Source organism: Mastigoproctus giganteus, chromosome 2 (assembly GCF_048544385.1).
Source record: "Mastigoproctus giganteus isolate SK-2022 chromosome 2, ASM4854438v1, whole genome shotgun sequence".
NCBI lineage: Eukaryota > Metazoa > Arthropoda > Arachnida > Uropygi > Thelyphonidae > Mastigoproctus > Mastigoproctus giganteus.
In genome coordinates this window covers 181,080,147-181,152,235 of record NC_143576.1, presented here as the reverse complement: position 1 = coordinate 181,152,235, position 72,089 = coordinate 181,080,147, and the positions used below count along the sequence as shown (strand labels likewise).

The following is a 72,089-nucleotide window of genomic DNA, read 5'->3' as shown; positions in this document are numbered from 1 at the left end:
GGTTTTTCCTCCTCGGACCACTATCGGTAGGTACTAACCGCGGCTCATCGTGAGCATCCCACCAGCCGTTTCGTTTCGGATAAATTGTAATGGCTAGACGACTGACCCAGTCGTCTAGCCATTACAATTTGGTCTTTGTCAAACTCGCTTAAGTCCGCTGCCTTTTCCTTCTAAAGAACAAGAGTAACGCTGATTAACGGACCTCAGTAACACTTGCTTTTTATAGGGTGTCCCAACCCCCGTACGCGCCGTAGTTCACCTGCTGTTGCTTCGATTTGCATAAAGACTCGCTGGTCATAATCTTTTGGCTCAACGGTGTATGTACATCCTTCCTCTTAACGGGACGTGGATCTCTTAACGAAAAACTATTTGTTTTTCGTTAAGAAAGATCGTCCTAGAAAGACCAAAACGACACCCCATATGGTGTCGCTTTGGTCTTTCTAGGACGAATGCGGAGAAAATGAAAATTGGAGCCATTTTATTTGATTGTTCGTTATATAATGACTTTAGAGATGTTCTTCGTTCGTCAGTTTTTGCACTGTCTCATGGGTATGAAACTTATTGATGGGAGACAAGAATTCTTATGTTGCTCTTCAGAAGTTTGCGTCTGATGTTTTCAAAAGAAGAAGAAGAATCAGTTATGCGACTACGAATAATGCTACTCGTTTGGCTGGTGGAGCTGTTTAATAGGGAGCAACATTCCTTAGTTGGAGGTTGTGCACATTGTGTATTAGGGACCAGTAGATATCTTGGGATGCCATTTACATTAATGTTTTGACTTTGACCTTAAACTGAACTGAATATAGTTGGATCGACTTTTATCTGGCTTGTGATATAGAATATTGTACTCGGTAAGCTCAACATATTTATATGGCACAGTATAACTTAAGCCATTTGTTTATTTGTACAAAGCCTGGTTAGATGTAAAGTATTGTCTACCGTAAACGATGTTAACTGTTATAGGATCTACGAATATGAAGTATAATTCATTTATTTATTATTATTTTTATTTATTTATTTATTATTATTTTTACTTATTTATTTATTATTATTATTATATTTATTTATTTATTTATTATTATTTTTTAATTAAATTTATTTTATTTATTTATTATAACTATTTACTATTTTTTAATTATTCATTTATTTATTATATATATATATAAACTATAAACGTTCCCCTCCTTTCTCCTATACCCGCTGCGCTATCTGCCTGCAGGATTCTGAGATAGTTTAGAGATTCCTGGCTCGAGGAATCGTTAACTACTCTACCAATCTTTACCTCATCTGCAAATTTAGAAATGACGCTCTCTATCCCTTCATCGATGACATTTATGAAAATCAAAAACAACAGTGGTCCTAATATTAGCATTAGCATTAGCATTAGTAGAGGCATTTGATGCAAGAAAGCAAGCTTATGCAGCATCAGCCAAAAAAAAAAAAAATAAATAAAAAATAAAAAAAAATAAAAAATAACCACTTCCACTTCACCCCTCTGTTCGTTCAAAATACCTGTCCAGCTGAGCCTTAAACTTATTTAGGCTATCAACGTCCACGACAAGGGATGGAAGTCTATTCCACCAACCAACCACCCGCTGGCTAAAGGCAAATTTCCTCACGTCTATCCTACATCTGTCTTTTCTCAATTTGAATTTATGCCCTCTCAGGTGATTATTCTGAGCAAGAGGAAGAATCCCATCAGCATTGAGCATGCTCAAACCATTCAAGGCTATATACACCTCTGTCAGATCACCTCGCCGGTGCCTAGTCTCCAGACACTGTAATTTGCAAAACTTAAGCCTTTCTTCGTAAGAGCACCCATTTGTTCCATTCACTAATCTTGTTGCCCTTCTCCGTACTCGTTCCAGCATCTCTGCATCCTTCTTGAAATGGGGCCTCCAGATCTGTATACAGTACTCTAGGTGTGGTCTGACCATTGCCTTATACAATGGAATAATCACCTCCTTATCCCTGCTAGAAAAATTCCTATATGTCATCGACAATACACCATGAGCTACTCTTGCAACCCGTCTGCACTGCTCAGAAAACTTCATATCTGCCTGCACAACCACCCCCAGGTCCCTTTCATTCTCTACCACTATCAGTGTAGTACCATAGAATTGATACGTTGCTCTGGGGTTGCTGTTTCCCATATGTAGTACTTTACATTTGTCAATGTTAAACTTCATTTTCCACCTCTCCGCCCATCTGCTCAACCTTTCCAGATCCTGTTGCAGTTGCATAGTGTCAGTAGTGTCCTTGACAACCCTGCCAACCTTCGTATCGTCTGAAAACTTGGACATTAAGCTTGATATACCATCATCAATATCATTTATAAATACAGAAAACAATAATGGACCCAATACTGAACCCTGAGTGACTCCACTAATAACATTAGTCCACGATGAGCAGTGTCTATTAATTACCACTCTCTGTGTTCTCCCCCTATCCATTCTTCTCTGTCTTCTCTGTCTTATCCATAGCAGGAATTTGCCTCCAATGCCACACTGCTCCAATTTGTGCAGCAGTCTTCCATGTGCAACAGTATCAAAAGCCTTTCTAAGATCCAAGTATATAATATCAAAGTTATTTCCTGCATCCAGTTCTTTTGTGACTGCATTATAGAATCCATTCAAATTGGTCAGGCAAGACGTCCCCTTAACAAAACCATGCTCTGTCTGAGCTATGACTGAAGTCTTGTCTAGATGATCCTGCAGTGCTTCTTTAACCACGCCTCCATTAATTTTACAGGAACAGAAGTTAAACTCACAGGTCTATAATTATTTGTGTCAGCCTTTGATCCTCCTTTGTGAATTGGCGTCACATTTGCACATCTCCAGTCTGTGGGTACCTCCCGTGAGTCCAAGGAAGCTCTCATAATTATGGCTAAGGGTTTGCTTACTTCCTTCGCTGCCTCTTTTAATATAACTGGATAGATCCCATCCACCCCGGGTGCCTTTCTTGTGTTTATCTTCAAAAATTTCTCCTCCACTTTACTCTCAGTTATTACAAGATTCTGTAGCTTACTGCCAGAGTTGAATACACCTCTGGCATTCCCCTCGCTGAATAACTCCACATGTGTGAATGTCGATGCAAAATATTCATTCAGTTTGTTAGCTACCTGAGCAGGATCATCAACAGTTGCCCCATCGATATCAAGTGGACCAATCTGATTCATCCCCTTCCTTCTAGAGTTTACATAAGTAAAGGACTGTTTGCTGTTTTTCTTTGCATCCCTTGCCAAGGATTTCTCGTAATCTGCTTTTGCCTGCCTAACCTCCTTTGTAACTTCGTTACAGATCAACATTTATCTATCATAGGCTTCTGTGTCACGTGTTAATTTGTATATATCCCATGCATTTTTCTTCCCTGCCACATGTCTCATTAGTTCATCTGACATCCACTTAGGCCTAAACCTTGACAATATTTCTTAGTTGGTATGTAAAGCCTAGTAGCTTCAAGATAAGTTCTTTGAATGCTTCCCATTTTGAGTTTGCTGTTGGTAACATCATCAGTTGGTCCCACTGTATAGAATTTAAATACTGTCTCAGTCCATCGTAGTCGCCTTTACGGAAGCAATAACCCTTCCCTTTACCCCTAATGGTAGTTACCTCTTTGAGTAAATCCCACTTCAGCACACTGTGATCACTGCCACCTAGTGGTTCATTTACCTGCAGATTCTTAATTCATGAAGAATCACTACTGATAATCAAATCAAGAGTATTACTCCCTCTAGTTGCCTCCCGAACATGCTGATGTAGAAAACAATCATCCAATAAATCCACAAAAGCCTTGCTAGTGTGTGAGTGACTAGCCCCCAAATTCCAGTCAATATCTGGAAAATTAAAATCTCCCATTATAAGACTCTCTGATTTACTGGCCCACTCTAATTCCCCGTACAGTTTCTTATTATACTCGTCAGAGTTATTAGGCCTATAGCACACTCCTACTCTCAATTGTGATCTCCCAATGCTTATGTGACACCAAACTGACTCGACACCGCACTGTCCAGCAATGTCGACTGGCTTCACTTCCTTGGATTTTATGTATTTCTTAACTAATAGCATAACCCCTCCTCCCTTCCTACCCTGTCTATCCTTTCTGTAGAAATTGTACTCCCCAAATTCTACTTCTGCATTCCTTATATCTGTGTGACACCACGTCTCTGAAATCCCCACAATATCTGCCTTTGATTTTTTGAGCAATACCTCAAATTCATTAAATTTATTTACTAAACTCCTAGCATTGGTGTACACGCAAGTATACATGCACCTGTTCTTTTTCTTAGCTACTCTAACACAACCTATGTGTTTATTTGTACCCCAATGATTCCCAGCAGTCTCTGAACTATCCTGCATCTTATTTTCCAGGCTGCGGCTCATTCCAATAGAAGCAGTGGCTACTGTTAATCTTTTCACCTCTGCCAGTGGCTACTGTTAATCTGTTAGTCCTTGCAATCCCCCCCCCCCCCAATCTAGCAGTTTTCCGACTCACCTAACACTGCCTCGATAGTATCAGCAAACATTCTTGCACCCTTTTTATTTAAGTGTATCCCATCCCTGTAGAAGCAGTCTTTCCTGTTAACAAGTACAGACCAGGCTGGAAAAAATTCTACCCCTTGAGCCTTGCACAATCCTTCCAGGGCCGAATTGATCGACAGGGCTCTCATCATATACTCCCTACTATCGTGTCTGCGCAGAATGGCAGACACTTTCAAATTCAACCCTAATTAACGGCTTTTTTTCATCAGTGACCTGTACTAGTTAAGTAATTCCTCCAGTCTTCTACTCGTAATATCATTAGTGCCAACCTGTACAACTATATCACCTTTTGTGCCCTTAAAAGATGATATCTGCTCTACAACGTCATGAACTTTTGCCCCTGGCAGACATACCCTGGTCCTGTTCCACCTATCCTTTTTACAAAGCATGTTTCCCGTTTCCGTGACAATAGAGTCACCAAAACTACTAGTTCCTTTGGGATCAGCGCTTTCTGCCTTGGGGGCTGCCGCTGTGTTGCGCGATGACCAAGTGCAAGCTCTGGCATTGGTGTGGGCAGCTGAGAGCTTGATGGGCCCTCACTTTTAATGCTTCGAGGGCATCCACCCTATCCTTCAAGCTCTCATATAGGCCCATAACAATGCTGAGTTGTCGCCTGATTTCCTTACACTCCTTGCATCGCGCACACACACAAAAACATCCCCCATGGCAGTATTATGTCCCATACCGGACATAATACTGCCATGGGGTGCTCCACAAACATCAAGCAATTAGTGCATTTTAATAGGCTGTGATTCAGAGGGCAACTTCCCCCCTCAGTTCTCCCCTGAGTAACAGGGGAATGTCGACTGGCTTCAGCATTCCCATTAGCTTGAGCTAATGGGAGTGCTGTGGCTCAGGGGAGAACTGAGGGGGACAGGTGCCCTCCTATATTACTCCTTGGGGGTACCCCACTTCTTACATCAACCCAATCTGAGGAATAACCATTTATCACAACCCTCTGCCCCTTGCCCTGAAGCCACCCTGCTATCCATCTAAGGATTTTCCCTGCGATTCCAACCTATTTCAGCCTATAAAGTAACCGCTCATGTGGGATTGAGTCAAATGCTTTGACTCGAAATTATTCCCTAAGTCTAGCTGTTGAGCGACCCTGTCAAAATATCTAACCAGATTAGATTAACCTGATATTCCCTTTAAAAAACTATGCTGAGAATCTCAGAATTCTATTTCTATATAAGTGATCCTGAATTCCACCTTTGATCATAGTGTCCATGATGTGCCCAACTACTGAAGTTACACTAATCGGCCTGTAATTTCCCACTTCACTCTTAAAACCGCCTTTATGTATCGGAGATACAATGGCACTTTTCCAATCAAACGGAATCACTCCCGATTCCAGTGATGCTCTCATAATTAGCGTCAATGATTAAAGCACTCACTTGCTGCCTCACTGCCTCAATGCACTCACTTCATTGACGTGAAGGGTTTTTCTTCTGTAAATGTCGATGCAAAGTAACTTATTTGGAACTACCCTAACAGTTCTTATTCGAAGGATTCATCAACAACAAAAAAACAAATTTTCATTTTATTTTATAATTACAATCTCTCTCTCTCTCTCTCTCTCTCCACTTTTTCTCTCTTTCTCTGTCTTTCCCTCCACGTTTGCTCAAGGCGCTATTATGAAGAAGAATGTATATAAAAGGTTTATGTAAACTTACCTCGGATAGACAGCCGCAGTTACAATTTTTAAATAAACCATTACATCTTTCCATGATAACAGAACTTACGTGCAGACACGTCATTGAGTTCTTTAAGTACTGTTGATGAAAACCAATAATATCAACATGACAACAGAAAAAATATTATGTATATCATTAAGCTCTTGTATATATCATTATCATTAAATTAAAATTAAATCAATCTATATCATTAAATGAAGTATACCGATCTTTCTTATGAAAGGGAATATTAATAATTAATTTCGTGCAAAACGTTTCGTATATCCGAGTGAAAGCATTCCGCCTGAAACAGAAGCGGAAGATTGAAGTTACCGTAGCCCAGTGGTCAGGAGCGAGAGTACATAGCACGCGTTCCTTGAGTGGACCGGGGTTCAAGCCCGTGACTACTAAATACGATAAATATTTGTATTGACGATTTATTGTAAACTCTACTGACTTGGTTGTCGTGCCGGAGTATAAACAGAAAATTTACATTTACATTTTAATAGCGTTCAATTTGCTAATTCTACACGTCTCGCATTCGAATTTGCACGATACCACAATTCTCCATATATCTCCCCAGAAATGGTTGTTTCTTCTCGTTGCAGGGGCACTTCAGAGTAAAAAAAGTAATACATCAGAAACTAGCAAGGAAATACCAGTTGATCAAAGAAAGTGTACCGTACTACAAGTACGAGCTCCAGGCAGTACTAGAAACCCCAACACACAAGCTGTACTGGGACAACTCCATAATAACGGATATAAACCATGTGGACAAGAAGGAAAAGACTACCTATCTGATTGACATAGCGGTACCCAATACTGGCAACCTGCAGAAAACCATTGGGAAAAAATAAGAATGTACACGAACCTAAGATAAGAGATGTGGCACATGTAACGATCACCTTGTCAACCACTGGTATGGTGCCAAAGAACCTGCATACCAGTCTAGCAGCAATAGGTGTCCCAGCGAACACCTACAAGGAACTCCAGAAAGTCACAATCCTGAACACCTGTAGGACAGTGAGAGAATTCCTCGACCAACGGTAACGCCAGACCAAACAACCATCCTGCACCCTGAGCACATGGTACCAGTACAGGTCACGGAATGAAATCCCTATCGGGGAGAAATAATATACAATAATAAATATTATAAAAAACACACATAGAAGAAATATATTTGTTTGTGCTATGGGTGTTTCTCTTTTAAGAAGGTCGTTAATAATACGAGTACCTAATAACTTGCACCATCAGATCTTGGAGAAGCGCATGATCTCCCAAATTGACAGAGGTGATACATTCTAAAGTTTATATGAATTTTTTTTCCGTCTAAATATCAAAGAAGTAGCAGTTAAACATTATTTTAAATAATCTTTGTATACCGATTTTTACATTTTCGCCATTAACTCCAAAATGGTTTCGTTGATAAGACGTGCGGGGCAGTTAATAATCTGTAAGGTTCACATGTTGAAGAAATTTACGTCTGCGAAGGTCCTGGTATATATTATTAACCTTTCTTTTTTCCACTCCCTAATGTTATTTCTCTAGTGTCCCTACATCTCTCTCAAGTGTCGGAAACTATAGTTTTCGGCACCTGAGACAGATGTATGCTCTTTGATTTGGATTGAATAATTTTTCAAAGTTTTCCTAATTTCTTTTCAATTTCTTCACCTGGAATCCGTATTGAATCCAATTTTGAATCAATGACTGTCGTTCTTCAATATGCAATGAATATTTCCACTTTTAGCACTAGTTTTCAACAATAAACACTAAATTTCATCACAAATCAAACCTTTGCGATTGATTATTGACGATAAATATAAAAAATAAAACAACACTCAATGTTAATGACCCAAGTCGTCTAACGAAAAAATACGTAAAAATTGTGCTAGCTTTTATTTCAATGGTTATCAAAACAGGCTGAATGAGTTAAATAAATTGACGACCCTTAAACCCGGCCGATTTATAAGGTATGGTAATCGATGCTGCAATTTGGAGGAGGATAGAACACTAGTTTATGATGCAGCTCCTTGTGGTGCTCCATGGCGGATAAAATGCTACAATCCTAATTCGATTTGTATGGATTTCAGATCATTGCATTTCATTCACCAATTCCATTTCAAAGTGATTTTAGTGACTTCCATCATCTTGAATGATATAGGAGTAGTAGGCGAGATCACATAAGGGATTACCCTGATTTGTAATCTCTCTCTTGGCAAATCACATATTGCTGCTTCGGCGTCCAAATCGTGTTGTTTTTTTTTTTTTTTCACTCTGGAAGTTAATTTTTCTTCTAAATAACTACTGATTCTGTACAAACCCTAAATCCCTCATCCCATGGAACATTGTTCCCACATCTGGGATGGCTTCCCAAAACCAAATCAAGATCCTTGACTGATAATTCAAGGCCCTGGATGACCGAATAGCATGTGTTAAGCAACTGCAACTTTCTGAATGAAAGATACGTCAGATGCATATAGACTGTAATTTAGCATCATAATGACTATTCAATATGGACATTCATATATCTTTCATTTTTGTATAAAAGCCAGTTATTGATGAAATGAGAAAAAGAAACGGTGTAATCTGAATATTGTCCTTGGCAGCTAGTTCAAAAGAGTGGAGTTACGTTAAAAAACGACATGCATTTCTAGAAATTTTTCAATCTACAAAAATTCAAGTCTAAGCCGTATCAGTTGTCTTCTAAGGCTTTAATCCCACACGTACTAGGTATTTCAAGTTCTGATATCTTTTGTATTTGGGATATTCATAAAAAATACATTTCAAATATGAGGCAAAATTTAAAAAAAATTCACATAATATTACTAACATCGATTGCATCATTAGTAATACTGTAATATGAAGCTCGTATTCATAGTGGAACCTTTTGGGACATCAGGTGAAACAAAAGAGCTGTGTGGCTTAGAAACATGATGGATACATCCGATACTCCAAGGCCCTGGACGATCGAATACCATGTGTTATGCAACTATAACTTCCTGAATGAATGCATACGTCAGATATTGCACCATCTGGTTTTGTTACTGTCAATTGACTGTCACATACACCCTATAATTTAGGTCCATAATTAATATTCATTTTTTGACATTAATATATCCTTCATTTATGTATGAAAGCGAGTTGTTCCATGAAATGAGAAAAGTAAATGTAAAGTTATATTAGGTAATATCTGGTGGACTGACAATACTTTTGCGAGGAAAGGGGACGATTTAGTGAATCGTACTAAAATATTTATTTCATTGCTAGAATAAATCTTCCATTTTACGATCACCGATTTTAAAGTATGTTTTATCCATTCCGTCGAAAGTCTCATAAGAAGAATGCTAAATTTTCTTTAAAATCACTTTCTTCATTCAGTTTACATTTTTCCTTAATCATCACAAGAGTAAAATTCCCTTGTATTTATTTGCTGCGTTATTACTTATTGGCGCATTACGGCCTGATGTATGAAGAGTCCATACTGTTGTTGAATGTGCTAATTTTATTCTCTTTGCTGTATGGCTTTATTTGACATTTCGTCTACTATTATGGACAAGTATAGAGAGGCAGTTCCTATTATGTGTTCAGGTGTAGTCCCCCTGATGAATTACCTGATCATGTATCAATATACTTCAGCTGACATCAGACTTTACATTTTTTCGATCCCTCTTTTCGACTTATAACTAAATTTGTCCACCCATGTCCGATGACAACTCCGCCAAGTGTTATTTATATTTTACTTTATATTGTTTAATGATTTGATATTAATAATTTTACTTTACATTTCATTCACCTCCAAATTGACTTTGCAATTCAGCCCATAATTTTCTTAATTCATCATAACTTTTAGGATATTAACGTCCTTTTGCTTTTTTCAAATCTACAATACTTCTTTTTTATACTTTTTTATATATATATATATAAAATATTGTAGGTAGAAGATGTTAACGCGCTTTATGTAAAAATTAAAACTGATGAATATCCGGTATACCCTGGGAGTGATATATGTTGTGAAATAAAGGGGGGGTGAAATGAACAGGAAATAAAACGATAAGATTTGCACCGATTGAAACAATACCAAATAAATTTTGAAAAATTTTAAGATTTTGAAAAACTCGAAAGATTTTGAAAAAACTTGAAAGATTTTGAACGAACGATCAAGGTGGACAAAAGACTGATTTTGGACTGATTTTGATTTGACTGGACAAAAGACAACTCAGTCTTTTGTCTAGTTTGGCTTGTAATGGTAAGTCCTTGTGTTACGGTATATACTGTTTTTCCTTACTTTTGGCTTTACTTTTTTCATTGTCTTAGTGTTTCAGTTACTTCTGTAAGGTCATCCCTGATCTATATGCAACGCCTCTATTTGCATACGAACGTTAAATCGAATTTCGTGTAATTATATTGAAAATTTAAAATTTATAATTAAATTTGTAAATTACCAAGTGTCTTTTCGCACGTGTACCTATGCATACAGAGCATGTTGGAAACAGAAGTAAGAGCATTGCTGTCTTTTTCATTATTTTGGTGGATGACCTCTGAAGAAGACACAAAAATTATGAAAGACACTGCAATGTTATTTCTTTCCACCTTGATCGTTCGTTCAAAATCTTTCAAGTTTTTCAAAATCTTAAAATTTTTCAAAATTTATTTGTTATTGTTTCAATCGGTGCAAATCTTATCGTTTTATTTTCCTGTTCATTTCACCCCCCTTTATTTCACAACATATATCGCTCCCAGGGTATACCGGATATTCATCAGTTTTAATTTTTACATAAAGCTTGTTAACATGTTCCCTACAATATTTTATATATACATGTACACATTATGGCTGTAGGGAATGTTTTTCTATAGCAGGGTCGCTGATCCATAAGTTATGTTATTGTAATTCAGACTTATCTAATTTTAAACTTAATTTTCCTCCCACATCATACAGCTTCTCTATATCATTATTCTTGACTATATATATGTATGTATATATACTGTGTATGAGTAGGAAATGCAAAAAAAAGAAAACCAGGAATTACACCTGAATGAGTAAGGCTGCAAAAACAGGATACAAAAATATAATGATAAAATTAAAAGTAATTAATTGAAAATACAGAAAGGTGGAGAAGTAATTAACACAAGGTGCTCAGCCTAATAGAGGCAATCTAAGAAAAAGAAGAGAATGAGCAATTAAAAGAAAAAGAATATAAAGAACCTAAAAGAAAAATTAAAAAAATTATATAGAATTAAAGGGTGAATTAACAAGGCAATAATATGTACATGAGCTGAAAGGGAAAGCAGAAATTAATAAATGTTAAATAATAGTGAGCATCAAAATGAGGGTGGCAGGATCGTAAATAGGTGAAAAAAAAATTTGATGGAAACTGCAAAAAATTTATACATTGATCAGGGGATTACACCTGATCATGTAACAAAACGCTGCGTTTCTAACAAACTTTTGTTGATGGAGGAAAGATTAAAATATAAAAAAAAAGAGGGGGAGATAAAACCTCCAAAAACCTAAGTAAGGTATCCCCAATACAGTGCATGTAATTCAAATTAAGACATATTAAAATAAAAGCGCCTTATTTTCATGTACTTGGTTTAAAAGTAAAACATGCAATGTAAATTCTGAATTGTCTAAAGAACGAAAAGTTTTTGAAAAATGTTTTGAAAAGCCGAAAAGGGGATTTTATGTATATTAATCCAACAAATGCAACAGTCAGCGGTATAGAAATGGGAAATAATGTAGGGTAAGGGAAGATAATAAAAATAAAGGAGGCGAAAATAGCCAGAATGAGAAAAGTAAGAATGTCCGATTCGCCCTCGTATTGCACTAACAGTTCAAGTGATGGAAGTTTGTTTGTTGTTTGGAGCATTAGCAAATAAGGCCATATTGCTCCCTGAATATGCGTTGGTCATTTCTGACCTTTCCGTAGCCTCCGTATTTGGGGATGGCGGGTTCGAACCCTGGTCTAATCAAGAAGCGTGTACTACGCACTGCTGCTCCTTCCAACCTGGCTACGGAAGCACCTGAGTGATGGGAGAAAGAATAGAAAGTAGAAAGATGAAAAGAAAAGGAAAGGAGTTTAAAGGATACAAGGCAAGCCAGGTGTGTAAATACTTAACTTCTTAGAGAGGGCCTTGGCTGGGAGAGTGTTCGTAGAAGTAGAAACTAATACCACTAGCCTGTGTTATATTTTAGAATGCCGAAAGTTCTTTTCCCAAGAAAGTTCTTTTCTAGACAAGTAAATATTTCCCCAGTTTAGGAAATCAAAACGGAAGGAATGAAAATGCTGATATGTTGTTCATCATATTGAGAATACAAAATGCAATGTTTGTATTTTCAGCCAAAAAACCCTTCTATTTGTCGTTTATTTTAACTTCTTAAGAAAGACTCACTTGGACTCCTAAATGCGAACACACGAAAACTTGTCACAGATGAAGAGATAAATCTAAAGCCAACCGGGCTAGCCGGGTGGGTAAAGTGCCTGCCTGGAAACCTAAAGGTCGCCAATTCGATTCCCACCTCGGGTTTGGATCAAAATACTGCAAAAACCTTGGGAGGTGATTATGGCCCCAGAAGCTTATGCGCCAACAACTACAAAAAAAAAAAAAAGAAAAAAAAAAGATAAATCTAAACTTTCTTTTGAGACTTGATAACTGCAAATCAAAATGAAACTGTGTTTAAGAGTAGTCTTCAAATGAAGACCTATTCGGGAGTTGTAAAGAAATAAGTGGAAGAAAGTTATACCTTCACAAAAGTCCATTTAACAGTAAAATGCTTTAGAGAGGCCCGCATACCACTTGAAATTTTTTATTCTCTCAGAGCATTAGAAATAGAGGATAGAAGGGTTTACTGTAGTCAAACTATCCAAGTTGACAGAGTGCTGGTACACTGTAATGAAAAAAAAAACACAGTTAGTTTATGGTGTTCAATGAACTCAAAGATTTTACATGATGCCATTAATACAGCAATGGATCCATTATAAAAGAGTTTCCGAAATTGTGATTCGATGACCACTTATGGTTATGAAAGTGGTCCGCGATAATCGAAAATGAAATATGATATTTTTGCGGTAGGCAACAGTCTCATTCACAGCGATGGGAGTACAGGTATGGCTATAACAACCTAACGTGTACAACATTTGCTAAATGTGAGTACATACCATTGTATATAAAAATTAGTTATTTATATATTTACACGTATAGTTTTCATGATTATGTTTTGGTCTATGGCCTCTACATCCGATATAAAAGTGGTGGGTGTCTGAAAAAGGTTAAAAAATGTTGCCTAACGTCATAAGGAGACGAGAGGCCAGTTTAAATAGAAAAGTATTACACCTCAAAGCTGCCACATTGACTTAGCCATATTCAAAACTTTTTTTTTTTTTTAGCGCAAACGCTTCTGTGGCCATAATACACCTCTTCGAAAGTTTTTGCATTTTACTCTGATCCAAGCCCAAAGCGGGATTCGAACCCGCGAACTTTGGGTTTCTATAGGCAGGTATTTTACCCACCTAGCTAGCCCGGTCGGCCTTAAAAGCACTGAATATTTATGAAATGAATGCAGATTTCATGCAATCAGAACTGGTCCAAGGTTTAAAAACATTCATTATGTAATATCGTATCGGTAAACGACGAATTATAATTTCCAAACGCGTATATGACGTGCATAGAGATGCTTTCGTATTCAGAATGTGTGCTGTTTCTTTGACACATCGGAAGCAATCTGATCTGATGAGTCTGTTCTGAATATTCAGTATAAATTTCACAAAAGGGTGTGTCATTTTGATATGAAAGATTTACATAAAGTTATGCTTGATTTGAGTTGTGTTACATAAAATGATGCTTTATATATTGTGTCGGTTCCTGCATGTTCCTAGAATGAACCGCAGTATAGGAAAGTAAGTTCTGTAGTTTGTCTATAGCTCAGAAGTCTCGATTTTCGGAAAGCCTATTAGCTTAGAGAGAAAGGCTAACACGTATGTTGCAGTTCCCTTCTTTTAAAAAAAAAAAATGTTTTTTCCTTTTCAAATAGATTTTTATCCTTAAAATTATTATTATGTTTAATAATTAAACTGATGCTTTCGCCTATTTGAAAAATTACTGGGTTGCTTAATACTAAATTTTCACTAAAGTTAAGTCGAAATTGAGTTTTTTAGACAGATTTATCGTTGCGAGTTGCTCTGGTATTGTATTGTTAGTGTATATTGCTCTGATATATTGTTTGTGTTAGTATAGTGTATTCTTGTCTAAGGGCACCAGGGGTTTACCCCATCTCGGCGTTGCTTTCATTGTATTCACTGGGAAGGGCAGAGATTTAAAAGTGTATGGATTTTGTGGGTTTAATGTTGTGTATCGTTGTTTATCTGGCCATTTAGCCGCTAGACCCCTGGGGTGTCCATATTATGCCTCCTGGAGACAGATCTGGTACCAAGTAATTTTATGTTTTCACTCTGGCAGGTTCTGCCACCTAATTTCCTGAGATTTCAGTGGCTAGGGCCTAAAAAAAAATAATAATTTAATGGTATTAGGAAGTAGTCGCTGAAACGTTAGGCCGAGAGGAATTTTTGTATGCATTTGGAATTTTGAAATTTTTTTAAAATTTTGATATTGTGTGGGGCGTTCGCTGGTTTTTAGGCAGAGTAGGCGAGGAGACTGAAGACACGGGGGGGGGGGGGGGAGTCAGAAGTATGGAGTCAATAAGTGAGGCGACCCTAGGTAAAAATTTTAAATTCAAATTTAGACTGTGTGGGTGTTACACTCTGAAATTGAACAGAGTACGGGAGAGAAAATGAAGGCTGGGGAGAGGAAATAGGAAATAAGGGATCGATAGAGGAGGTGACCCCTGTGTTCAGTGGGGCAGGCCCATGTTCCACCAGGAGGAAAAGGAGGGCGAGGAGGGGAAGAGAGAGTGAAACCATCTCCTTCCCTCCCCAGGGAAGTAGAAGGAATGTACCGTGGAACGGTACAGGACCTGCTGTGGCGTTGGCAGCAGAACTGCAATGAGGTCAAGTGTAGTAGAGTCAGTCCATGGTCAAGTCTAGTAGAGGTAGAGTCAAGTCCATGGTAGGTCTTCTATTTAAGTTCTAGTTCTTCTAAAGACACATTAACTTCTAGAGTTGTGGGTCATTCCTGGGACAAGTCCCGTCGTTGCAATTCAGTTTGTTGAAGTTGTGCTTGCAACTGGTCATCAGGTTTTCGGTTATAATCTTTTTCTGTTTGAAGGAGGAGAAGTCCTGGTTGGTGATATGCTTTGTCTTTGGCCATAGTCGGGTGGCATTTTCTCTTTTACTCAGTGCATGGCAATTTGCGCTCTTCTTCTCGCGAAGAGGTCTTGGGGGAATAGTGATAGTGCTTTGTAATATTCTTCCGTTTCAAGGAGGAGAAATTCTTGATCTCTTGGAAGATATCTCATTTTTGTAATCAGAATACATCTTAAGTCTTTGTAGATGGGACACTCAAACAGAAGATGGTTCCAGTCTTCTATCTCTTCACAAGTACAGTGTGGGTTTTCTGTGAGTCTGAACCAGCGAGCTTCAGACTCACAGAAAACCATTGAAGGGGCCATGCCCTGTTATTAATTACGTTGTATGAAGTCCAGGGAAGAACCATGATGGTGATTTCAGGTATACTCTGTTTGTCTGTGGAAAAAAACTTGCTGGTGATCTCTCCTTTGGCGGTATAGGTCCACCAGTTTTGCCACTCCTGCAGCAGGTGGTTCAACAGGCGTACTTTTTCTGCCATCCTATTACCATATTTCCCTCCTGTGTAAACTCTAGTGACCGATTGCATTTTTTTTGTGTCCAAGACAGAGCATTTTTTAATATGGATGACAACATGTGAAGGTTTACGGCCAACATTGGAATCTAAAAAATCTCTGTTTCTCAGAAATAAACTTTGGAAACCGTTCCAAATAGTTTTTTTTTTTTTCTTTGTGCATCAGCTTCTGTGGCCATAATGCATCTCCCAAGGTTTTTTGCAGTACTTTGATCCAAGCCTGAAGCGGGATTCGGACCCGCGACCTTTGGGTTGCTAGGGAGGCACTTTACCCACCCGGCTAGCTTGGTCGGCAGAAGTAGTGTTAAGCAAAATATTATGAATACGTACATAAATATGAATAAATGAATCAGTTAAAAATATTGATACATATTTTTAAATTTCTATTTTTGTTTTATTGGAAAAAAACCAGATGGTGATATGGTGTAGATGGAAGTAGGCGTATTAATACATTATGCCATTTTTTTGCGAGGAGACTTAGCATCTTTCTCAGTCGTGTCAACTTAAGTTAAAACAGAGTATGATATTTAGAAGAAGAAGAAGAACTCTTTATTGTATACATAACGCACATGCCGTACATAATACCCTTCACGGCTACAAGCCAAGCATTTCTGGCTGGGATCCAAGTCTGTCAGTCCACAAGAAGAAATCTTCCTTTTACACAGGTTAAGGGAAGTTTCACATAATAACAGATAGTGGGGGAACTATCGTACTGCCAGGTTCGCCGTGATGAAGGAGGCCTAAGAGACCGTGGGAGGGCCCGGGCTACTATTGTAAGGTTTTTAACTAGTACGGGCAGGGAATGTTCGACAATCTCGTGCGGGAAGGCACAATTTTTCGTTTGGCTACGGATAATAGAGAGCCTTACAAAGAATGTGTTCTGTACCTTCATCACTACTTCGAATTACTGAAGATTTTGGTGGCAAAAGTACTGGCAGTTCTTTACCGTGTGGCACTGGCCTATTTGCTGATGGGATATTAGGTTATTTGAACAGTCCTTGCCGTTTTGGAAATACCTTTTATTTTTGTCATGCATTTCAAATAGCAGTCGTTGAAATGATTCTTGGGTTTGCGCCACACCATAGGGACAGCAAAAAGTGCTCTCAGCTTTCCTTATAACCTCAACATTATGTTCGTTGTACAAGTAATCCAACAGGTATATGGAGCCGATTATTTTCTTGGTCACTGAACTTGCAGCCGAAGTACAATGGATATGCAACTTTTGTGACATTGTATATTTTCTTCCTCTGAGTTTTTATGGTTAAGTATCTACAAACATAGCAGACGTTGTCTGAGTGATTGAAGCAAGTTCTGTGCTTTGTCTTCTCCATTTTAACAATTCATTAATCATTAACCTAAAAACAGTAAAAGCAACTGGGAAATGTGAACAGAAGGGGAATTCTTGTAGCCTAGTTTATCATACACTATAAATGGAACAGTTGAATGGTGTAATAAAATTAATAAAAATACTGACTTGTGTGGAAAAGTTCATCAAAGTGAAAAAAAATACTATATATTGCAATAACAGTAATGTTGTACTTGCTTAACTTTTAGCCCAATAAACAAAACCAACCAAAAATTAATAAGTTTAAAAATTGTATTTCAAACAGCAATGATATATTTGTACAAAATCCAGTTTTCTGTCTATATCTTAACACTGAGACGTGATAGGAAATGTTATGATTTATTTTAAATTCTCTATTTTCTATATAATAACAATATCAATACAGTACAATTTATTTATCAAGAGAATATGTTTACAATAAATTTAGTAAATTAATAAGAGGAGTATACCTCAATATAGTACGTGGAACACTTCCGTATGATACCCTCCAGAAATTAAAACGGAAAAAACGAAAAAATCGACAACTTACCGATACATTAAAGTAAAATATAAATAATTAATTATTTATATTATACTTTAATTATTTATATTTTACTTTAATGTATCGGTAAGTTGTCGATTTTTTCGTTTTTTCCGTTTTAATTTCTGGAGGGTATCATACGGAAGTGTTCCACGTACTATATTGAGGTATACTCCTCTTATTAATTTACTAATATTATTATCAACGTAGAACATATTGAGTATTACAGCTCTGATTCTTACTATCTAGTTTACAATAAATGAACTTGTTAAAAAAAGTGAATTTCTTGACAACAAGTTGAAATTCTTCATTTACAACAGTTTTTTATACAAATTCTTTTACTACCAGAAAAAAATAATGATGTCGCTACTCATAATACATTCTACGCTGTAAACAGAGATAGTAATTTATCTGTATCGCAATTTTAATGCACTGTATCATTGAGTATCAAGAATTTTCTTATTAGAAATTTTAATTTGGAGATGGGATAACTTCTCCTGAATCAACACTAGCCAGCAAGTTATTTATTATATTCATTGTGTGCCTATCTCCAAATCTGTTTAGTACCCTAGGGTGAGGCAAAGTAATTGCTTTTGGGTTACTTAAATTATATAAGAAATTCCTTTGCAGATTCAACTCTTCAAAAATAGTGTTAAGATTTTTCAAGAATAAATTTAACTTCAGTTTTTCAACTGGATACAGTATTTTGTATTTTAACAAAAATTGCCTTCTCTTATTCAGGTCATTCCAAGAGTTTGTCCACATTAAATGTTTCAAACTCCTGTTAATTAAGCTGTTTATTACCCTTATTTCAGTTATATTTGCTCATTTACTAAATAATTGAGTTGGGAGTCCACTAATGCATAATATAAGGTAACTTTTGTTCTAAGATTTAACTTATTCTTAATGTAGTAAACAAAGTACACAAAAAATCTCATTTTTTTTGTACAGATTTGTTATATGCATTGCCCAACTTAGACTGTACTCAATCCATAACCCAAGGTAACAATGATTTGAAACTTCTTCCACAGTTAGACATTTGCAATTCTGGAAATTCTGTTCATGTAGGCATTCATGTTTATGTAATTTAACAGAGGAATGAATGTCCAAGATTTGATGAGGAGATTTAATTACCAAAAGTTTTGTCTTTTCAAAGCTGAGTGCTAATTCTGCTACAAATCTTTTGCCATTTTTGCCAGGTTCTTTCCAAGTGTATATAAGATTATATCATCTGCATAAATCTTTATAAAGGAATTCTTTATTACTTCGAATATATCATTTATAAAGATGTTGAACATGATTAGCCTGCATGAGTGCCCTGAGGTACTCCTTTCTTTACATTATAAGATTTTCCCTTTGCATTTTCTATTTCAACTTTTATTTTTCTTTTGGTTAAATAACTTGCTAAGAGTTGATTGATTCTTCTTCTAATACCATATTTCTCTAATTTCTGTTTCAAGATTGGGATATCAATTAAGTCATATGCTTTGGTCAAATCTATAAATAAGATCATTATGAAGTTGTTGTTGTTTAAATGTAAGTTTAAAGAGTCTATTAAGTCTCTAATAATGTCTGTGTGCTCGTACCCTTCTGATTTGAAAATAGAGAGTTGTTTAACAGCCCATATTGATGTAAGTATTTGCTTATATAGGAAAATATACACTTTTCTATTATCTTATTAATAACTGAATGTATTGTTATTGGTCTGTAATTGCAAAGGTCATCAGGTGGTCTCTTTTTATAGGTAGGAATTATCTTAAATGAAAGTAAATTTATAGGATAGCTTCCCGACCCTAATATTCGTGCTATAAGCTCCAACAAAAGAACGAACAGAGAACTGCTCTTTGTTTCTTTTTACTTCGGTTACTTTAATACTGTCCAGTCCATAATATTTATTGTTCTTTAACTGTTCTATTATCTTAAGAATCTCAGTATATTTTGGAGTTAAGACTACACAAGTATTTACTCCATGAGGAAGATTATCTTGTTTAGTAAAGGAAGCTTGGCAATAATGTAAATTATATCTGTTGAGATCTGATACAGCCTTGGCAAACCTATTTGCAGCCTCATATTGTTTGTTTGTACCATCTATCTGTTCCAATAATGTTTTAATTTGGTTTTCCCTTGTTTTTTTCTTCCTAGTAGTTAGGTTATTTATAACGTTCCATTTTTCCTTTTGTGTTATCTGCTTATCCATAAAAAGTTGATGGTAATAAAAGTGTTTTTTTTGTTTTCGTATCATACCTGTCAATTTATTTCTGAGTATTTTATAATTGTGATTGTGTTCAATCTTTGATGGACAATTTCTATACTGCCTGAAATATTTAATCCTTTGTACTATTAATTCTCCTATTTTTCTTGTCATCCAAGGTTTCTTAAGCTTGATCCTGCTACTCCTAGAATTTCTGTTGCAAGCTGAGAGATTTATTTTTCTCTCCGTATTAATCCTCGAATTGTTTATCATTTGTATTATTTTATTTGAAAAGACATTTACATTAGTTGAGTAAGATACTTGCTCTTGTCTTAACATGTTTTCTGTGTTGTGTTTCAGCTTGCCTGTTGATAAATATTTGTTCTTCCCAACACATGTTAATTTTTTATGTTCAAGTGGGTTTTGTTTTGAGTACATATCTGTTATTAGTATGCATGTTTTATGATCTGAAAGTTGATTTAGTAGTAATTGTAGGAATTTGCATACTTCAACTTTATATTTGTTATAAGATGATCTAAGCAGGGGCTTACTGTTATGTCTCCCTCCATCCTTTGTTGCCTTATTGTTCCAAATAAGGTATGTTCAAATCCATAATTGTCCATACGCATGTTCAAATCGAATAACAATAATAATAATAATAATAATAATAATTTAGGACACGACTCCCGCTACAGGTAACCAGAGGAATTTTACAATTAACTGGACACATTACGTTCAGTATATTAAAACTACGTGAGTACACAGCAAATACATAAAATATATAGACAGTGTAATATACACAGCTAATATTGGATTAAATAGATTTTATGGTTATTATAATAGATTGATTATACAAGCTTATATTGCATTATATAGATTTTTTACAGTTATTATATACTGTACAAGCTGCAACACATTGAGGCTGTCCCGAAACTTTCACTGGGAGTTATTCTGAAGACAATTTATTTCAAGAATACTGAATGCACATGACTATGGATTTGCACTTTTCTCTTATGTAGGCAGAATCTCTGGACCACACATCAAAATCAATGTTTTCGGAGTTCAGCGCGCCGATGATGCTGTTTGGAAAGTGCAATTTGAAGGTCGAGAGCTTCTGCAGGTTAGAACAGAGCACTCGACGGTTTCTGAGAGCTCTACCAGGGATTTTGCAGCCTAGAATTTCCCAGATATTAACGAAGTCGAGAGCAGCGGAGCACAGATTAAGCACCATTGTGAGTTTCCTAGCATATGCCAGGTGCTGGGCTGGGGTGCATCTGAGATTTATGCAGAGCTGTGATTTTGATGTTGTATAGGGTAGGTGAGCCCAATTGTTGGCCCACTTTAGGCCCCTGAATTCCAAACCTCAGAGCGTCTTTAGACTGGACGTAGGAGCAACAGACCAAACTTCAATACCATAACTGATGACAGAGCTAAAATAGTAGAGGAGAAATTTTCTGACCTATTCCTTGTTGTGCGCTCTACAGAGTTCAGGTTGCATACCGCAGAAAACCCGTAATGCTCTTGAACGCAGTTGCTGGATTTGTTCCTTATATGTTAGGTTTCTTCCATTACCACTCCTAAAAATTATACGGAATCAGTGGCGACCCGAACATGCCCAATTCCCCTAAGGATTATTCTCTCAGATTATTTATCATTAAGCTCAACTAGCCATTTTACCATTAGCATCATCGCATTATTTATAACACGTGCTGCCAGAACAGCTAAAGCCACGAAGTACTATAACCATAGTGACCCCAGTACAAAATAAAAATCGGATTTTCACATAAAAATCAATACAACTACCGTCGGCAGAGACCGATTAACTATGGAACCCACAGGTACTCTGGAAACAGGATATATTAAAACTTTATGTGCTTAAGCTACAGTGCTTATTCTGAAGAATAGTCTTTGCTAATGTATGAACTATTTTTAAAAAAATGATTTAATCATATGTTACCGTAATTATCATTTTTTTTCCAGAATTAAGGCAGCCTGTTTATTAGTCCATTAGACTTTCATTTCTCTAAAGAAGCAACCATATTGAGAGAAAGATTCCTGACATCTGAAGCGAAGATGTTGAAGTTACTTTCATTTTCAGTCCTCTTCAGTTTGGTATTTTGTGATGTCTACGAGGCTGATTTATTGTCGGATTGCGCTAGATGTTGTGAGTAATATATAAAATTACATAAATTTAACAAACAGTTTTACTTTCAAATATCATTTTGGAGTAATCTTAATATAAATAATGGAAAAAATTTATATATATCCTACAGAAATCATACGTCAAAGTAAAATGAGATTACCATAAAATCCAAGAATCCAGATATAAGAAATGTGATCAAGTTGTCAGTAATGCAGAGGGTCGTCGCTGTTCGTCAATCAATTGTTCGTCGTTTCATTAATTTTTCATAATTTATCATAGCACGTGTACATCACGATCTCCGATAGCTCACATTTGGCCACTTTAATTTTAAATCAGTTGAGTTTTTGGCATTTATTGAGAATTGCTCAAAATTTCTTATAAATTTCATTGGAACATTAATGTTGCTTTCAATTATTTAAATATTTTCAAAAATAATTTAAAAATCCTGCCCTTTATTCAGTTATATTAATACCCTTCTTACTATTATTAACTTTTCGGATCACGATAAAAATTCGTACAAAGATTCCTGCTTCATGTACATGAAAAAGGAGTCTTTTGGAAGCGTGTGACTTCGTGTAGATTTATCGAAGATGTAATTCCTGTTACAAGAACTTGACAAAGAGAAAGAAAAGCAAATTAAACAACTGAAAATCAGTTATTTCTTTACAAATAAAACCGCAATATCTGAGTCCCTACGTAAACAACTGGTTGCTTTTTTGTTAAATTATAGCTTAAGTTACATGAAGTGTATATTGAGAGAAAACAGTTGCGACTGGAGATCACGAAATCCATTGCCAAGGGAGTAAGTCATAGAATCTGGAGAGGATTGAGTCGACCGGCCATGTCGGGGACTGCATCCTTTCGAAAGCCACAAAGCCAAAAGATTAATCGGTAAATTGGACTAATAAAGCTGGTCAGCAGTGAATCAATAAAAAATGGTCTCCACTGTTAAATATACGTATGACTATAACAGATTGAAACCAATAAGGATAAATCTGTTAACAAAAGAAAAAATTACATATATGAGAAAAAAAAGTCCTAAAAGTACTCCTTCAATTGTACAATAGATAAGCGGTTCAAGCCTTGCAAAAGAATACTCACAAGGCCAACAACCCAATGAGTGACACGGAGAATATAATTCAACGTACAAGGCAATCAGCAAGATAATGATTTAGAATATACACTCTCCTACCATTAATGTCAGGACACCTGCCTTTAGACAAAAAAGAACTTTTATTTTGCCTTTTAATATTTTGTACTGAAACCTTTTGCTTTTATGACGGCCTTTAATCTTCGTAGCATACTCTCAACCAGCTTTTTATAGTGTTAGGTGATATGTTTCTCCACTCGGCCTTTAACGCAGCCACAACCTCGCCTTGTTCTTTGGGCGACCTCTATCCGCACGTACTCGACGATCCAATACATCCCAAAGTTGCTAGATAAGGATCAGACAGAGGCGGACTGGGTAAAAAATTCTTACAAGGGAAAACTTGTAGCGTCCTCATACTAGAGTTTATGGCCAAAATCACACTGGCCTCCATTGGGTCCGGTCCCCGGTGTTTCCCAGAGGCAAGTCAGCCTCTGCGTTCAGAGCAATACTTTGGGCTGGCCAATCCAACCTTTTCACACTCATGTCTCAAACCACTCTGTTAGGACCTGAGCAGTATGGCACGGCCCGTTGTCTTGCCCATACAGGTATGGATCTTCTCCAAAGTATTGCCATAATGTTGGAAATACATAATTGTCCAGGTGCGCTCATTAACCGTTTTGTTGATAACCACAAATGGGCCCAAGCCAAACTATGAAAGCGAAACCAGTAAAGCTTATAGCCAGTCCGCCTCTGGGTTCAGATCAGCACTCTGGGTTGGCCAATCTAACATTTCCATACCCATGTCCTCAAACTCCACTCTGTTACGACCTGAGCAATATGGCATGGGGCGTTGTCTTGCTGATACAGGTATGGACCTTCTCCGAAGTATTGCCATAATTTTGCAAGTGCATAATTATCCAGGCTGTCCTGGTAATGCACAGCATTAATGGTTTTGTCGATAACGACAAATGAGCCCAAGCTAAACCATGAAAGGAGACCCAAACCATGACACTGCAAAGTGAATTGTAGGGAGGATACCATCAGGAAGGAACTGTTGTCCTCCATACACAAGAACGGCCATCAGATTGGTAGAGTGCGAACCTGTACTCATCTGTCCATAGCACTGTTTTCCACTGCTCTACAGTCCAGGATTCGCACTTCTTACGCTCTGTTAATCGGCGTCCAGCATTTGTTGAGGTGATCAATTCTGCTGAACTGTTGGGGTAATTCTGTTGAACGTGTCATCTTGCTTGCACACTTATGCAATTGTCTGTGCGAAGACGAGTGTTACATATTTATAGTAGGTTTTGTGACGTGTTGCATGCACAGGACCTGTTTCCCCATCCGTGGAGGGGTTGGTATCGGACATTAATGGTAGGGCATTGTACATGCCCAACTAGATAACTGCTGTGTAGGGGCAAAGATTTTTAAGGTTTATAATAATATTCTTGTATATAAAAGACTGTTGTAAAAATTGGAGCCTTTTGGAATTAAGGGCAAGTTGCTGTTATGGAAAAGGGATGATTGAATGGTAGAAGACAGAGTGGTTATCAGTGGGCATTGCTCTTCTTGGCCTAACGTTGTTAGTGGAGTTCCCCAGGTTGACTGCTAGCATATTTTTTAGTGATATTGATGAAGGCGTAGCAGCCTTAATATCCAAGTTTGCCGATAATACTAAGGCCAACACAGTAGCTAATCTCAATAATCAGCATTGTAGCAAGATCTAGACAAATTAGGCAGATGAGCTGAGAAGTAGCAATTGAAGTTTAATATTGGCAAATACAGTGTTGTAGTTCATATGGAAAGCAGCAATTCCATATTAATGTATTAACTCTGTAGGACTGCTCTCAGGGTAGTGAAAATGAGAAAGATCCTGAAGGGGAGTGAATTGTGCAGTCAGACATTTAGTTCTTTCTCTGGACGGTGCAGGCAGACAGTTAGGAGGCAGCTCTAGTGTGTTAATGATACAGAGAATTTTACGATTAGGGAAAATGAGGTGATTATATTCATTGAATAAGGCAATGTTTAGGATACATTCTGAGTACTGCATGCGGGTGTAAAAGCATCATTTTAGGAAGATCGTGAATGTATTGGAACAGGTGCACTGAAGAGCAACGAGAATGGTGAGCCGAGAAAAGTGTGCTCTTACCGGGAAAGGCTTCAGACGCTTAATCTCTAGTGGCAGTAATTTTGTAAATTGCTGCGTCTAAGATTAGGGGAGAAGCGGGCTGATTGAGAGGTTTAAGGCCTTTAACGGATTTAGCGAGCTCAGTGCATTGGAATCTTTCCTCTTGCTCAGACTACGCACATGATGGGGGGCATAAATTCAAATTGCGATAGGATGGTTGCAGGTCAGGTCGGATGTGCGGAAATTTGCCTTCAGCAAGGCGGCGGTTGATTGTTTAAGTAAACTTCTATCATGTATTTTAGAGATTGTAGCTTGAATAAATTCAGGGAAGAACTACATTAACTGTTAGAGGGAATGGGCAGGTGAAATAGGAAGTGTTGACATTTTTATGGTGGTGTTGTATAAGTTTGCTTTTAGAGGTTTTCTCTCTAGTTATCATTTATCAGGGTTTCTCTCTAGTTATCATCTTACTCAACTCGTTTACTACCGTAGGTAGTAAAGGAGTTGAAATAATATTTATTTCAGCTCTTATTACTCGTTTAGAATCTTCGTTTCTAGCCTCTAACACATAATACGTATTACATCTGGTACCCTCTTATCTCAATAACATTCCTTATAGGTCACCCATTCTGCTTTAATTAATATCTTAGACACCCTAGTTATCACCTTAGTCATCCTTCTTTACTCATGAGGTTTATCTATTAAAAAGATTTATTTCTCTTTGCAGCACGTATGATATGTTACCATGGTTGGCACTTGGCCTAATTTAATGAAATAGATTAACCTATCCTTACAGTGCTACCCTTATAAATATAATTTCTTTGCTACTTCCTTTATATTATTACTTTCCCTTTACTACTCCTGAACCACCCTTACATTTATTCATATCATTAACAACAGGAATGTTCCTTTCTTTTCCAAGGACTATCACTCAATAGCTTACATAGCTATGTTATGAGTCCTTGAGTTCAGAAATCAATAAAGAAACAAGGAACAGACTTACATTCCGATATCTCCGCTACTTCCAATTTTCTTGAGTTCAGGCTTCCTACGTGGCTGACAGGCTTACTCCATTTCTGGGCTCTAGTTTTCCTTCGAGGCTGATATGCGTTCACTGCTGGTGGCAGTCCGGTTTTCTTTCGAGGCTGACAGGTTTGGGTTGACGGCTGGGGAACTCTTGACCTGTGGACATGTGTATATGTAAGAGCGACACCTAAAATGTTTGTTCAACTCCGCCTCTTATCTCTGTGAAGAACAACAAACGGGCCAGATATGTGTGTGACGTAGGTTTGTGTGTATTATGTGTGTGTTCTGTTGTTCGTTCTGGCCGCTTGGCTACCCAGAAGCATCAGTCACCTGGACAAATGATTCTGTTTACTCGTCCACACCACGGGAAAGTGGGCTAGTCCCAGTAAAACACGTACCGTCTCTAAAGAGACTTTGACCCACCTGGTGTTGTCAGCAGGTGGGCCAGGAATCTCTTGGGGCCCGTTCCAGAGGGACGAGAGGAGAAAAAAAAAAAAAAAAAAGAAAAACTACCGTTGGCGCAGGTTGTAAAATAAAAAAAAATAAATAATAAATAAAAAAATAATAATCATAATAAAAAAGCTAGTGGTGCGTGCAGGTAATATATAATAATAAAGGTAATACATTGTAATATATTATAATAATAAAGTAATATATTTATGTATGAAAAATAAAAATAAAATAAAAATTGATAGTATGGCAAATTTAGCAAAAAAAAAACGATAATAATTATATTAATAATAAAATAAAAATAATAAAAAAAAATAAAAAAAAAATAAATAAAAAATAAAAAATAATAATAAAAAATAAAAATTTGAATTTAGTCTCCCCTTCACAGGTGTCAAATCTAGGCTGTGGAATTGTTTGTCTGGTTCTGGTCGGCATTGGCATACAAAGTGTTTCGCCCGATAAAAATTCCAGATGCAAAGGCCTGCAGAGAGGAAAGATTTTCTGGATTAGTTAATCCACATAGGTTGGGGAGAAGTTCAGAATGTCTCTCCGAAGTTGATCTCTGAGATCCTCGTACAAGTCACAGTGAAAAAGAAGGTGGTACCAGTTTTCCTTGCCTCCACAAAAGCATAGGTCGGTAGCGAGAAGCCCCAGTTGGTACAGCTTTTCATTCAGGGGGCCGTGGCCGGTCACAAAGAAGGACGTTTCAGGGCTCAGAGAACCAGGATCTTGCGGTTTGGGTCATCGCAAACTTAACCTCGGGGAGGACTCTTTTGGTTACTGTGCCTTGTGGTGACATATTCCACCTGGTTTTCCAGATGTTCACCAGTTCACTGTAACATCTTGATTTTTCACACTTATCAACTGCAGTGAGATTAAGCTCAATATCCAGAATACAGGTTGGTATTTTTTTTTTGATTCTGAAGCAGAGCCACGGAAGATTGTAAACAAATCAAGCGGGAGATTTCCAGCAATTACCTGAATAGCTACCGTGGAGACAGTCCTGCAGATACTGTGGGTGGCCAGGACCATTCCTCTTTGAATGAGTTCAGTTTGTTTCTCATTTTTATAATAAATGCATGGTGGAACCACACACCGGCAGCTTAAGTTACAATGGGTAGGAATACTGCTTTGTAGTATTCCTACCCATTGTAACTTGGTAGTGCAATAGGCCTGAAGGACCGTGGTTCAGTTCAAGGCTTATTTGGTTTTTTAATGAGCAGCAGCAATGGAGCCTCTTTCCAACACTTAGGGAACTGGCTGTCTTGTAGACACTTGTTAAACAGCAGCAAACGGTGTGATGGTCTTAATTTGTAGAACCTGAGGATGACGACATATTCAATAAGGTCCATGCCCGGACATTTCCTGGGATTGATTTTTTTCAGTATTGCATCCAGCTCCAGCACGGTAAAGGGGTCAGCTAAGGACTGAGAACAGCAATTAGCATTTTTTGCTCGAAGATCAGCATGTTCGGGAAGGTCTTCCAAGGGGTCATCAATTTGGAAAAGATTGTACAGAATGAGATTGTCCGAGTCGTGCCAATTAATTGATTCATTCGTTCCTACGACCACAGACCCTTAGATGTCTGAGGTGAAAGTCTTCCCCCTTGTAATTTTGTAGAAAAGTCCCCAGGGATTTGCATTGCCAGAGTCCTTAACAAAGTTGGTCCACGTTTCTTTTTTCCTGTTTGCTATTGCTTTTGTGTACTGATTATTTTTAGTGATGTAGTCATTATAGAGTCAGGCAACATCTGGAGGAGGCCATCCACGATGCCGCTGGTTCTGTTTACGGGCGTGATGGACATCTTTACGAAGTTTACTGAGTTCCACTGTCCACCAAGAGCAGATCCTGGGAGTGAATGTCTCCTCGGCTGATATGTATGAGGCTTTAGTTATGGATTGCTGAACGAGATCACATAGTTCTGTGGCCAAAGCAGTGTCAAGGTGGTCTAGCATGGAAAGTGGGAAATCATGCTCAATTGATCCATCGAAGGCTGCCCAGTCAATTGATTTTGTGGAGAAAAGGACAAATTCAGGAATTCTGGAATGACAGGGACGGATGGAACTGAAAGGAGCAACATGAAATAGGATGACCCTATGATCACTCAGTGTCCGCTCAGGGACAGTGGTCCAGTCAGTGATCTGGGACCTCAGGTCACTGGTGGTGATAGTAATATCTATGTTAGATTGTACAGTAGAACTGCAGTATGTGGAGAGTTGTTTGGGTTGATTGTGGACTGCCAGATTGCGGGTGAGAATGAGGTCCTCCAAGAGAAGCCCATGAAGATCTGAGGAAGAGCTGTAGCAGAATTTGGATTTTGCATTGACATCCGAGGTTATAAGTATTGATTTAGAAACCAAAAAGTCCAAAGCAAACTCAAGGTAGTTGAGATATTCTTCTATGTCCTTGGAAGGTGGACAGTAGAGTGAAATTATATAAAACATAGATGAGGCATGGGTAATTTGAACACAGGTTGCATAATTATTGCAAAGGCCGTTGATTACTAGGACATCCAACTGGCTGTTGAGGATCACAATACAGGTCTTTGGGTCATCGAGGGTAGGCTAAATTTCCCGAGTGTGGATGGAGAATCCCGTGACTTTAAATGAGTTACCAAATTTCATCTTGGAGGCATAGGGTACTTGGATTGATATTATATCAATAGAGTGCTCCTCCGCTGCACGTTGGATCTCATCAGCGGCAGTGCGGGATTTGCATGACTTTAAGTTTGACACTATGGCTATTGCTGGTGAGATTGTGGATTTGTGGATTGGAAGGAGGAGGAACTGCCCTGTAGAGCTAGTGGCTGTGGTTGAAGAGTTTGGGGGTTATTCGTTGGCGATCCTTAGTCTTACTTGTTCTAATGCTTGCTGGTATTCAGGACAGGCTACATCCCGCACCGATTGCCCAAATTCACGACGTCTTCTCTTGCAGTTCACGCAGCTAGGATTCTCATCCTTGATTGGACATTCTGCATGGACATGGCCACTACTGACACAGGTGTCCACACGTAGGGCATGAGTGCGTACAGTGAGGGGATGTATGTCCATATCCAAGACACAAAAAGCGTTTAGTCACCACGATGAATGGGCAGAACTTGTGAGAACTACACCCAAGAAAGATCCTGTCAAATGACATGATTATTCTGAAGGTGATAGTGTGATGTGGTGCGCTGCACAACTGGAATTAGCTTTGTTTGTGAATCTGAGGTTGGTATCCTCTTTTATTTCTTCAAGGGTGACGCATGGTCAGCAAGATTTTTGTAGAACAAGTACTCAAGGATCTCATCTTTGTTAACACTTGTGGGAAGATCATACACCAGTATAGATGGTTTGGTGCGCTTGGAGGGGGGGGGATTCACAGTGATTCCAGCAGAGTGAAATGGGCTGGCAGCTGCGATGTTGTCCAGATCCTCCTTGGTTGTTGTTTCAAGAAGAACACCCCGGTTCCTAATTGATCTCAATTGCTTGATCTTAACTGTCTTTAAGTCGTTCTTTAGCTTATTCTGTACTATATCTCTCACCTCTCCACTAGACTTCAGTTCTGACTGTTCAGATGCACGGATCAGGAGAATATGCTGAGGTTTTTGGGTGTATGCTTTGGCTAGCTGTGGGAGGTGGGACAGTCTTTGAGATGGTGTAGCAGATGCCGTCTTGGCTGCGAGGCATAGGATCTGAGTGGTAGTTCTTTATTCTGTGAGGGGCTTCCAGTGCAGGATGAGTTGCGGTTGGAGGGAGCTTGGATAAGATAACATAACAAGCACTCTTTCAAGGATGCTTGTCTGGGACCTGAGCTGTTCATTAACTGCCCGCAATTTTTCATTATCAATCAGGAGTGCTGTGGAGATAGTCTTCGTTTGGCCCACAGCTCCTGCACAGTATTTGCTGCCGACCTAGTAAATCTGTTATTGTCGTGGTTTAGGCATGCCAGTAGATATTTATGCAGGTAGATATTACTTGATGAAGGGAAGAGGAGTCAGCAGAAGCAGCGACAACAGGGGCAGAGGTTCGAGGATGGGAGCCCTGATGCAACAGTACGCTCAAGGTCAGAGAGTGACAGAGTAGTTTTTGAAACTGATGTGCGTGATGGAGCTGAGGGAGCCAGATTCGAAGAAGCAGAGGAAGAGGCTGCAGGATGAGCTGGACTAGGAGAAACATGGGCAGCTAGTTGGACGGATGAAGGTAGAACTGGTTGTCCAGAAGGGGGAGCAGGAGAAGGGTGGGCAAGCGATTCCAAGATGGCAGCAGCAACTGGAGTAGAGATGCTTAAGTCAAGTTTAGCGGCAATTGATCGTTCAGAATCAACAGAGGATGATCTGCCATTATCATCAACTGGGGAAGGATTATTAGTGGAGCAAAGTGGACGGACCCTGGATCTCCTTTTACTCTTCTTTTTCCGAGATCGGCTGTTTGCCTTAAGGGGGAGGACGTTAGTTGGATCCGAGTCCTCACCAGCGGCGGAGCTAGATTCCTCGCGGGAACTCATGTCGGATACGCGTTGTCTGTGGTTCTGGATGTATCAATGTGCTGAGAACGGTCTACTGATATAATAGGCAATCTCCTGAAACGGGTCTACTGAAGAAAATCACAATCGACCAAAAATTGTAATTCCAACTATTGCCACCAGGGAGCAAGACAGGCAGGGGAAGAATTTGCAGAGGATGTTCGACAGTGGCACATGACACATGGTGACGTCATAGTCAATTAACAGGATACGAAAATCACAATATCAACTTCAGCAGAATATATAGCTATAAGGACCACGTGATCAAGAATTAAATTTACATATCAAAAAAATCATTAATAAATACTGTGCCGTCATAAACAATGATTAATAACCAGAGTAATAATAATAAAGAATGTTGATTTAGAAATGCAATTAATCGTTGGGAGCAGCTGTGTCCACCTTACAAAGGAAAAGGCCAATAGGGGAGTGGCAACGTGTACCACGTAACCTGACATAGTAACCGAAGGCATTTCAGCAGGTCGGAGAAGAAGCAGAGATAGCAAAACTATCAGAATTTAACTTCTTTTAAAATAAAATAATGCAGGCTATAAACACTAAATTCAACTATAATTGTAGGGAGACAATTAAGATAACAAATCGAAAACCAATAGACAATAATCAACAATTAGACTTATATGGCGTATCCATTGTGAACGTTCGTTAGTAGAGCAAGACAAAGCATAAATTAAAAACGCTCAGAAATCCGCGACGCCTTAGACGTTTGCCGTAAAAATGACATGGATAGACTCACCATCACAAATAGAAACCTGTAGATCCAAGTGAAATCCAAAATAATCCATTGGTACAATATTAATAAGCACAATTTGAAGAGACCAAATTTAGTCAACCGACACACGCGGTCCCTCTACTGGCAACCGCACTCTTGACATGTGTTTGTGTAAAGGGCGGCACTCTTGACATGAGGCACCTTCTTGTATAGACGATATATTCACAGGTGTACATAACTGGCTCATTCACTCTACAAGGGCCTACATTACCAAATTCGGTTACCTCCACTTCAACCCGCACTCACGACCTCCCCTTTGACCACACCATACAGAAGTCAGACACAGAATGCTCCCTCTCTCAATTTTTTTCTTCCCGTACTTCACTCTTCCCTTCAAGATTGGCACGCTTCCCCCAAGGACTCCAACCAATCTTCTTTTTCCGTATAAATTTCCGTTCATTCCTATTTGCTAACACAATTTCCAAGCTTTCTCCCCAGCGCACAAAGCAACCCTTTTCTAGAATTTTCTTATTTTTTTCTCACAAGCGGCATGAACCTTTCATGTCCCCAGGCAACCTCCAAAAACACTCATTTTCGTTTCACACCTTTCTCTCCAAAAGTATCCCAAAACTCATATATCAGCCAGCCAGACGCCGGTTTATTTTGACGCGAACTCTGGACGTCCCCTCATTTCCTGTTTTGGTTCTAACGGTGTCATAGATCAAAGGGGGCGCTTCGTATAATCCCGTTTCACGTCCTATTGTTCTTTATTAAGCAACCCTTTCATGCCTGTTCTCAAATGGCATCCTTTTACCTAGTCTTGCTGTCCCTGTTTGCTCTCTCGTATTATTTCAATTAGTTGTTTACCCCTTTGCTACTATTCTTAATTCTCACGCTTAAAACTGTCCTTTACTAAATCTAGCGTTCTTCAAACTTTAACCTTACCTTTAGCAAAAATAAACAAATAGTCTTATTTAACTTTGTAAGATTTATATCTTACAGTATCATAAATTCAAATTTTCATCATTCTAGATTCTCTAAAGAAGAAACATAAAACCGAAACGAACCTTTTTTATTTTCATTGCAGTTTTAACAGAAGACCAGCTTATAGAGCATCTGCATTGCCTGAATGAAAGGTTCTACAATGTAAATATGCTTCTTTATTATTTTTCTTCTTTATCTTTATTTACAATTATTTACTTAAAATATAATGTTATAATGCCTATTTTTGTTTGTATTAATCTTGCCTGAAATTTATAATGTCTGGATCGACCAACATACTTATTTCCCTGCAGCACTGTGGTAAAGGCTCTGAGAAGGTTCGAAAATTTTAGTATCGGATGATTTTAGCATCCATTGTAATACTTTGTCTAACTAATATCATTTGAATTCACGCATAAATGAAGGTTACTTCTACCGTCCAGCTCCAATTACTGATAACCGTTGAGATACATGTCTTATAACCCATTCAGATACGTTAACTAATTTATAAATTAAATGATAAAAATCATAAAATTTATGTGATTGTAGCTGCATGAATTCTGAAAACCGAGGAAACAAACGACAACAAAATGGAATGCCTTTTAAAATACAAATAAAAATAAAACGAACTACTCTTAATAAATAATCAATGTGGAGCCGTGACCTGTCCCATTACTTGAAGTTTGAAACACGGGAAATTTGATTGCAACAAACAACGTTGCCTGTTCTTAATAATAAACGAAGATTTATTATTATGAAACCCGCACTTCATGAATGCACCTGTTTATGCCCTGTTCAGAAACATCCTTTGAAAGGTGTGAAATCTGCTCCAGCATTACAGTAACTTTGCACACATCCACACACACATACATATCATATAACTCATCAAATGTTTGGGGAGATCGAGATGTGCGAGATCAGAAAAATAAAATTATCGTTATATTAAAGAGTTATGGTATAGTTTAGGGCTAAAGCCTCAGGTTACGTAAATAGTTTAATTAATGTACAAGTTAGTGCATTTGCATCATTTCTTTCATAGGCAACTGAATAAGTAATTATAAATTGGCATCATTAACTATATCTCGTATTGCGAATACCTTCAAAACGTGTTGCCATGATATTGCACTGCCTCGAATAAGTACAGTTTCACCATAGGGGATGCAATTGTTACTTATTCTCAGCCGATACCATCACCCATACGGCAACATTACGTAGCTTATTGCAACTCGTTATAACGAGTTGCAATAAGTCACAAAGAGTTGCCATGATATTGGCAACTCGTTATGAAGGTATTCACAATAAGAGATATACTTAAAGATGCTAATTTATAACTACTTATGTAGTTGCTATGTACAGAAATGATGCAAATACACTAACTTGTACAATAATTGAAGAATTATCCATTATGTGCTAATTTTTGAAAAAGGCTGTACTTATTTCCTCCTAAACAGTGTTATGATATATACGAGACATTCTATTACATTTATTTATTACATTTATTTTTCGTTTATATTCCTTCAGTATAGTCGATAGCTGCAAAGCATTACCTAATTCGAATATAAAATGAGAATATTCCAATGACCAATTCGAACTACAGCAAGGAATGAAGGAAGGGGAAGGGAAATATTAGATAAACGGGTCCGAAGGCGTTGGCAGATGTTTTACGCCAGTTTACGTCGTTCTACGGGGCGTTTGAAGTACCCTTTAACCGCTTCAAGAGCTCGACAACGCGCTTCAAGAGCTCGTCAAGTATACCCCAAAGAGTGCTGGAGAAGTATGCCCTCCTAAAATAATTTAGAAAAATGCCATTTAATTCAAATTAAGCGGCGCCCCTTGATGACACTTTTCTAAATATTCCCTCATTCCAGCCTTTCCTTTCTGCTTACAAGCTCACCCGAACCTTATTTCATAATCCTTCAGTTTAAATGCTGTACCGTTAGCTTTAACATTAGTATTATATATATATTTTTTTTTATGTGAACCCCAAACACGAGAGGTATTAGAACCTATAGTACGTAATACCGTGCTTGGGTTGGAGGTTGAGAAGACGAAACAAGATAATTGTTGACATTAGACGTGAACTTCTGTAGACTTTAATTTTCAGGAAATCCGTATGAAGGAAGTTTGTTCCAGAAAACGGCAGTTGAATGTATAAATGAGGAAGATGAAAATTTGGTTCTGTGGGTTTGAAGTTGGACAGTAAATGGATGTTGGCTGGTGGGGGCACGTGTTCGAACTGTTTTGAAAGAGAGAGCGGGAATTATAGAAGCCAATTCAGAAGAACAGTGCCCATGGAAGTGTATGTAGAAAAGGCATGCTGCAGAAACAGTATATCGATGAGAAAGCCAGTGGAGAGACTCTGTTAGAGATGGATCATTAATTAACCTAACTGCCCTCTTATGAATGGAATCAAGAAGCTTGAGAGAGGTTTTGGGGGCACCACCCCAGATGTGTGAACAATATTCCATGGCAGGGCGGATTTGCGATTTATACACAGTGGGGAGCTGTTTGGAAGAAAAGTAACGCCGACAGCGAAAGAGCAAACCAAGTTTTTTAGATGCAGAGGAATCAATATTTGTAATGTGCTTGTGCCAAGAGAGTTTAGAAGTAAGGGTAATCCCCAAAAGAGATACATCATTTTGCCTAGAAATCGGAGTGTCACTAAAGATAAGCATAGGAGCAGAAGAAACCTTTTTCGAGATATAAGACAAGACTGAGTTTTAGAAAGATTGAAATCAACTAAGTTGTCTTTGCCCGACTGGAGAATTACCTGAAGATCGGCATTTAAGGAATTGGTAGTAGATTTTCGAGAAGTTGAAGCTGATTGAGCAGGAAAAGGTTTCTCAAAATGGAAAGTGGAATGCAATGTGCTATCATCGGCAAAACTGTGGATAGGATTTCCAGTCAATGGAAGAAGGTCATTGATATACAAGAGGAAAAGACTGGGGGAAAGAACTGAACCTTGGGGGCACCGGCATTAGTGGAGAAGTTAGAAGACAGAGAGCCATCTACCATCACGCTAATTGAGCGATCAGAGAGAAAACTGGATAACCAATTACTAAAAACAGTTGGCAAACCATATGATGGAAGCTTGTTTAGAAGCCCTTTATGCCAAACACGATAAACAGCCTTTCAGATGTCAGGAGCAACTACCTGTGTTTCATCGAACCTTTCCATTGAATTAGTCCATAAATGGGTAACATAAGCCAGAATATCACCAGTGGATCAACACTAACGGAATCCATACTGGCGATAGTTGATCAGACAGAAGGTTTCTAGGTAGTTTAAGAGTTGGCGGTTAATTGATTTCTCCATTAATTTAGAAAGAGTAGAAGTAATTGCAATGGGACCATAATTGGATGGGAGGGATTTGTTACCCTTTTTAGGAACTGGCTGGATATGAGCAAATTTCCAAGCAGAAGGATAAACACCTTTAGAATAAGAAAGGGAAAAAGGCGGCAAAGAACAGGAGTAAGTTCAGGAGCCCAGGTTTTGAGAACAAGTGGAGAAATACCATCAGGACCTGGAGCTTTCTTAGCATCAAGATTCATCAAAATCCTTCTGATATCCTTTTGACGGAAGACCACAGGAGGCATTGATGGAGCGTGTTGGGAAAGGAGGGAGGTATTTTACCAAGATCATTAATACATGATGCGAGCTTTGGTGTAGGCAGAAAATGAAACTGAAGAATTAGAAACAAGCCAGTTACGATATGCAACATTCTTCTCTTGAACAGCCTTAGCACATTTATTGGAAAACCAATGTTTAGATAAAGGACGAGATTTTAAAGTGGAGTGTGGGATAAAGGTTTCCATTCCTGCAAGAATAATTTCACTGACACGATCTGAACAAACGTTGATATCAGAAGTTTTGAAACAGTAATCCGACCAAGGAAAAGAAGAAAAGAAGTCTCGCAGGTGATCCCATTTTGTATTCTTGTAATACCAAACAACACGAGGTTGGGATTAGCCATGAGATAAAGGTTCCATTGGAGAAGAGACAAACACCAAGTTGTGTTCTGAAGTGCCTAAAGGACCTCTCACTTCAACCGTGTACTTAGAAGGGTTGTTTGTGAGAAAAACATCAAGCGTATTGGCTGTATGATTAGGATTGTCCGGAATTCTTATAGGTAAATGAACAATCTGTGCTAAGTCATTAGTGATTGCAAAAGCCTCAGCATCTCGAACTGCTGGGTCGGTGTAACTAGAAAACGGAAGCCAGCTGGAGTTGTGAACGTTAAAATCACCAAGGAAAATTACCTCACTGTTAGGAAAGTTGGACTGGAGAAAGTCAAGTTGCAAAGAGAGGAAGTCAAAGAGCTCCAAGTGATTAGTGGAGCTGGGCGAACGGTAGAGACAACAGTTGAATTTGACACAATGAGGTAGAGAGATTTTAAACCAGAAAAGATCAAAGAGAGGAGATTCCAAATTTCCAAGTCTCTGACAGAGAATATCAGACGACCATATGCACAAGTACCACCTTTGAGACGAAAGGAATCATACAGCGAATAATTTGGGCATTTGAGATGAGCAGTAGTTGAATCAACCGATAGCTGAGATTCTGTGAGAAAAAGTACATGGGGTTTGGCAGACTGCAAGTGGAAATGGACATCATTGAGATTAGAATTGAGACCACGTATATTTGTGAAATGAATTAGGAAGTGCTTGGGAGGTTTAGAACTTTTCGCAGATAAGCTTGCTCTATTATTTTGACAATTTATGGTGTATTCAATAGTAAGAAAAAGTGGGTGGGGCATGCTGTATGAAGTAATGAAATTTTTGCATAGGGCGTACACGTGGTAAGAATATACCCAGATCCTTGGCATAACGTGGCCTCGAAAATGCTCCCCGCATACACACTACTCGGACTTCCTCCAGTCACTATTTGGCAGAGTAGAGGTAGCAAGATTATACACTAGCTGATCCAGAAACCTCCTAGAGAGTTACCAATAGTTTCGGTCCGGTGTACTAACTAGCGGCCGGCCTGCGAACACCGTTTTAGAGCTGCACCCTCGAAATGTAAGGAATATTACATTTATCACAACCTCAAAAGTCATCAATCGTACTGTATGATGGTAGAGATAGGGAAGCGTTGACCGGAACTTAGCTCTAGAGACTAAACATGGGTTCCACCACTTCAAGCCTCCAATAAGCAAAGTGGTGGTATTTCATGAGAGTCATCCACCACCTAGTACTGCCTGGTAATATAGAGGGGCGGCGTTCCTCCATGTGATGTGGACGCCACACCTGGACCCCTGCTTACGTTGATTCACACCTGGGTGGTCACCTACCATGTACTTGTGCATGAAGGTTATACCCAGGATTACTAACAGTCCCACCATCGTGAAGGTGCAAGCAGAGGATTTGGCTGTCACAGACCGTCTGGAATTCGCTGAAATTGGGTCCACTTGACTTGAGTGTCACCCGAATATCAGTTCCATCAGCGTTTTAGACTCCCCTGTAGCAAGTACAGCTTGTCTGACATATCTGAAAGAATGTCTGTGACAACCACAAGTTATTTTTTTTTTAATTTGCCTATGTGTACACGCATGATGTTAAGACGGGAAGGATTATTCTGTCTATTTAACAAAAATAAACGACTTTACTTATTTTGAGTAGATTTTTACAAATCACTTGCATCAACCTTTATTCAAAAGGAACTCACAAATGTAAGGATTTACCGTATCAGAGTGTGAAAGTTGAAAACGAATTGAAAAGTGTTGATAATTCGAGATTTTACGAACGAAAATTGATAGAGTTTTGGATTCATTAAATTGCTTTGAAAAGACAGAAATTCGAAGCTCATGGATCTCTCCGTATCGTAATTTATTAAACAATTGAGCTGTATGCCACAATGTTTTATAATATTATATTATTTAAATAAACTAGATGAAACTAGGAATACTTTTTTAAGAGTTTATAATTCTATATCTATATAATATCGGTGCAGATACACCACAGACAACTCTTAAAGAAAAACTACAATCGTATTGTGGAAAGCATCATTTCATCTGTATCTCGTATTGGGCTCATCCTTCACAGTGAGTTACCAAGCATTGCACTACCTCGAATAAGTAGCGCTTCACTACAATAGTCTTCTCTATTTGTGAAGCGTTACTTATTAGAGGGAGTGCAATGCTTGGTAACTCGTTGTGAAAGATGAGCACAATATGAGATACAGATGAAATTATGCCTTTCCCACTACTACCCTAGTTTTTCTTTATGCGTTTTAAGAGTTTTATTCTGTGGTGTAACTACACCGATATTATATTATATTATATTAACATATGTAACAAATTATAATGTAATATTGATATATTCTTACAGATAGTAGATATGAAACTTGATTGTGTGAAAGCTGTCGGAGAAGATTGCAGCCAGGGCTACAAATCTGTTGTGAAATTCATCTGCACAGATGTTTGGAATGACACTGACTGTAACTGTAACCATAACGCTAGTGAGGTAAACTCAAACATGTTTCTGGAGTTTATTATAGATGTCATACAAATGTTCTCATGCAAATATTTTTAATGATAATCCAGCGAGGAATAAAGCAGTTTAAATGATACTTTTCATAACCTTTTTATTAATAAAATAAAAACATTGTTCGATTATTGTTCACGAATTTTATTAATATCTGAAAATTAAAACGCTTTTATCGCCTGCCGATGACTCCTAAATGTAAAACACGTTAAATGTTCTAGCGGAAGGATACACTATATGCCTGATACAGAATTAATTATTTTTTTTTTCATTAAAAATAGAGTAATTATAGAAATAAATGAAAAAAATGTAAGAATTGATCCTAGTCTCCCTTACTGTGCGGTGAATTCAAACATCAATCATTTATCCATCATGTATCGTTTTTTAAATGACTGTGCCAATTTTTAACTTTTTTAAACAGACCGTATAAGTCCTCGTTGCCTTTTTGGTTTACTGTCCTATTTTTTTTTTTTTTTTTTTTTTTATAAAAACTCCAAACATGAAAGGTATCAAAACCTATAGTACTTAGTACCGTGCATGGGTTGAAGGAGAAGTATGGGGAGTGGGGGATGACGGAAACTTTGCTCTAGAGACTAAACCTGGATTTCACCACTTCAAGCCTCGAATAAGCAAAGTGGTGGTATTTCACCGGTTGATGAAAGTCATCTAACACCTATATTTTCAGTGCCATTTATTTGCAGTCATCAACATGAGTCGTCCTCTAATGTAGTATCAAAAAGGTGCATAAACAGGTTTTCCATTTTTTAATATTTATGTGAAGTAAAGAGAAGCAGAAAGCATCACAGAAGTGTTATTTCAAGACATCTAGAAAAGAATAGTTTACAGGGAGCAGAGTGGTAGAATAGTGTGGACAGTTATTTCACTACGTCGTGGGTTCAGTTGGTTTACTACGAAGAATTTTGGTGGAAAGCAACAAACACTTATTTACAGTCAGTGGACAGCTTATTTCGTACATCTCTCTCTCTCTTGCGAGGACGGATTGGATTTTTGGTTTAATTTCCAAACAACGAACGCCACGAGGCTTCAGTGGATCGCCTTTATACCGTGTGTTATTGTTATTCTGACTCCAGTTCGTCGGCGTGATGAAAAATTGGGGATCGGCAACGTAGACGCACTTCGCGTTGCACGATGATTAAAATCGCTGCTCTTTCCGCACAATGTGTTGTTAAGGCCTGTTTCCGATTTCCTTCAATTGTGGAGGAAGTTGTTTGAGCTTTTTTATACTACAGTCGATCGCCGGGGAACATTCCAGAGATTTAATTTTAAGTAAAAGAAGTAAATGGGACAAAGAATGTGCGCAATTTATAGAGAGATGGTTGCGTACGCGAAACTATATTTCGTCCATTCACCGTCAGTAAAAAAAAAAAAGAAATATATATATATATATATATATATATATGGCCACAGAAGCCGATGCGCCACCAACTACCAAAAAGAAAAAAAAAAAGATAAATAAACAAAATAAATACTTCGTCTTAATGTTGCTAATTTCAATAAAATAATTCAAATGAATTAAATAGTAAGAATTTCACTGTTCCCATGCGAAACTCTAAGAGGATTCGACGTTTTTCCAGGGAAGTCTTTCCATTCTCCTTCACTACGTACTTCAAGTAATCGACGATCCCAATCGCTATTTCTTTTTTTTTTTTTCATTATTTGACCATCAGCATTCACGGTTTTACATACGACTACATGATCACGGCCTTCCCTTTTTAAACACATCCACTACTGTTAACTTTTGAGGCACAAACGTATGCTTGTCAAGCAATCAGAATTTGCAGATTGCCATTCGACACAAATCTCTTCGAAACTCATCTTGTTTGTGATATCTCTACATTCTGCTGGCTTTTAAACCTGTTTCTTATATTGTACACATTTAGTCCGCTTAGTTCACTACTTTGGATAGGTTGTCCGAATTCTTTTGGTGGGACAGTATATGAGTATTGAATACTAAACTGAAATAACAATAAAAATTACTTTATAATTATTTTAAAATAATTTATTCGTATAGATTCGGAAACAATGGTTGGACTGTATCCTTCAAGAATTCCAAAATGCTACTGGGTCATCTTTTATTTCAAAAATAGAAGAATACATCAAAGCAAATGCGGTAAGCTAGGCTTCCTTATGCCATCAACGAAATAATTTTCACAATTACGCCTGCACTATTATTATACATTCGACGGAAATGTACACTGAGTGCCACTTTATTAAGTATACGTACTCTTTCATGAAATGGAGTTCATCTTCAGCAAAGACATCACTTGTTCATAGCATGCGATATAAAGCAGGTGTTGAGGTACACAGTGATACTGCACGTGCATGGAATGCATTGCGAGAATAGGCAAGTCGAAACATTTAAGTGCCTTTAAACGTGGCGTGGTAGTCGGCATGACATGCGCCGATATGAGTATTTCAGAAACGGATGAGGTTTCGACGTAAGACTATGCGTTGCGGGTAGCGAGATTGTTCCAATCGCCAAACAACATCCGGCCAAAGTCGATACAGTGGTCGGAAACAGCTCGTTGATGCAAGAGACAAAATGATGCTGACAGGCTTGTGCAGGGCAACAGGAATGCTACAGTCAGTCAGTCAAATAGCAACCTAGTACAACTGTAGTAACCAAAGAGGCATTTCAGAATGCAGAACGCATCGTACCTTGTCACAGATGAGGGTATCGTAGCTTCGACCGAACTAGGGTTTCACTTCTGTCAAATAAATAAATAAATAAGACGGCATACAGCCGGTTCAAGAATAGTAACGTTGGACAGAGGAGGATTCGAAAAATGTTGCCTGATCTGATGAATCCTAGTTCTTAGTGTTTCTCGCTGACGGGAGGACCAGAACATAACGAAAAGAGCTCGGGGCCCATCCTGTCAGCTGTCAAGAATGAACGCAGATGGTGGTGGGGCAATGCTGTGCGGAGAGTTTTAGTGATACAAATTTGTCCTCCTTTATATTAGTGGAGCAACATTTGGATGCCACAGGTTATCTGGAAATTATTTCCGACCAGATGCATGAGTATTCCTTTATAATTGAGGTATATCGATCTGCGAATGGGTTTTACAACAAGATAATACACCACAAGGCATTAATTTTACTAAACTGGTTCCACGAATAAGAAAGTGAATTCATCACATTGCCGTAGCCTTAAGTCATCCGATCTCAATTCAATTGAGCACTTGTGGTATGAAGTAGAAGTTGCTCTTTGTAGTACAGATCTGCAACCATTAAATCTGTGACAACTGCGGGGAGACATTGAGCCAGTATTCTTGTGGCATTCTTTCGTCATCTCGTTGTGTCTAACCCACAAAAAATCCAGATTCTTCTGAGCTCTACAGAGGGACCTATTTCCAATTAGGTAGGTTTTCCTAATAAAGTGGCTAATAAAGTACACTCAGTGGATATTCTCTTTCACATGAATGTATTATGAATTTTACTATATAATTTGAAGTTTTTTGTAAATATTACTAATTTACGTAATTTAAAAGTATGTGTATGTATTGTATATGTCCAGCTATACAGGGTGTCTCAAAAATACACGGAATAACTTCAGGAATGAGTTCCTCATATGTAGACAATAAAAAAATTTATATCAACATAGTTCCGGAAATACTTGGTTCCGAGTTTTGAAGGTCTGTCTATGACACTTAACTGTTCACATCACCTTATAGTAATCGTTAAAAATGTCCACGTTCTGCCTGAATACAGGCCTCACATCGAAGTCTGATGGACTCACGAAGACGATGCCAAATTCCTGGCATGTTTCGTATTGTCTCACAACCTGCCACAATTCGATTGCGGAGAGTTTCGACATCAGCTATCGGAGTCGAATACACCAATCACTTTAAATGGCCCCACAAGAAGAAATGTAGTGGGTTTAAATCAGCTGAGCGTGGAGGCCAGGAGTTGGTCCACACCTCTACTTCAGGAGTCGTAGATTTTGGTCGTCCTCTATCGGCAGCACGAGATTTAAAGGTCCCATATTCACAAAAGCGGAGATTGATAGTTTCAAACGTTTTTCTGTCTGCACATCTTCGTTCTGGGAATCTTTCGTGGTACGAAGGACCAGCCTCCAGGGTATTTACGTCCGCCAAACTGTACATAAATTGCATATCCGCTTGTTCCTGATTTGAGTACATGGCCGGAATGGAAAACCATCAAATTCTGTCAGTACCTTGTGATGAAGGAAATCACTTGCAGGATATAAGACATTCTGGTTAATAACTTTTGAACTAAGCATTTCCGGAACTATGTTCATATAAAATATTTTTATTGTCTACATATGAGGAATTCATTCCTGAAGTTATGCCGTGTATTTTTGAGACACCCTGTATATAATAGAGAGAGAGAGAGAGAGAGAGAGAGAGAGAGAGAGAGAGAGAGAGAGAGAGGGGGGGGGGGGGAGAGAAATTTGATCCTTCATGATCACAAGAGCATTGTTTCTGTTGGAAGAAACAAATGATTATTATAAAGCGAAAAGTAATTAACCCATTTTGGCCGTAATACAAATTTCAATGTGTCGTTTCATTTTCAAAAATATTTCTTCTAAGAGAATTAGCAGAAGACTAGCGGTATTTTGCTCCTTGCTGTCTTTAAGATAACAGTAAGCTCCACAAAAGAATGGATTGCCTTGGGCTTGTCTTAATTATGTGCTCCAACTAAGGATTATCAAGTTACTGAGTAATAGAAAACAGATAAACATTGTGCTCAGCTGTTAATTTTCTCAGAGGCGTGTTCTTATTATGGAACAGCCCTCTGATAGGACAGTGTAGGAGCAATATCTTATAGTTTGTTCATTTAGAATTTAATTTTGTCATATAGTTTCATTATATTTTATAGGTTAGTTGTAACTCCAAATTTTGATCTTTTATTTTATTTTACAGGAATGTGGACTTAATTTCACTCCTCTTCTGTGTGCATTAGAATGACCTTAAACATTTTATAGTTGCTTAACTGTCTAATGGCTCTTGATCAGAAAAGAAAAAAGTCTTCACATTTTATTAATTTTAATAAAATTAATAATATATGATATATGCTATAATATATATCATATATGATTTTATAATAATATAATAATAATACGAATGATATGTTTTTAATAATGTAATGAAAATTGGATGAATAAATAATTTTTTTTGTTTTAACATTGCTTATTTGTGCGAGTGTTTGTTTGGTTTTGGACATTCATATGAATAAATTATTTCTTTATTTATTTTGAAAAACTCATATCGAAAAATGAAATGGATTTTTCAAGTGAACAGAGTTATTTAGTTTGATGGAGGCTGTGGAGTCCTCTCGAAACTTTTTTTAAATCTAGCAAAGAGAAATGATACAATGGTTTTACTTGGCAGAAGTTTCTCAGGTGTGATGATTCAAAGCAGCTCAGAACTCAGTGAACATTACAGTAATTTCGATATGCCACATTGTTATTGGGAGAGAGCTAAATTTCAATCCCGTCAGAGATTGGAAAATTCTCAAAATCCTCTGATTAGGCAATCATAGATGTCAGATGTGGGAAATAGAATTTACCTTCCTGACTTTTTCTGGGTTTTCTTCCCCCACAATATGAAAATTATCCCGCAACAAATATTTCTGCAGGAATAACAATCGGTGAGAAATAGAGTAGCAAAACAAAACAAATAAAAAAACAAAAAAAAAAAAAAAAAAAAAAAAACTCAATTATAGAGGTTTTTTTTTTCGTACAAGGCTCTATTGGAGTGCTCAATTATTGAGCATTACAATAGAGCCTTGTACTTATGCAGTCATTCTAGGCAGGCCAACAGTTACACTACTTCTAGAAAACCCCATGGATATAGACAAGTGACAGAGAAGAAAAATGCATGGGATACATATAAATTTACATGTGACCCAGAAGCCCTAAGATAGATATAAGCTGGTCTATAACCAAGTTACAAAGGAGGTTTGCAGGCGAAGGCAGATTACGAGAAATCTTTGGCAAGTGATGCAAAGAAAACAGAAAAGAGTTCTTTACTTATGTAAACGGAAGTGCTGTGGCTCAGAGGAGAACTGAGGGGGGGGGGGGGGGGGGCAGTTGCCATCTGAATCACAGCCTTATAAAATGCACCGCTTGCATGATGTTTGTGGAGCATTCAGGTACGGGACATAATATTGCCATGGGGGATGTCTTTGTGTGTGCGCGATGCAAGGAGTGTATCGAAATCAGGCAAAAACTCAGCGTTCTTATGGGCCTATATGAGAGCTTGCAGGACAGGGTGGATGCCCTCGAAGGAACTAAATTGAGGGCCCATCAAGCTCTCAGCTGCCCACATCAACGCCAGAGCTTGCACTTGGTCGTCGCGCAACACAGCGGCAACCCCCAAGGCAGAATGCGCTGGTCCAAAAGGAACTAGTAGTTGTTGGTGACTCTATTGTCAGGGAAACGGGGAACATGCTTTGTAAAAAGGATAGGTGGAACAGGACCAGGGTATGTCTGCCAGGGGCAAAGGTTGATGACGTTGTAGAGCAGATATCATCTTTTAAGGGCACAAAAGCTGATATAGTTGTACACGTTGGCACTAATGATATCAAGAGTAGGAGACCGGCAGAATTGCTTAACAAATACAGGTCACTGTTGAAAAAAAGCCATGAAATAGGGTTGAATTTGAAAGTGTCTGGAATTCTGCCCAGACATGATAGGAGGGAGTATATGATGAGAGCCTTGTCGATCAATTCGGCCCTGGAAAGATTGTGCAAGGCTCAAGGGGTAGAATGTTTTTCAGCCTGGCTGTACTTGTTAACAGGAGAGATTGCTTCTACAGGGATGGGATACACTTAAATAGAAAGGGTGCAAGAATATCTGCTGATGCTATCGAGGCAGTGTTAGGTGGGTTGGAAAACTGCTAGCTTGGGGGGAAACAAAGACCAATAGATTAACAGTAGCCACTGGCAGAGGTGAAAGAGATTCTTGCACTGTTTCTATTGGAATGAGCAGAAGCCTGAAAAACAATATGCAGGATATTTCAGAGACCGCCGGGACTCATTGCGGTACAAGTAAACACATGGGTTGTGTTAGGGTAGCTAAGAATAGAAATAGGTGCATGTATACTTGCGTGTACACCAATGCTAGGAGTTTAGTAAATAAATTTGATGAATTTGAAGTATTGCTCAAAACATCAAAGACAGATATTGTTGGGATATCACAGACGTGGTGTCACACAGATATAAGGAATGCAGAACTGGAATTTGGTGAGTACAACGTCTACAGAAAGGATAGACAGCATAGGAAGGGAGGAGGGGTTATGCTATTAGTTAAGAAATACATAAAATCCAAAGAAGTGAAGCCAGTCGCCATCGCTGGACAGTGCAGTGTCGAGTCAGTTTGGTGCGACATAAGCATTGGGAGATCAAAATTGAGAGTAGGAGTGTGCTATAGGCCTAATGACTCTGATGAGTATAATAAGATACTGTACAGGGAAATAGAGTGGGCCAGTAAATCAGAGAGTCTTATAATGGGAGATTTTAATTTCCCAGATATTGACTGGAATTTGGGGGCTGGTCACTCACACACTAGCAAGGCTTTTGTGGATTTATTGGATGATTGTTTTCTACATCAGCATGTTCGGGAGGCAACTAGAGGGAGTAATACTCTTGATTTTATTATCAGCAGTGATTCTTCATGCATTAAGAATCTGCAGATAAATGAACCACTAGGTGGCAGTGATCACAATGTGCTAAAGTGGGATTTACTCAAAGAGGTAACTACCATTAGGGGTAAAGGGAAGGGTTATTGCTTTCGTAAAGGCGACTACGATGGACTGAGACATTATTTAAATTCTATACAGTGGGACCAACTGATGATGTTACCAACAGCCAATGCAAAATGGGAAGCATTCAAAGAACTTATCTTGGAAGCTACTAGGCTTTACATACCAACTAAGAAATATTGTTCAAGGTTTAGGCCTAAATGGATGTCTGATGAACTGATGAGGCAAATGACAGTGAAGAAACATGGGATACATACAAATTAATACATAACACAGAAGCCTATGATAGATACAAGTTTATCTGTAACCAAGGTACAAGGGAGGTTAGGCAGGCGAATCCAGATTACGAGAAATCTTTGGCAAGGGATGCAAAGAAAAACAGCAAAGAGTTCTTTACTTATGTAAACTCCAGAAGGAAGGGGATGAATCAGATTGGTCCACTTGATATTGATGGGTCAACTGTTGATGATCCTGCTCAGGTAGCTAACAAACTGAATGAATATTTTGCATCGACATTCACACATGAGGAGTTATTCAGCGAGGGGAATGCCAGAGGTGTATTCAACTCTGGCAGTAAGCTAGAGAATCTTGTAATAACTGAGAGTAAGGTGGAGGAGAAATTGTTGAAGATAAACACAAGAAAGGCACCCGGGGTGGATGGGATCTATCCAGTTATATTAAAGGAGGCAGCAAAGGAAGTAAGCAAACCCTTAGCCATAATTATGAGAGCTTCCTTGGACTCAGGGGAGGTACCCACACACTGGAGATGTCCAAATGTCACCCCAATTCACAAAGGAGGATCAAAGGCTGACACAAGTAATTATAGACCTGTGAGTTTAACTCTGTTCCAGGAAATTTAATGGAGGCACTGGTTAAAGAAGCACTGCAGGATCATTTAGACAAGACTTCAGCTATAGCTCGGACACAACATGGTTTTGTTAAGGGGAAGTCTTGCCTGACCAATTTGATTGGATACTATGATGCAGTCACAAAGGAACTGGATGCAGGGAATAACTTTGATAATATATACTTGGATCTTAGAAAGGCTTTTGATACTGTTGCACATGGAAGACTGCTGCACAAATTGGAGCAGTGTGGCATTGGAGGCAAATTGCTGCTATGGATAAAGGGGTGGCTGAGGGGGAGAAGACAGAGAGTGGTAATCAATGGACACTGCTCGTCGTGGACTAATGTTATTAGTGGAGTCCCTCAGGGCTCAGTGTTGGGTCCATTATTGTTTTCTGTATTCATAAATGATATTGATGAGGGTATATCAAGCTTAATGTCGAAGTTTGCAGACGATACAAAGGTAGGCAGGGTTGTCAAGGACACGACTGACACTATGCTGCTGCAACAGGATCTGGAAAGGTTGAGCAGATGGGCTGAGAGGTGGCAAATGAAGTTTAACATTGACAAATGTAAAGTACTACAAATGGGAAACAGCAACCCCAGAGCAACGTTTCAACTCTGTGGTACTACACTGACAGTGGTAGAGAATGAAAGGGACCTGGGGGTGGTTGTGCAGGCAGATATGAAGTTCTCTGAGCAGTGCAGACGGGCTGCAAGTGTAGCTCATGGTGTATTGTCAATGATATATAGGAACGTTTCTAGCAGGGATAAGGAGGAGATTATTCCCTTGTATAAGGAAATGGTCAGGCCACACCTAGAGTACTGTATACAGGTCTGGAAACCTCATTTCAAGAAGGATGTAGAGCTGCTGGAACGAGTACAGAGAGGGGCAACAAGATTAGTGAATGGAACAAAGGGGGTGCTCTAACGAAGAAAGGCTTAAGTTTTGCAAATTACAGTGTCTGGAGACTAGGCACCAGCGAGGTGATCTGATAGAGGTGTATAAAGCCTTGAATGGTTTGAGCATCATCAATGCTGATGGGATTCTTCCTCTCGCTCAGAATAATCACCTGAGAGGGCACAAATTCAAATTGAGGAAAGACAGATGTAGGATAGACGTGCGGAAATTTGCCTTTAGCCAGCGGGTGGTTGGTTGGTGGAACAGACTTCCATCCCTTGTCGTGGAAGTTGATAGCCTAAATAAGTTTAAGGCTCAGCTGGACAGGTATTTTGAACGAACAGAGGGGTGAAGTGGAAGTGTTTTTTTTTTTTTTTTTTTTTTTTTTGGCTGATGCTGCATAAGCTTGCTTTCTTGCATCAAATGCCTCTACTAATGCTAATGCTAATGCTAAACTCTAGAAGGAAGGGGATGAATCAGATTGGTCCAGTTGATATCGATGGTTTAACTGTTGATGATCCTGCTCAGGAAGCTATCAAACTAAATGAATATTTTGCATCCCCATTCACACATGAGGGGTTATTCAGGGAGGGGAATGCCAGAGGTGAATTAAACTCTGGCAGTAAGCTAGATAATCTTGTAATAACTGATAGTAAAGTGGAGGAGAAATTATTGAAGATAAACACAACAAAGGCACCTGGGGTGGATGGGATCTATCCAGTTATATTAAAGGAGGCGGCAAAGGAAATAAGCAAACCCTTAGCCATAATTATGAGAACTTCCCTGGAATCAGGGGAGGTACCCATGGACTGGAGATGTGGAAATGTGACCCCCGTCCACAAAGGAGGATCAAAAGGAGACACAGGTAATTACAGACGTGTTAGTTTAACTTCTGTTCCAGAGAAATTAAGGGAGACACTTGTTAAAGAAGCATTGCTGGATCCTCTAGACAAGACTTCAGTTATAGCTCGGACACAGCATGGTTTTGTTAAGGGGAAATCTTGCCTGACCAATTTGATTGGATACTATGATGCAGTCACAAAACAATTGGATGCAGGAAATAACTTTGATATTATATATTTGGATCTTAGAAAGGCTTTTGATACTGTTGCACATGGAAGACTGCTGCACAAATTGGAGCAGTGTGGCATTGGAGGCAAATTGCTGCTATGGATAAAGAGTGGTAAAGTCTATGGAGAAGACATCTATGGAGACATCTCTGTCTATGGAGAAGACAGAGTGGTAATCAATGGACACTGCTCTACGTGGACTAATGTTATTATTGGAGTCCCTCAGGGTTCAGTGATGGGTCCATTGTTGTTTTCTGTATTTATAAATGGTATTGATGATCAGGCTTAATGTCCAAGTTTTCAGACGATACGATGGTAGGCAGGCAGGGTTGTTAATGACAGTATTGACAGTACACTGCTGCAACAGGATTCAGAAATGTAGAGCAGATGGGTTGAGAGGTGGAAAATGAAGTTTAACATTGACAAATATAAAGTACTACATATGGGAAGCAGTAATCCCACAGTAACGTATCAACTATGTGGTACCACACTGGCAGTGGTAGAGAATGAAAAGGACCTGGGGTTAATTGTGCAGGCAGATAGGAAGTTTTTTGAGCAGTGCTGACAGCTCATGGTGTCTTGTCAATAAATATACTGGAATTTTTCTAGGGGGGGATAAGGAGGTGTTATCCCCATGTATAAGGCAATGGTCAGGCCAAACCTTCAGTACTGTATACAGGTCTGAAGGCCTCATTTGAAGAAGGATGCAGAGCTGTTTGGACGAGTACAGAGAAGGGCAACAAGATTAGTGAATGGAACAAAGGGTTGCTCTTACGAAGAAAGGCTTCAGTTTTGCAAATTACAGTGCCTGGAGAATAGGTACCTGTGAGGTGATCTGATTGAGGCTTATAAAGTTTTGATTGGTTTGAGCATTCTCAATGCGATTGGGATTTTTCCTCTTGCCCAGAATAATCGCCTGAGAGTGCATAAATTCAAATTGAAGAAAGACAGTTATAGAATAGATGTGCGGAAGTTTGCCTTTAGCCAGCGGGTGGTTGATTGCTGGAACAAACTTCCTTCTGTCGTTGTAGAAGTTAATAGCTTAAATAGATTCCAGGCACAACTTGACAAACATTTGGAGTGAGTGGATGGGTGAAATAAGTTTTTTTTTTTTTTTTTTCGTTTGATTTGCTTTCTTGCTGTGGTTGTTATTTGGAGCATTAGCAACTAAGGCCATATTGCTCCGGGGATATGCGGTGGTCATTCCGTGACCTTTCCGCATCCTCCGTATTTGGTGGTCACGGTCTCGAACCCCGGTCTAATCAAGAAGCGTGTGCTACGCACTGCTGCTCCTGCCCACCTGGCTACGGAGGCGCCTGCTTTCTTGCATCATGTGCCTTTGCTAATGCTAATTTCAGGATCGAGAAAACACTAATTGACTTCAAATAAATGAAGGTGATTTTTTTTGTAAAAAAAGTTTTCTGACGACTGAGTATGCGTAAGTATGTTGCGTGCGTTAAGCACTAGAGCAACTAAGGATATAAGGCGTTGAGTATACTGTATTACCTCTGCAACTGAAGGCATTTTTCGGTAGGTTTATTCTTTTTAGAAAGCACTCAACTTTTACTTTACGATTAGACAAACATTCCTCGTTTTATTGACATAATTCAAACTCAGGATTTTTGTCTCCTACCGTGCTATCCTGGAGGGCTTCTTATGATGAAGTCTTCATCCTGGTTCTCCTATCTTTGAAGTAAAAGCAGCCCTTCTGCAAAGTTACTGTAAATTGTCAAATAAAAGCGATAATTATATTTAATGAACATTATGATATAATCTTTTCCGAGATATTTCTGCCATTATAGCAAAGTATTCGATGGAATTCAAAGGCATCAATTTTTAAATAGGAAAGCAGGACAAAAGGGGTACATTTTAATACAACTTCGCTTAAATGCAAATTAATTTAAATATTATGGACTAATGAATATCAGATTTTACAATACTGAAATAAAACGTACGATGATTAACAAATAATGCAGCTTGTGTGTTGCATACAGCTGAAAAAAAAAACATCGTATTCAATGATGAGCATTCTTCCATTTTGCTTGCATTTCCACAAAGCTTTCTGATAACATTTTCCCGTCATATTTAAATATTGTAACCGCGATTGGCTTATGCAAGCTCTAACTTTCTATGGAATTATGATAGTGCGAATTTAAACACGATTCTAAAAATTTACTATTTCGTGCGTTCAGAACTCCAAGTTGTCAGAGTCCGTAAATTATCTTTTATGCTATTTTCAGTGCAAATAGACTTATTCCAAAATAAATAATCACTATATTACGCGAGGATATTAATGTATTCTGTCTTTTTATTTTCATTTTACACCAGAAAAGAAATGGTGTGATCTTATGGCTTCATCCGTCGAGTTCGAATGAACAAATGGTGTCATTGCCGTCTTAAGAGCCTGACGTCATCTGAATATTTATGTCTGTGGTCACCTGTTTTCAAGTCAGTCGCAGAGTAGGAAACTACGAATTTACCGATAAGTTATAAATCACGAATTCTGAACAGTCTCTCAGATTACAGAACAATCCTGAAACGTAATTTGCAGTTCCTTTTCTGTAGAACAAATTAATTCCTTTTCAAATATTTGGGAGTAGTATATACATCTTTATCCTAAATTTGGTTATTATGTGTTTTATAATTAAATCGATGCGCTTTGATATATTTACAAAATTAGTGGATTGCTTAATGGAAAAATTTCGCTAAAGAAAACTTAAAATTGATCTTTTAGATTGCTGATGACATTGCTAAAGAAAACAAAATTACTCCGGTATAATTCTATAAATAAATAGCAGTCCGCAGAGAGAAATATGATGATGTTTGTTTGTAATGTGACACAACCATCCCAACGATACCTTCGACCTGCCGCCAGCAGGATGGACTTGAAAGGAAACTTTATCGTGATAACAATAATAAAAAAAAAATAATAATGGAAAAAATTCGTTAAGAAAACTTAATATTGATCTTTTAGTTTGGTGGTGATTGGTGAAGAAAGTGTACCGTACTCGGAGTTCGAACCGTAGGCAGTACTAAACCCAGAAGCTCTATTGGGACGGCGCCATAATAACGGATAGGACAATTCCACACAAAGACCGGAAATAACCCTTGTGGATAAGAAGGAAAAGGCTACCTATCTGATTGATATAGCGGTACCCGAAAATGACAACTTGCAGAAAACCCCATGCGGAAAAAAATCAGTAAGTACACGAACCTAAGACAGGAGATGAAAGAGATGTAACAAGTAACGACCATCCCGATCATCGGTTCAAACTCAGGTATGGTGCCAAACACCACACAGCAGCCTAGCAGCAATAGGTCTCCCATCGAACACCTACAAGGAACTCCAAAAATTCGCAAACCTGAACAACTGTAGGATAGTCAGATAGTTCGTAGAGCAACAGTAACACCAAACATAACAACAACCATCCTGTGTGCTTGGTAGTAATATCCGCCATAAGTGGGAACTCCCCCCAATCAGGGAGAATTAATAATAATTGAAGAAAGTGTACCGTACTACAAGTACGATCCCCAGGTAGTTCTAGAGACCCCAACCCACAAGCTGTACTGGGACCGCGCCATAATAACAGATAGTGTAATCCTGAACAACAAACCGGGCATAACCCTTGTGGGCAAGAAAGAAGAAACCACCTATCTGACTAACATAGCGGTACCCAACACTGGCAACCTGCAGAAAACTCATGAGATAAAAATCAGGCAGTACACGAAGCTAAGACAGGAGATCAAAGAGATGTGGCATATGCAACAAGTAACGACCATCCCGATCATCGTGTCAACCACAGGTATCGTGCTAAAAACCCTACATAACAGCATGGCAGCAATAGGCATCCCAGCGAACACCTACAACGAATTCCAGAAAGTCTAAATCTTGAACACCTGTATAATAGTGAGAGAGTTCCTCGACCAACAGTAACAACAACCACCCCGTGTACTTGGAAGCAATACCCGTCACGATGTGGAACGCCCAATCAGGGAGAAATAATATAAGAGCAATAATAACAATAATTAATAATAATAAGACAATACAATACAATAGTAATAATAATAATTATTATTATTATTAATTATTACTTTTTTGTATCTCCGATTAAGTGATCAGGTCTACGAAGAATATGGGGCCTCAAAATTTTTCTCGATATCTTCTCTGTACAGTCCAACTTGTAAAATTTTAAATAAAAATAAAACCATTTAAACTGACAAAATAAAATGAGTAGAAATTAAAAACTCTCGGCATCAATACGATTTGTTCCTTGAGGTTGTAACAGATATTCTCTCAGATATGCCAGACAAGCTCTACTTGCTACCTCGGAGTCTAAAACGCTGATGGAACTGATATTCGGATAACACTCAAGTCAAGTGGTCCCAATTTCGGCGAGGTCCGGACGGTCTGTGACAGCCAAATCCTCTGCTTGCACCTTCACGATGGTGGGACTGTTAGTAATACTGGGTATAACCTTCATGCACAAGTAGATGGTGGGTGATCCCCCATGTGTGAACCAACGTAAGCAAGGGTCGAGGTGTGGCGCCCACACCATATGGAGGAATGCCGCCCCTCTATGTTACCAGGCAGTACTAGATGGCAGATGATTCTCATCAACCGGTGCAATACCACCACATTGTTTATTGGAGGCTCGAAGTGGTGGAGCCAATGTTTAGTCTCTAGAGCTAAGTTCCGGTCAACGCTTCCCTATCTCTTCCATCATGCAGTATGATTGATGACTTTTGAGGTTATGATCCAATATTCCTTACATTTCGAGGGTTCAGCTCTAACACGGTGTTCGCAGGTCGGCCGCTAGTTAGTACACCGGACTGGACCTATTGGTAACTCCCTAGGAGGCTTCCGGATCAGCTAGTGTATAATCTTGCTACCTCTACTCTGCCAGATAGTGACTGGAGGGATTCCGAGTAGCTTGTAAGCGGGGAGCATTGTCGAGGCCACGTTATGTCAAAGGTCTGGGTATATTCTTACCATGTGTATGTCATATCCAAAAATTTCATTACTTCATACAGCATGTCCCATCCACTTTTTCTTACTATTGAATACACCATGAATTGTCAAACAAATTCAGCAAGCTTATCTGCGTAAAGATCTAAACCTCCCAATCACTTCCTGATTCATTTCACAAATATACATGGTCTCAATTCTAATCTAAACGATGTCCATTTCCACTTGCAATCTATCAAACCCAATGTACCTCTTCTGATAGAATATCAGTTATCGGTTGATTCAACTACTGCTCATCTCAGATGCCCAAATTATTCGCTGTATGATTCCTTTCGCCTCAAACGTGGTATTTGTGCACATGTCCGTTCTGATATTCCCTGTCAGAGACTTGGCAATTTGGAACCTCCTCTCTTTGATCTTCTCTGTTTTAAAATCTCTCTACCTCATTGTGTCAAATTCATCTGTTATCTCTACAGTTCTCCCAACTCCACTAATCACTTGGAGCTCTTTGATTACTCCTCTTTGCAACTTGACTTGCTCCAATCCAGCTTTCCTAACAGTGAGGTAATTTTCCTTTGTGATTTCAATGTTCACAACTCCAGCTGGCTTCCGTTTTCTAGTCACACCGACCCAGCTAGTCGAGATGCTGAGGCTTTTGCAATTACTAATTATCTTGCTCAGATTGTTAATTTACCTACAAGAATACTGGACAATCCTAATCATACAGCCAACACGCTTGATCTCTTTCTCACAGACGACCCTTCTAAGTAAACGGTGGAAGTGAGAAGTCCTTTAGGCACTCCAGATCACAACTTTGTGATTGTCTCTTCTCCAATATAGCCTTTATCTCATGGCTATTCCCAACCTCGTGTTCTTTGGCCTTGCAAGAATGCAAAATGGGATGACCTGTGGGATTTCTTTTCTTCTTTTCCTTGGTTGGATTACAGTTTCAAAACTTCTGATGCCAACGTTTGCTCAGATCGTGTCTGTGAAATTATTCTTGTAGGAATGGAATCCTTTATTAATCCTTACTCCACTTTAAAATCTCATCCTTTATCTAAACCTTGGTTTTCCAATAAATGTGCTAAGGCTGTTCAAGCGAAGAATGTTGCATATCATAATTGGCTTTTTTCTAATTCATCAGTTTCCTTTTTCTGCTTACAGCAAAGCTTGCATCAATTGTAAAGCAGTTATTAATCAGTCCAAATTCATTTCCTAATTCATTTCAGGCTAAGAGCAGAAAAGTTGCTTCTTGCTCTACTGGTAGCCGATCATTCTGGTCTCTTGCCAAAGCTATCGGCCGAAACGATTGCTCATCTGTGCTCCCGACTCTGTCCAAACCAAATGGTTCTCTTGTCCCTTCAGCCAAGGATAAAGCTGACCTGCTAGCATCCCATTTTTCTTCCAACTCATGTATCAATGATCTTGTGAAACAACTCCCACCATTCCCAACACGCTCCATTCACTGCCTCCTGTGGTCTTCCGTCAAAAGGATGTCAGAAGAATTTTGACGAATCTTGATGCTAAGAAAGCTCCGGGCCCCGATGGTATTTCTCCACTTGTTCTCAAAACCTGTGTTCCTGAACTTACTCCTATTCTTTGCCCCCTTTTTTCACATTCTTATTCCAAACTGTTTTTCCTTCTGCTTGGAAATTTGCTCATATCCAGCCAGTTCCAAAAAAGGATGACAAATCCCTCCCATCCAATTATCGTCCTATGGCAATTACTTCTACTCTTTCTAAAGTAATGGAGAAATCAATTAACTGCTAACTCTTAAACTACCTAGAAACCTTCCATCTGATCAACGATCGCCAGTATGGATTCCGTCAGTGTCGATCCACTGGTGATATTCTGGCATATGTTACCCATTTATGGACTAATTCAATGGAAAGGTTCGGTGAAACCCAAGTAGTTGCTCTTGACATCTCAAAGGCTTTCGATCGTGTTTGGCATAAAACTTTCTTAACGAGCTTCCATCTACTGGTTTGCCAACTGTTTTTAGTAATTGGTTATCCAGTTTTCTCTCTGATCACTAACTGAGGGTGATGGTTGATGGCTCTCTGTCTTCTAACTGCTCTACTAATGCTGTATCCCCCAAGGTTCAGTTCTTTCCCCCCGCTTTCCCTCTTGTATATTAATGGCCTTCTTCTATTGATTGGAATTCCTATTCGTAGTTTTGCCGATAATAGCAGATTGCATTTCACTTTCCAGTTTGAGAAACCTTGCCCTGCTCAATCAGCTTCAAGTTTTCGAATATCTGCTACCAATTCCTTAAATGTGGATCTCCAATGTGGCAGAGACAACTTAGTTGATTAAATCCTTCTAAAAAACAGTCTAGTCTTATATCTTGCAAAAAGGATTCTTCTGATGCTATGCTTATCTTTAGTGACACTCCGTTTTCTACGCAAAATGATATATCTCTTTTGGGGATTACTCTGACTTTTAATCTGTCTTGGCACAAGCACACTACAAATATTGCTTTCTCTGCATCTAAAAAAACTTAATTTTCTCTTCCGATCTCGGCTTTCGTTTCTTCCAAACAGCTGCTCACTCTGTATAAATCCTCGCAAATCCGCCCTGCCCCGGAATATTATTCCCACAACTGTGGTGGTGTTCCCAAAACCTCTCTCAGTCTTCTTTATTCCCTTCAGAAGAGGACAGTTAGGTTAATTAATGATTCATCTCTAACAGAGTCTCTCTCCACTCGCTGTTTCATTGACGTACTGTTTCTGCTGCAGGCCTTTTCTACATACACTTCCATGGGCACTGTTCTTCTGAATTGGCTTCTATAATTCCCTCTCTCTCTTTTAAAACATTCCGAAAACGTGCAGGCAGCAGCCAATATCCATTTACTCTCCAACTTCAAACTCTCAGAACCAACTTTTCATCTTCCACGATTATTCATTCAACTGCCGTTTTCTTGAACAACCTTCCTTCAATCGTATTTACTGAAAATTACAATCTACAGAAGTTGAAGTCCAATGTCAACAAATATCTTCTTTCGTCTTCTCAACCACCATCCCAAGCACGGTACTAAGTACTGTAGATTCTAATACCTCTCGTGTTTGGGGTTTACATAAAAAAATATGCGTTTTCAACTATAAAGTAATTTGAATCAAAGCAGTGAGTAATGAACATCATCAATCATCCCCATGTCTGAGGATGATTGAGGATGTTCGGACATATGACTCCAACCAGTAACGGATCTTAGTCCAGTGCATATCAATGGTTTTTTCGTCGCTTGGAATGAAGCTATATTCCTCCCTCCAGTGATGCACGGGCGAGAAAAACCTAATCATATTTACAAATGATACAAGCAGCTAGATTAAATAAAGAAGGTTAGGACGGATCTCCAGAAATGCTAGTTCTCAGAACAAACTTTGAATTGCTTGGAACTCTTCTCGATACAGAAGCAGGTAGAAGGCAATGTTTTCTCCATCACGTTCTCACAGGTCTGAATAAATTCAATCAAGGTTCTGGTATAGCCTGCATTCCTTTCTAAGTGGGGTATTATCTCAGGGGAATTGCTAGGATTTTGTATAATTACACTATACAATGGAAATATCTGATAGAAAGTTATAAACTATTTACGCTCATCCCTCTGGAAAAATCTCATGAGATTCTAATGCGAGCTATATTAGAGAGTCCATTCCTTGTGAGGAGGACTGCCTTGACAATTATTGCGCATCCATTAATCAGCGACTGCTGAGCACTTTTGGCGGGCGAGATATACAAGTGAGGACACTTCGAGCGAGTAAGCTGCCCAATTGCAGGTAGACATTGTTGCTCCCCGCCTTTTTCACCTACCTGATTATTACCTTTCTCGACGTGCCATTCGCCCCCTTTTTCAGCTCAGATCCTTCGATCCCAATTCAGCTGTATATAATGAAAGACAGAACGGGCGTTCTGCAAAAGTCCTGTGCCGAATGTGGGTTCAAACCCGTGGCCCCGGCATTACTTTGTGTTCCGCGTCGTAGAAACTTCTGTCGTGATTGCGAGCCACCTAAAGTTACAAGATTGAAGAAACAACGCAGAAGAAAATGGACCTGCCACCTTTGCGAAAATAACCCAAAAAGGGCGGACATCTCGAAGGAAGAGATATCCACTATCACTCTTGCAGAAGAAACCCCATCCAACCCCTTTGGCCTTCTTGAACTGCGCAGTTCGATTGTAGGTAGCATTGCGCCGTCTGGATCGAGAACACTTGGAGATTCAAGCTTAGGCTTTGGGAAAGACGTTGCCTTTTCGGATAAGGACTTTGATTCCGCTCCTGCCGCATCCGCGAAGGGCTTGCAGGTTAATAGTCCCTTTGACAGTTTGTCAGTTAAAAGCGCTTTAAGTGACAACACGTCTATACTCAATGCCATCCTTGAAAGATTCAAAATCACTTTCGGGGAGGTTCTGTCCCCAATAATCGACTGTCTTGCCTGCCTCAATGATGAAAATAGAAAACTCAGAGCCCAAAATACGGAAATTCTCGACCAAATGCTGTACTGAACGAACAACTCAGGGATCTCAAAATCTTTATAAGTGAATGCTGATTTCCCTCTAGTCAGACGTCAGTGATGGCCCATCAGGAACCTCGGGACCACTTACAGGAAGCAGCTGATACATTTCCAAGACCCCCAACTCAAATTGGGCGTGTCCAGCGGGGAACAACAGAACTCCAAAATCTGCACAGTTCGCCTCTTTTTGCAGATAGAACAACTCAAAGTATCGTAACCCCGGCCGTGGCGTTGAACCTTTTGGGTTCTCATCCCCCTCACACCGATCTCCATCAGTGCGGTCCGACCTTCGAGGCTGACAGCCCTTTTATCCAGGACAAGTGTATGATTCCTGGTGAATGTAATCTGCACCAACCTGGCAAATGACGTCCGTAGAAGCCTAGTGGCCACGTTCTGAGCCAGACTCATCACTGTTACAACATGATGGAGTTCAGATAAACCCCACGTCAAAACAGGGAGCAGCAGATCTACACTCAAGCGGATGCCTTCTGTCTTTCTGATCCATTTAACTCTAATGCCCAATTACCCAGGCATAACCCACAAATGGCCCGCGCCCAAAGTTTTTTGCCTGTGAAAACACAGGGTAAAAGAATTCCATCCCAGGAACCTAATAGGTCGGTTCTTACTGAACATACCTCAGTCCCTCTGTCCAGGTGACTTGAGGAGATATGCAGGGTATCTCAAAAATATTGGTACAAATGTTTAGGAGAGGTAGGTAACATCTAAAGAAATGTGAATCGCATAGGAACCCATAACCGGAAACGTCTCGGGAAAGTAGTAGCAGAGGCACAAGAAGAAGAAATGACAGAAGACAGTAATTAATGGCAAACATTTATTTGACACAATATTAACAATGGAGTACTAGACGGATGCATTTCATGATGTTACAACAGATGCTAGAAGGTTCCACCATGAGACGCGATGCATGCGTGACACCGATGCATCATGGATTTGCGGACACAGTCGAACACGCCTGGAGTTTCTTTGAGAGTAGCAGCAGGGTAGACGAGTCTCGCCACGAGATCCATTTCCTTCTCCACAGGCGATTCATACACGATAGATTTCAGGGCCTCCCCACAGAAAGAAATCAAGGCTCGATAAATCAGGTGAGCGTGGGGGTCAGGCAACGGATCCACCATGGCCAATCCATCGACGCCCAAAACGCCTGTTCAAAATGGTCATGAACACACCTTCCATAATGGGCAGGCGCCCCGTCATGTTGAAACAAAATATTGCGTCTCACATTTGCTGGAACATCGTCAAGTAAACCTTTCTAGAACTTGTTCAAGAAAGATCCGATATTTAGCGGAGTTCATGCGGGATGGTAACAGGTATGGGCCGACTAAGCAGTCACTGACCATACCTGCCCACACATTTATTGCGAAGCAATGTTGTGCCGCATGGGGGCGCACACTGTGTGTGTTGTCGTGTGCGAGCCCACACATGAGCATTGTGCTGATTGAATAAACCTTCCCGAGTGAAATAAGCCTCATCCGTGAACAAAACAGGCTGCAAAATACAAGTCTTCAACACTTTCTTGGAGAAACCAATGTGCAAAAGTTACATATGCAGGATGATCTTGGGGGAGCAGTAACTGAACCCTTTGGAGATAAAAGGGGTGAAAAGAATCGTCATGCCAGACACGTTGTACACTGTAACGGGACACTCCCTAAGGCGGAGGCAACGGCACGTGTGCTGGTAGTAGGATTATTCTGGACGGCATTCAACACACTTTCTTCCCTGGTGGCAGTTCGTGTCGAATGCGGTCTGGCCGCACTACTCCTGTTACCTCTAAAAGACCCATAATCGCAGAAATTTTGATGCACACGCGCAAACAAACGGTGGACCGGTACATGTCTGTCTGGGAAGCGTTCTCCATAAATTCGTTGAGCGGCTCGTCCATTGCCCTCTCATAATCGATACTCTAGGTGCAGTGCATGTCTGCCAGCTCACAGTTCGTATATCGATGCATGCTCCTCGTGTGGCGACTACTGCTTGATTGAGTAAACCAGAAATTTTCCCTCTTGGGAATCTGATGAACAGCGCCATCTACCGACTTACGGTGACGTTTCCGGTTATTGGTTCCTATGCGATTCACATTCCTTTAGATGTTACATACCTCCTTTAAACATTTGTACCAATATTTTTGAGACACCCTGTATAATATTTCAGCTGTCCAGACTCGAGAGAGAATTTTTTTTTCCAGACTGGGACCAGCAAGAAAAACGGAAAGTATTAGGACTTAGACGGAAAGGCTATCGAAACTAGACAAACGGCCTGTTCTTCCTTTATCATCTCTTGGCGTGCAAATGCAAAGCATATCGTCTTGGATTCTAGCTGCTGGTCGGTAGGCACCCTCATAAAGCCGTTCCAAGAGAGGAGCAGATCGATTGCCAACAGCGGATCCAGTCGAGAGAAAGAGCCATAACTACCAAAGTATGATGTGCTACCAGGTACACACGAAGGAGAGATTCTATGGTTTATGCACAATGTACACAGCCTAAAAAACAATCGTCATTGTCTCCAGACTCTCCTATTGCTTAATGAGGTTGATGTCATATGCCTTACAGAAACATGGTTTATGGCGGATAGACAGCTTGATCTTACCCCTTTTAACTCCCCTTACAAACACCTAGGGAATAACAGGATTAGCGGGCGGAACGGAGGTATTGAAATCTTGTTCAACGATCGATTCCAGCCAATAAGGACACGAGTGAGCCAGTCAAATAACTTTGAGGCAGTCTGAACGACGCTGAGGAGTCCTCTTCACTAAATCCAATGCTGCCTGGTTTACATTCCTCCAGACCACATCGAAGACTCTAGAGCTGGGCTGCTCACGTGGTTAGCAACCAACGTAATGCCTAAAATTCCAACTGTTGTAGTAGGTGATTTTAACTTGCAACTGCCCAGGCATGGGGATGCCCTTGAGGCATCTTTTCGGGCCTTTAACCTTACACGATCAGCCGCGCAACCAACTAGAGCCTGCCAAGCGCTGGATTTAATCTTCCACAACTTGCAAGACATCAAACTCCTATCTAGCAACTTTCGATTCCAATCTGATCACACGCCAACTGCATGTAAACTATCCTTACAGAGCAATTCCCTTGGATTCCGTAACGAGTACTCCACTGAATTGCCTAGGATAACCTTCTCTACTAAATATCTGAAGCCAGAGATCATTCTCCAATGCTTGATTGGGTTTAACTGAGGGCGTTTCCATTCTGAGCCGTTGGAGGATGCCATTATGCTCTTGTCCGAACAACTGAAGTTAATTGCACTACGTGGTGCAGCGAGAATCCCCAAGGTTGGTAACAGGTCGAATCGGGGCTTTAATAAGGAAACTAACACGGGTTTCATCAAGAAGCAGAAGGCCTACCACCGGAAATGGCAGAAAACCTAACTTCCCTCAGACCATTCCATATTAACATCGAGAACAACGCTGTTCTAGATAGGTTGAAGAGTGGTAGAAGGATACTTTCACATCACCATCATCTATCCATTTGCCAAATGTTTGTCCAGGAATGGGCACAGTTCAGTGTAAGGACCCGTCCTTACATTAATTAATAAAATTTGTTAAATATTATGAGAATTTAACTGTAATACGAATAGTGGTTTTCTGGTAAAAACAACATGGGTTAAGAAGCACTGGAATTCAAAAATACCTTCCAGTCACTCCCCGTTTAGTTGTAGCTTATTTGTATGGAATTTCTTTGACGAGTCAGTGAAAGTAATATACCATGACAAATCCCCCATTAAGACAGAGGCAGATGCACCATAGAAAGGGCCAAGAGTGCTTAAGCTGGCACTCTTAAAGATTTCACGGTGAAACGCTATTAGAGGTAGGCGACGTCACCAGGTGTGCGCGCGTGAGGTCACGGGAGGAGCTGTGATGCTTCACAGTTGACCGTAACTTCCGCCTCTCTTTCTGGATTGTTCTCGTATGTTCGAGGTCCACGGAAGTTGGGACACAAAGAGTAAAGAAGACCCGCCCACGGAAGAGGAGAGGAGACAAATGAGAACACAGGAAAAAGGATGTGCAGATCTCCTATTGGCCAGGAAGAAAGTAGAGGGAATTTTGAGAGGGAGATTCTGAAGAAGTTTGGGGCATTCTGGAAAAGTTTTCGTGCGATTCGGAAGAAGTTTTCGCAGGAGTCGGAAGAAGTTCACGGAGCGGTCTGGAGAATGAATTGAAGGAGTTGGAGAACGATACTAAGCAGAGCAGTAGTCTAATTTGGGTGATAGCTGCAGACCTGAGATAGATGGAAGCAGTGATAGAAATTCTGCATATCCCGACAGCCCATAGGAATGTTCACCTGTAAACATGGAAGCCGTAGTGAGGAAGAAGGAAGAATCACACCCTGAGAATTATATAGGCAAAGCCAGTCGAATGAGTGGTCGAACCATTGAACTACTCGAAAACCCCTCTATCCACGGAAGAAGAAATGCTGACCGGTAAAGAGTATGCGACACTGATTGATTCCAGCCGTGCAGTACCCGGTAGGGAATCACCATGATCACCGAGATTCCCAATGAGCGCCCCCGCATTCCAGTACCTGAATGGCCGATATGAAAGGAAGCCGAGCAGGGAGGAAAGTTCCAGGCCAAACACGTAAGTGCTAGAGAGTTTACCGAAATAGGTGTACTTAATTTATTAAGGAGAGGACTTTAGGAGGAAGAATATGTATATATACAGTTAAGGAGGGAGATTTAAGTAATGAATATATGTATAAAAGTGTAGTGTATTTAAGACGGACGTAGCCCATAATTTGAAGTGAAGCTCCTCATATAAATGCTTGCTGGAAGGAGAGGGTATAATAGATAACTGAGAATTGTTTAAAGTTGGGAAAGGTTTTTATAATATGTATGAAATTAAAAGTTGAAATTTCGATTTATTATGAGTTGATTTGTGGAGAGTATTTCTGATTTGAGTAGGGGCTAATTAATAAGTTATATATAAAGGTATAGAGGATTAACTGTTCTGAAGGGTAATGTTAAATTGAATTGATTAATATTTCCTGTTGACCTGATTGCAGAAAGGGTGTCTGATTGAATAAATGCAATTTTCTTACAAATTGAGACACGAACTCTGAAGGTTTTTGTGAGCCAGTTCATTGGCAGGTAGTTGTTGGTTTATTATACAGACTGTTCAGGAGAAGAGTGGGAAGAATCTATGTAAAGTGTATGACACGACCTATTGAAGTCCCTGTAAAGAACATGAAGAGACACCATGTCATAATGAATAATAATGTGTATTAGAATAGGATATCAGATGATGAAACAATTGAGTTTGAACAAGATATTTACACATATAAAGGTTAATGAATTAACAAGTCACCAGCCAAATATAGTTTGACCAAATACTATTGCTAGTTCCTGTATGATATGTTAATAAACATTGTTTTATTTTACATTCATGTGTTGGAGTCTGTCATTCCGAAACTCAGCCAATCCGGTAGAAAAATACCTAAAATAATTGGGGTCCCCTTTGGGTCTGGTAATCTTCTGAGAACAAACAAGTCAGATACTAAGTGGGAGGATTGGACTACGGGGATATACATATAAAAAAGGGGATAAATTACAATAATTAAAATATAAAGAAAATTAGGGCAACCAAGAAAAACAATAATACCCCCAGCCCCACAATAGGCAAGAACAAGCCCCACAATTGGCGAGCGTAAGCCAGGATAATTCTGCACAACGGAAGGCTGAGTTCAGAACGACAGGAAAATATATATACATGTATATATATTTTCATTTCATTTCATTCATAATTTCATTTCAACTGGATTACATGTATATATACATGTAATCCAGTTGCTGAAACTGATAGAAAAAATTCAGCTGGCGAGCCAGAAAGCGTAAGTTAGAATTATATATGTATTACTGAGTTGATTATTGTTGAATGAATTTTAGATGGAACAGGTAAATAACGGTGGATTTTAGAGACAAGTATTGATTTAGCGTTGAACTGGAAATTATTATTTATGTACAATTGAATTAATTAGTGAGACCGGACAGGGAAACTTCAAGGATAGATAGGTAAAACTTAATAAGTTTTATAATTATTGGGTGTTGAAATTTTACTAATTGATTATTGATCAAGCAGGTAAATGTTAATGGTAAATTGAATTAGATTATCTAATATAGTTAAAGAATTGTAGAAAGATTAATCGGCAGACATATTAATTAGTTAAAGTTGATAGCTAGAGATTAATAGATATAAAATAAAAATGCCAAGAAAGGGTAGGAAACGCGGCGAGGACTGCGAAAATTTTGGGGGCCACAGTGACGAACATGAAGGCCAAGAAAAACCAGAGGTGAGAATGGTAAGCGGGGTAGCAAAGGGGTCAGGACAAATCAAATACAGCAAGTATTTGAAACCATTCAAGGGGGAATCAGGTGAAAGAGTGGAAAAATTTATTAATAAATTAAAGCTAATTAAGGATAAGGAAGAGCTAAGCGATATGGATGTCATAACTATAGGTTAATTTAAACTAGAAGGACAGGCATTAGAAAAATACAGGCAGGCTACAGTGGCAGAAGAAATAGTGACGCTCCACAGATTCACTGAGACATTAAGAAAATTATTTGGGAAAAAGAATGACTTGTTAACAAGTTTAGGAAAGTTGGGAGGATACACGCAAACCACTCGCGAAACAGTAAGCGAATTCCACCAGCGCCTCCTAAATTTAAAACTAAACACAGAAACATCGGAATCGGAGAAACAGGCATTCGAAAAAATACTAACTGGGCAGTTCATCACAGGGCTCAGGCACAATTTTAAAAAAGAAGTACTAAGAAAAAATCCAGAAACATTAACAGAAGCGCACACACACTCATTAGAGGAAGAAAGACTCGAGAACTTTAGCAGAAATACGGGGGCAAGGGAAATAAACGCAATGACCGACAGAAAGCAGCCTGAAACAGGAAAGGAATCAAGGGAATGGGGAAGCGAAATCGAAGGGTTAGCTAAACATTTAAATAGCATCGAAAGAAAGATGGAGTGGATGATGGAAAGGCTCTCTTTAAGCAATGATGCTAGAGAAAATCAGCAACAAACGGAAGTGAAACAAAGATTGGGTACAGTTTCACGAACAAACGAGGGCGGGGACAAGGACGGCGGTCGAAAATGGTGTTATAAGTGCCAGAACTCAGACCATTGGACCCGCTACTGCAAAGTGAAACAGGGTGCTAAAGAAAGCTGGGAAAGGGAAGAGCATTGGGAACGAGACAGGTACCCACACGTAAAAAACCCCAGAAACATGGACAAGCACAGGGAGGAAAGGCATTGCGCAAAACAAGGGGGGTATCGGAATGAACGAGAGCGCATTAACAATGCCATAATCAAGAGACATGGATCTTTTAGACTTGCCCGCTGCGGGAGGCCATCATTACACTTAAACACCGCCAAAGGAAAGGCCATATCTTTAGGTGCGGTAAGTGCTAATGGCAGTAGAAACGACCTATTATATGTGAGAGGTAGCTTAGGAGGGGTACCAGGTAAGTTTCTGGTGGACACAGGAGCCTCGAGGTCTATTTTAATGTGGGACTACCTCATTAGATACTGCAAAAGGCGGAATAAGGGAGATATCAGATGTTGCCGCGATTTTCTTGTGGAGGGGGTAGGTGCTGAAGAAATTCACACCGATTATATTGTCAGAGACAAGGTAAGAATACAGGGATGTGATAACTTGGTGGCCCATTCATATTTTGTGGCAAACAGAATAGACAGTCGTCGACACGACGCAATACTAGGCAAGGACCTCCTAAGGAAATTAAGAGCCAAGATAGATGTGAGAAATGGCCACATTACCTTCGGCAGTAATACCCAGGCGAGTCCAAAGGTAGACAGGAGGCGAAAGGTAGGCGGCAGAGCCCAGTATGAGCCAGAGAAAGGGGAAACTCCAAAGGAAGCTAGTGGGGAAGAATTAGAAGGGTGTAAGGCAAGCACAGATAATAAAGTTCTGGTTACACAAAACAAATGGGAATTAAATATGAACACCAAAACAAATAGGAATAATGAGGGAAGGTGTCAAGAGAAGGGGAGGGTGTTACACATAGGAATTTTGGAAACGAGAGAAAGGGTCGGTTTACATTCGGGAGAGAAAACACATGAAGGGGGAGAGAATGGCTGTGATGAGAAGGATCGCAAATTAAATGGAGCAACAGAAATTGAAGGAATTGAAGGATTGGGAAATTACAGAACTGAAGTTTCCAGTGAGGAGAAGGCACACAAACTGAAGGAAATAAACAGGATGCAGCAAATGTATCTACGAGCAGTATTCGACGAAAATATGGGATGGGAGTAGTTAATGAAGCTTAATATAAGTTTAAGTAATGTCTGGTATATAAGTGTAATTAGAAAATATAGAAAGCCAATTAGAGGAGATTGGCTGTCGATAAAGTGGATCTGGGATAAGGTCATATCCGTCTGAGGACAGAAAAGAAAAAAATTTATATATGGAATATAAATTTTTTTGGGGGAAGAGGAATGCTATGTAAGGACCCGTCCTTACATTAATTAATAAAATTTGTTAAATATTATGAGAATTTAACTGTAATACGAATAGTGGTTTTCTGGTAAAAACAACATGGGTTAAGAAGCACTGGAATTCAAAAATACCTTCCAGTCACTCCCTGTTTAGTTGTAGCTTATTTGTATGGAAGTTCTTTGACGAGTCAGTGAAAGTAATATACCATGACAAATCCCCCATTAAGAGAGAGGCAGATGCACCATAGAAAGGGCCAAGAGTGCTTAAGCTGGCCCTCTTAAAGATTTCACGGTGAAACGCTATTAGAGGTAGGCGACTTCACCAGGTGTGCGCGCGTGAGGTCACGGGAGGAGCTGTGACGCTTCACAGTTGACCGTAACTTCCGCCTCTCTTTCTGGATTGTTCTCGTATGTTCGAGGTCCACGGAAGTTGGGACACAAAGAGTAAAGAAGACCCGCCCACGGAAGAGGAGAGGAGACAAATGAGAACACAGGAAAAAGGATGTGCAGATCTCCTATTGGCCAGGAAGAAAGTAGAGGGAATTTTGAGAGGGAGATTCTGAAGAAGTTTGGGGCATTCTGGAAAAGTTTTCGTGCGATTCGGAAAAAGTTTTCGCAGGAGTCGGAAGAAGTTCAAGGAGCGGTCTGGAGAATGAATTGAAGGAGTTGGAGAACGATACTAAGCAGAGCAGTAGTCTAATTTGGGTGATAGCTGCAGACCTGAGATAGATGGAAGCAGTGATAGAAATTCTGCATATCCCGACAGCCCATAGGAATGTTCACCTGTAAACATGGAAGCCGTAGTGAGGAAGAAGGAAGAATCACACCCTGAGAATTATATAGGCAAAGCCAGTCGAATGAGTGGTCGAACCATTGACCTACTCGAAAACCCCTCTATCCACGGAAGAAGAAATGCTGACCGGTAAAGAGTATGCGACACTGATTGATTCCAGCTGTGCAGTACCCGGTAGGGAATCACCATGATCACCGAGATTCCCAATGAGCGCCCCCGCATTCCAGTACCTGAATGGCCGATATGAAAGGAAGCCGAGCAGGGAGGAAAGTTCCAGGCCAAACACGTAAGTGCTAGAGAGTTTACCGAAATAGGTGTACTTAATTTATTAAGGAGAGGACTTTAGGAGGAAGAATATGTATATATACAGTTAAGGAGGGAGATTTAAGTAATGAATATATGTATAAAAGTGTAGTGTATTTAAGACGGACGTAGCCCATAATTTGAAGTGAAGCTCCTCATATAAATGCTTGCTGGAAGGAGAGGGTATAATAGATAACTGAGAATTGTTTAAAGTTGGGAAAGGTTTTTATAATATGTATGAAATTGAAGGTTGAAATTTCAATTTATTATGAGTTGATTTGTGGAGAGTATTTCTGATTTGAGTAGGGTTTAATTAATAAGTTATATATAAAGGTATAGAGGATTAACTGTTCTGAAGGGTAATGTTAAATTGAATTGATTAATATTTCCTGTTGACCTAATTGCAGAAAGGGTGTCTGATTGAATAAATGCAATTTTCTTACAAATTGAGACACGAACTCTGAAGGTTTTTGTGAGCCAGTTCATTGGCAGGTAGTTGTTGGTTTATTATACAGACTGTTCAGGAGAAGAGTGGGAAGAATCTATGTAAAGTGTATGACACGACCTATTGAAGTCCCTGTAAAGAACATGAAGAGACACCATGTCATAATGAATAATAATGTGTATTAGAATAGGATATCAGATGATGAAACAATTGAGTTTGAACAAGATATTTACACATATAAAGGTTAATGAATTAACAAGTCACCAGCCAAATATAGTTTGACCAAATACTATTGCTAATTTCTGTATGATATGTTAATAAACATTGTTTTATTTTACATTCATGTGTTGGAGTCTGTCATTCCGAAACTCAGCCAATCCGGTAGAAAAATACCTAAAATAATTGGGGTCCTCTTTGGGTCTGGTAATCTTCTGAGAACAAACAAGTCAGATACTAAGTGGGAGGATTGGACTACGGGGATATACATATAAAAAAGGGGATAAATTACAATAATTAAAATGTAAAGAAAATTAGGGCAACCAAGAAAAACAATAATACCCACACCCCCCACAATAAACCCCACAACCCCCACATCAGCTTATAGCAAGCAGATTTTCCTGACTCTGATTCCTCTCTCTCGCAGGAGGACTGGTTAAGTAGGGCACGCTTAATCGAAATAGAAATAACTAGAGAGGCCCTAACTGATGTCATTAATAAACTACCCAACAAATCTACTGTGGGTCCCGATGGTTTCCCACTATATATTATCAAAATTTGCAGCCCATATATAGTCGAACTTCTCCTTCACCTTTTCAGACAAATCCTGCAATCTGGAAATGTTCCTTCAATTTGGAGAACTTATCATGTAAAGCCCGTTCCAAAGATCAAGAAACCCAAATTTCCTAAAGACCTGCGACCAATCTCCATCAGTTGTTCCTTACTCAAAATTTTTGAAAAAGTAATTCAGACAACAATTGCCCAGCATTGCTTTGAACACAGCCATCCCGGGGTGACCCAAGGTTTCTTGGGAAATAAACTGATTTTAATAATAATAATAATAAAGCAGGAAAACGGACCATCCGAGAAGAAGACGATTAAGAAGTTCTGGGGAAATATCTGGAACAATGAAGTAAGACAAACCAGCAGAGCACCCTTGATAGAAGTAGAACGGAAGAAAACCAAGGACATACAAGAGATGAGAGAGTGGGAGATTAGAGAAGAAGTAAAACAGTCGATCAGGAACACTCACAACCGGCGAAACCCAGGAACTGATAACATCCATGATCCCCAACTACTGGTACAAGAAACTCACTTGCACACACAAGCATCTAGCAGAGCAGTTCACTCGAATGATAAGGCACCCGTAGACAATTCCGAAGTTTCTCACCGAAGAAGTCACATATCTGAAACCTAAAGACGAAGAAACCAGCGAAATACAGGCCAATCACCTACCTCTCAACAATGAACAAGATCTAGATCAGCTGCATAACCAAGAAGATATCAGACCACTTAGAGAGAGAACGTAATGGCCGAACAGCAAAAAGGATACAAGTGGAGGAGCAAAGGATGCAAGGAGGAATTAACCATAGATTCCGCAGTTATGGAGCAAGCCTACAAGAAGCACAGCAACCTATACACGGCCTACATCGATTACCGCAAGGTCTTCGACTCCGGAATTTATAGCTGGCTAATAGAGACCCTAAATATCTAACAAGGTCAATCCGATATTGACAAACTTCCTAGGAACAACAATGGCGAAATAGAACACCTCCATTAAGGTCGAGAACATCACAACTAGGCCAATACCCATTAGAATAGGAATCTTTCAAGGAGATGCTGTGAGCCCACTGTGGTTCTGTCTAGCACTCAACCCGCTATCCACATTGCTTAACAATAACAAGTATGGATATAATCTCACAGAAGGAAGAAAGAACCTGTATACCCTCACCCACCTGATGTACATGTGACATCAAGCTCTATGCGCCAACCGAGAAGCAACTGCAGCAACTACTCCGGATCACCTAAGAATTCAGCAAGGATATCAGGATGGAATTTGGTCTAGACAAATGCAAGACCCACACACTGCACCAGGGAAAATTAGTTGGCCGAAACTACCAGTTGCTGACTGGTAAACAGATCGAAGCTATGACAGAAGGACAGACCTACAAATACCTAAGATGATGCAGGCTGAGCAGTTAGAGCATAAGGCAATTAAGGCCTGCCTGACCGAAAAATATCATCAGAGAGTCAGAAGCCAGCTGAAAGCAAAATTGAACGGAGGAAACACAGTTAAAGCCATAAACACCTATGCAGCTCCAGTATTAACATACACATTCGGAGTCATAAATTGCACTAACACCGAGTTAGAAGATATCATGCGAATGACAAGGACAATGATGACCAAGAGCCGCCACCACCACCCGAAGTCAGCAGTGGAGTGACTA

General features: G+C 39.2%; 1 protein-coding gene across 1 annotated transcript; it reads left to right on the top strand.

The window, feature by feature from the left end:
• The first annotated feature begins 14,086 nt into the window (after positions 1–14,086).
• On the top strand, positions 14,087–44,594 carry LOC150089804 (uncharacterized). Its single transcript, XM_090368825.1, has 6 exons — positions 14,087–14,190; positions 22,025–22,208; positions 33,202–33,260; positions 39,422–39,556; positions 41,610–41,708; positions 44,485–44,594. The coding sequence occupies exons 2-6, from the start codon at positions 22,118–22,120 to the stop codon at positions 44,527–44,529; spliced, it is 429 nt and encodes a 142-aa protein (XP_090224951.1). The 5' UTR covers positions 14,087–14,190; positions 22,025–22,117; the 3' UTR covers positions 44,530–44,594.
• Positions 44,595–72,089: the final 27,495 nt, after the last annotated feature.

What these genes read in the sequence shown, in the direction of transcription:
- LOC150089804 (XM_090368825.1), top strand. Translation starts at nt 22,118, where the DNA reads ATGTTGAAGTTACTTTCATTTTCAGTCCTCTTCAGTTTGGTATTTTGT. An exon ending in GTCGGATTGCGCTAGATGTT is followed by an intron (nt 22,209 to 33,201) that starts GTGAGTAATATA and finishes TTTTCATTGCAG; the next exon opens with TTTTAACAGAAGACCAGCTT. An exon ending in AATACATCAAAGCAAATGCG is followed by an intron (nt 41,709 to 44,484) that starts GTAAGCTAGGCT and finishes TTTATTTTACAG; the next exon opens with GAATGTGGACTTAATTTCAC.